Genomic DNA, 69,620 nt, shown 5'->3' with positions numbered 1-69,620 from the left:
TGAGGACAAATGATGGGGAGCAAGATCTCAAATGCCCCAGAGAAGAACAATTTTACAGTTACTTCTTTGCATTTGAAACTAAGGAGAGAACAAAAGGAAGACTGGAGAAAGCAAGGCAGGAACTGGGTTACAAGGTAGTTGAGGTACCTGAACCTGAGGGTGGTAACCTGTTAGAGCAGGAGCCTGACAGGGTGGTTCACACATCAGGATTAGGGGTCTGGAAGAGGCACTTCAAAGGGGTGTTAACCTGGATCAGCCATTTTTCAACCGCTGTGCCACAAGAATTTTTAAAACTTGCAACACCTGACTATTTAGTCAGGGGCACTGATCTCTTTTCCCCTAGACGGTCAAATAAAAATAAGGCAATGGCCAACACGACAATAGCTGTCCTGTGTGAATGAATGAAAATGCACCTATGTTTTCACCAGATGGGCAAAAAATATGTTTGTGTGTGCCATATGACTTCTGTAATTCGTTTTTGTGTGTGCCATAGGAAAAAGGTGGAAACGTGCCGACCTAGATGCACAGAAAAAAATGGACAGGGTTTGCTTAAGGCAAAGGTAAAACTTTTACTGATTGTAAAAATGTACGTGCCTGGGATGTGACTATCTACTATGATGGTTGGGAGCTTATGATCACATCACCCTGTGAGGTTACTTTCCAAAGAGCCCCTTTCTCATCCACCACAGTGCAGTGTCGCCTGTCCTCCTCAGACCTGCCCTGCCCACTCCCATCCCTGTGCCTCTCGCGCCCTCCTGCTGCTTCAGGGGACTGGGTCATCCCAGTTCTTTCTCCACTTGCTCCTTCCCTGTGGCCGATGAACATGGCTAAGTTTTCTCTCAGCAAAAATCCTTCATTCGGATTCATTGTTTCTCCCAGCAGCACCTCACCCACTGCAGTGCCCAGCCTCTCCCCAGAACCCTTTTTGACTCCTCCCTCTCCTCCTCAGTCTCATGCGTCTAATTAACCGAAAAGTTCTATTACCAGACTCAAGGGGTCGGCTTGCCTGCGCACATCAAAGCCCAATAAGACACAGACAGGAGTTTGCAGCCAAGAAAGTAAGGATTTATTGAGGCAATGGCGCCATGCCCGGAGTCACAGGTAGCTAATGCTCAAAGCCTGGCTCACCGATGGCTTCTAGGGGGTGAATTATATAGGGGAAAAAAAATCATTAATCATGGTTTAAGGGAGTTAGGGTCGTGGTCTCTAGTGATTGATTGGGGCTGGAGTAGGGGGTGATTGGTCATTGCATCTGGTTCTGATGTCAGCCATGGAGTTGTTCTGTCCCTTTTTGCAAGGGTTTGTTCTGTGAGATTGTTCAGCTTTTCCTGCATCTGGAGCTAAAACAGAGCTGAGGCCAAGGTATGGTCTTCAGTTTGATTGAAAACTGTCTCTGTAGTCAGTAGGCCCAGGACCTTGTTCCTAAGACTGCCGGATGCTGACCAGAACACCAGCGTCCTGAGGGATTAATGATTGAACGAGGAAGAGGGAGGCGGTGAGTCAGGGTGCTAGGTGGGGCCAGTTTGAGTCAAAGGGAAACAATTAAAACAAAAGGCCAGATTAAAGAAAACAAGGGTTTCTGTGTGGTTACAGTTCTTCCAATTTTACCTCCAAATCTCTCCTGTCCCTCCAACTCCACACCCTCTATTCCTGGTTGGGTCCTTGTTATTGGAGGGCCAGGCTCTGGCCACTCTTCTCAGGAACATCCCACAGGCAGGCTCTCTCCTCTGCTGGCCACCTTTCTCCCGCAGCTGAGTAGGCCCCCTGACAGCTCACTGCCCCCGGAACCCCTCAGTGTCTCCACGCCTGCAGGGTCCCATGCGAGCTCTGCAGTCCGGCTTTGGGGCCCCTTTTCAGTCTTCCTCTGTCTGCCTGTCCTCCTGTCCACCTGTTCCCACTCCCTTTTTAATTTTGAAAAACTGTACACTGAAGCATCATATACGTATAGAAAATCGCACGCACCATCAGCGTCGATGCATTTTCACACCCATGTAACCAGCACACACTGCCACACCAGGACCCCAGAAGCCTGCCAGCCCCCACCCCCACAACCAAGGGCAACCAGGACCCTACTTCCAACACCGCTCTAATTTGCCTGCTTTTGACTTACATGCCTGGAATCAACAAAAACAGTGATACGCTTGTTTTTGGCTTCTTTGGTTCAATATTATGTTTATGAGATTTTACATATTTTTGCATGTAGTAGCTGTTCCTTCATTTAAAAGTTGGCTCCCTTCTTAGGCCCTTCATGATTTTGATCTCTTTCTGGAGGCTTCAGGAGGCTGATTTGTATGTTTTGTCCAGAATTCATACCTCTAGGAGGGCCGCTCTGATAGGAGCCACGTTAGCATTACCAGAAGTAGACTCTCTCCTTTTTCATTGTCACCCTACTTTCTTCTTCTTCCTTTCTTTATTTTTTTTATTTTTTAAAAGATTTTATTTATTTATTTATAGAGAGGGGGAAAGGAAGGAGAGAGAGAGAGAGAGAAACATCAATGTGTGAGAGATATACATCAATCAGCCTGCAACCCAGGCATGTGTCCTGACCAGGAATAGAACCAGCAACATTTTGGTTCACAGGCCAGCACTCAGTCCACTGAGCTGCACCAGCCAGGGCTCCTTTCTTTAGTATTACCGAATTTACCATCTTTCTCTCACTCATTTTTCCCCCTTTTCTAATTCATTGTAAGTTACACATTCTGTATATATACTCTAGGGTTACTTTGGCCATTTTAACATGTAATATGTCATACAGCAAAGTCTAAAACTAAGTAATATGTTATCCTCCTTCAAAAAAATAAAAACGTAAGGAACACAAAGACTATAGAAGACTCTAACTTAGATCAGACACCTCCCAATTTAAATATTATTCTTTTCTTGTGTTATTGGGTTTTTCCGATTTATTTATTTTCTTTATATATATTGTTCTTTATTTTATTCCTGTTCTGCTTTTGTCTAATTATTTAAAATTATTTTTTAAAATAATTAGACATTATTGTTTTATGCAATGACTATTTGTTTAGATTTAACCAATATCTTATTAATATCTTGCCTGACTTTTTTCCCCTGAACTCCTAAAACCTTTGCATTTCCTCAGTTTTGGGTTGACCTTTTTTTTAAAAAAATATTTCTTTTTAGAGAGAGCAGAAGGGAGCGAGAAAAAGGGAGAGAAAAATCAATGTCTGGTTGCCTCTCCCATACCCCCTACCAGGAACCTGGCCCACAACCCAGGCACCTGCCCTGACTGGGAATCGAACCTGTGAGCCTTTAGTTCACAGGCCACCATTCAACCCACTGAGCCACACCAGCCAGGGCTCTTTGTATTTTTAAAACACTAAACATATGAATCTACATCTGATAAGTTTGAATTCCAAAGATTTCGTGAGTCTGAGTCTGCTCTTTACCCTCCCTGTCAGTTTTCACTCAGGGTGCCTCATTTTCTTGTGCGTTCGGGACTGTTGACAGTGAGCTGTTCATTGTCTTGGAATTTGCCTGGGAATTCTTTAAGGTCTGAGTGAAACTATGAACCTCTTGGAAGGCTTATTTTTGCTTCTGCTCCTCACCTTAGGATACCACCAATAGGGGACTACTTTAAACTAAATTTCACCATTTAGAGTTTGGGGGCCACCCAGACAGTATGAATTTGGACCAAATACCTGTGTGGGGACAGCCTGTGGTTCTTCATTTTCAGAGGAATTTTTCTCTTTTTTTCCCAACAAATGCCAACATCGAAACAGGTAAGTGGTTTTATTTCTCTTTGATTCTTGAGAGGGTGCAGCCTTGGAGAGCCAGTTTATGAAGGCGTTTCCTACTAGAATCCCCCTCTGGAGGGGCCCTTGGCTGAAGCTCTTGTCACCAGCACCTTCACAGCCATCATAATGGAAGCTCAGTGTCTCCAGGGTTTGGCAAAATTCCTCAGGACAAAAGTCAGCCTTGACAGTTGCTTCTCTCTCACGGTTTCAGCTTTTACCTCATTTTTCAGTCTTGTGGATTCTTTACTATTACACCAGTTTAGAGATATGTTTAAAAGATTGTCCCTGGCTGGTGTAGCTCAGCGGATTGTGCGTGGCCTGCGAACCAAAGTGTCGCAGGTTCGATTCCCAGTCAGGGCACATGCCTGGGTTGCAGGCCACAGCCCCCAGCAACCGCACATTGATCTTTCTCTCTCTCTCTCTTTCTCCATCCCTTCCCTCTGTACAAATAAATAAATAAAATCTTAAAAAAAGATTGTTTTTAGTTTATTCAGCATTTAAATTCTTTTTCAATTGTGAGGGGGTTTTTTTTAAAGATTTTATTTATTTATTTTTAGAGAGAGGTGAAGGGAGGGAGAGAAGGAGAGAAACACCAATGTGTGAGACAAATATCCATTAATTGCCTCTCCCTTGCCCCCAACTGGGGACCTGGTGTGCAGTCCAGGCATGTGCCCTGACTGGGAATCAAACCAGCCATCCCTTGGTTCACAGGCCAGCACTCAGTCCACTGAGCCACACCAGCCAGGGCTCCATTGTGAGGTTTTTTTAGTGTTTCCAATCCATTATACCACTGGAATTCCCACCCACCCCCACTGTCTCATCTCCTACCATTTCCTCCTGAATGATTTCTGCTTTGCAACACAGCAGTTCCCCCAGACTCACAATGGTGTTTTTGGCCTCTGTGCCTTTTCTCATGATGTTCCCTCCATACAGAATGTTCTTTCCTGCCCAATTTTCCCTGCTTCACTCATCTTGCAAAGCATAATGGTATCTCCTCCAGGAAGTCTTCCGTGATAGCTACCAAGCAACCTGACAGAAGGACTAGTCCCACCCTGACATGGAAAATTCCACTCCCAAACTCCTCACCAGCCCATCTTTTCACACAAGTCTGCTTTGTCTCCTGCTCATAAGAGCAGCGAAGCAGAGCCAGCCCCTCAGCCAGTCTGGAGGACCTTCGTTTCCTCTGTGCTATCTCCCCTGTGCTCAAGCGTACACTTAATGAAATCTGTCTGGAAATTTCTTAGGGGTTTCCTCTCCATTTCTCTCTTGGAGAATCCAAGAACCAATGTCAGTAACACAGTGAGGCCATGAGCCAGAAATGCAGAACAGGCCAAGAAGTGGCCTCTCCCCTAAGCCTCCAGAAGGAACTCTGCCTTACCGATATGTAGATTTTAGCCCTGTGAAATCTAGTTCAGACTTCTGACCTCCAGAAGTAGAAGATAATAAATGTGCTGTTTAAATTGTTAAATTTGTAGTAATTTGTTACAGCAGCAATAGGAAACTAAGACACCCACTGAGAAAGCAAAACAAAGCAGAATATCAATAAATAGGCATTGAAAATGAATGGAAAAATCTTCAATAAAATCAAAACAAATTATAATTGGTGAATAGATCTTTTTAATTTAAAATCATGATAATTTCCTTTTTCCATTTTTCTGAATTTTCCCATATCTTTTTTGTACCACTGTTATAAGGGGAAAAAATAGCTTTCATTTTCTCTCTAAGAGTTCCTACCCATCTTTCGAGGCCCAGTTCAAACGCTGCCTCCCTCAGGAAGACTCCCAGCTGCCCTGACCGGGAGCAGACTTTCCACTCCCACGGCCTTACTGCTGCCACTGGATTCTAAATGCCTCAGGAGCAGGAGCCAGGCTGGATTCTCCTGAAGCTCAGCAGACCCCAGCTACTTGGTGTTGGACCTTCACAGGCCAGATTCAGGAACAAACATTTTTCTTCAGACAATTCAAGGCTACTTTTCCCAATGCCCACGGGCTTCCCTACAGAGGGTGGCAGAGGAGTGGGTACCACCTCACAGAAGCTGGAGGGGCTTCTCAAGGCCCTCGGGCAGAACCTCCTGCAGCCCCAGCTCCCACCCCAGCGACAGCTACCCCACCTCTTAAGTATCAGCGCTTCCCAACAGCCTCTGGGTTAGTCTCCCTGTCAGTGGGTGGGAGGAGCAAAGTAACCCAGGTAACAGCCCCTGGGGCTCAAAGCTGCTGAGCTTTTGGTAGTTCCCAGCACTGTGCTGTGGGAAGGCATGTGGGTCTATCAGAGGCTGGGGCTGGAGGCCATACCAAAACAGGATGGCCAGGGTGCTGGGGAAAGCTGGGCCTTTTCAAGCCATTTCTCAATACCAGCTTCCAGAATCACCCTGCAGAATGCAAAGCTGAGTGCATCTCCTGTGTTAAGAGACAAATTCCAACTGAGCAAGTATGAAGATCTAATTGGCTTTATTAAGCAATTCATGAATCAGTTGCATCCCATCCAGCAGCCAGAAGAGAGCTCCTAAGGGTTGTACAAAACGGAAGATTGTTATGGGCAGAAAGAGGGTAAAACTGAAAAGTTAAAAGAGTGGATTATTTCTGGCAAAGCCTCCTTCCCTTAGGGAAAGGCAGGGGATCTTATTAGGAAGGTTTTATGGGGAGGGGGGCTATTATGGAAAGAAAAGAAAGGATGATTTTCTTTGGGAAAGAGAAGGGAAGGGTTTTTATTATGCAGACTGCCTCTTCTAGGGGATGAACAGGGTCCAGATGACAGATTACCTTACTGTCTGGTGCTTGAGCAGAAAGTTCCATACCGGCTGATTAAGATTTAATGTCTCTGGGAAAGGTGGAAACTACGGTTAGATACAGTATTAAATCTAGGCTTTGCATCTTGGACTTCCAGCACGAACGATGTCATTTTGAGACTGCGGTTTTCTGTTTAACACCTGCCCTCCTCCTAGGCGAAGGCTCCCTGTCACCTCCTGGGTGTGTGGTAGGCAGTTAGACACCTAGACAGACGGGGGGGGGGGGGGGGGGGGGCGGGGGGGGAGGTGCAGCAAGGATGATGGACAAGGTGCAGAAGGTCACCAGCACTGAAAGCCCTGGGTGCCTAGCAATGGGCAAAACTGGGAAAACAAGGAATCACCCCCTTTCCGCCCCTAGCATATCACTGGTCATATGGGTTAGACCCCTGACCTTTCATATCGCCGTTCAGGTGGTTTGGACCCTCCCTGGTTTTTCCTTTCCTGGTATGTTGCTAGTAATGTGGTAGATCGCCTTAGAGGAGGAACAAAGGGGCTGGAGAATAGCCTCCTGCGGCCTCCATACAAGCCCTTGCCTGACCACTCCCTTAAGCATTAAGCCCTACAAATAACATCTAGGCCTCAGTTGTATTATCAGTTCCAGGCCCAGAAAAGTAGCAAGACCAGATGGAGCAACACCACAGCTGAAATCAGGACCAGCAGCATTGACTGATGACCGCCCCCTGCCCAGCACCAACCAATCCATGGAAAACAATCCCGAGGGGACACACCTGGAAAGCTGATGAATATTGCATTGAGAGCCTCCAGGGACCTCCCCTGAAACCCCTGAGTTTGGGGAACAGATAAAAGCCTTCAAGACAGAGCGCAATGGCTCTCTCCCTGCGTTTTCCCTGCCTCCCCTGGACTTCAAGGCCCTACTTTTGTCTCTGTAACTTCTTCCCTAAGCCCATTTCTTCTATGTCTCACTTCTTCTATTTCTGTGACTTTCTAAATAGACTTTCTCTTTCTCTTTTTAAAAAAATTTTTACTGTATTTTTTTTTTTTACCTCTTAATAGTTTGAGTCTTGGCTCTGAATTCTTCACTTAAGTACCGAGGGTGCCAAACTAAGGTCTGGTCTGACTCCACCGGTCCAACATCCAGTGCCGTTTGCACCTCCAACAGTTGGAGCCAAGCTCTTTATGAGGGTGACCTGGGCCCGCTTATCCCCCAGAGTACCCCCGTCTCCCACCCAGCAGTCCAGTCACACCGCACCGCTCCAGTGCCCAAGCAAGCCTGCTTAGCTCCCACACGCACTGCTCTCTAGTCTGGACTGTCCTTCCCTAGCCCCTGACCTTTATGATTCACCAAGTTCACCAGGAGTCTCCTGAAAGCCACCTGACCCACCCAGGTGGTTGGGGCTCCTCCTGATCCCCTGTGTCTCCTTAATCTATCATGCCCCCTCCACTGGGAGCCCTGCCATACGGCACCATCTGCAGATGCCGCAGCCCCTGACACAACCCATTTCTTCTCTCCCACAGTCGGTCGTGGGGGGCAGGCGGGTCCACAGAGCCTAGCACAGTGCTGGGCACAGAGTGGGCTCAGCACCTTAATTAGTTGTCTGTCTCACAAGAAATGGCACTGGTATTGGAGTTCTTCACAGCCTGGAGTCTGCCCCAGAGCTGGATCTAGTCCCTCTTCCCCCAGGATACAGCCTGCAGAGCCCTCAGAGCTGAGAGAGGGGCTCGGTACATCCTTGGGGGTGGGCAGGCTGGGATTGTTACAGAACAGGGCCAAGGGGGGGTACAATATACTATTATCAAAAGGACCCCTCACTAGGTTCGTTTGTCTGCTGCAAGAGGAAAGATGTCTCTCAATGCTAGAGAATTGTGAAAAGGAAAGGAAATATTTATTTAAAGCTATACAGACTTCAAGTAGTGACCTGTCTTCAATAAAATAGCAAAGTCCTTTTAGGATACCCATAGATGCACACAGTCCTTCCTTCTCCCTCTGCCCTAAACTGGGGTACCATATCTCAGGAAAAGTAGAGGTCCATGATCCAGGCTCCTGGCACCATCAGTTGTGTCACCGCCAGGATCTTCAGTTAATCCAAAGCCATGTGGCACCTTCTCATGGCCCACCAACAAAAGTCCTTGCACCCCTTTTCTTCCAGGCAAAGTCTCTCTTATCTCTTAAGCCATGTGGCCAAAGGGAGCACCCCAAAGCTGTGGGGTCCCCACTCAATGACTGCCGTGTCTGGATTTAAATCCCCACACCAGTCTTCCTCTGTATCCCTGTTTCCAACTCCTCCTACAATCAGTTACACCTGCCAGCATTCCTGTATTATTCCAAGTTTACTGGGCTGTCATCATGAGTCTGGGCAGGTGTGGCCCCATGTCATGGAGCCAATCTTCTCCAAGCTCTCACGCAGGGGCTGTAACCAGGGGGAGCTGCCCCCCAGTTACATCTTTGGTGGAAGTCACTTCCATCCCCCTGGCTCAAAGCATGGCCACAGCTATTTAACATATCTATGCAACCAGTTAAAGGTTATAGGTATGTTACATGACCATGCCAGAGGTTAGCTGCAAAGCTGTTGCTATGCAAAACAGCTCTCCATGTGTCCCTTCCCCCAACTCACACCTGTCGGGGAAGGGGTGAGGACATCCTATATATCTTTCTAATATTCCCTGGACACCTTGAGCTCTGGACCCCATTCCAAATCCCTACTTGGGGCCCCCCTTGGCTGCACCCTGTTACAGGATGATGGAGAGAGCCAGACGACAGACACCCTCCTGGGAGGAAAAACCAGAGCCCTCATCCCCGCCTCTATGGCTGACCCACTCGGGTCCCTTGAGAGTACCATGATGTCTAAACAAACAGACAATTCTAAAACAAAGCCTGTTTGTATGTGGAGAGACATCGTCAACTGGGAGATGGAAGTGCTGGATCTTCCTTTCGAAACCAGGTTCATCCAGCATTGGTGTTAAATATTGTAACCCCCTAAAAGTGGCCATCCCATTGTAAGTGGAGACCATGGACAGTGTCCTCACCAATATCGTCATCATTTTTTTTTATGGTCCAACATGGCAGCACTTTACTGTCCTTATCAGACTCTGTTCCAGGTATAACTGACTACCCTTTCTTCTCAAAGTGGTCCTGTAACAGGGTGCAGCCAAGGCGGGGGAGAGCCAAGTAGGGATTTGTAATGAGGTCCACAACTCAAGGTTGTCCTCACTCCCACCAGTCCAAGCTCGGGGATGGGACACTTGGAGCAGGGCCATTGAGAGCTGTTTTGCATAGCAAAAGTTTTGCATCTAACCTCTGGCACGGTCATTTAACATATCTATAATTTTTAATTGGTTTCATGGATATGTTAAATAGCTGTGGCCACACTTTGAGCCAGGGAGATGAGAGTGACTTCCACCCAGGATGTAACTGGGAGGCAACTCCTCCTGGTTACAGCCCCTGCATGAGAGCTTGGAAATGATTGGCTCCATGCCATGGGGCCACACCTGCCCGGACTCACTATGGCAGCCCAGTAAAGCTGGAAAAAATGCGGGAATGCTGGCAGGTGTAACCAATTGTGGGAGGAGTCGGAGATGGGGGTGCAGAGGAAGATTGGCACCAGGATTTAAAATTCAGGCGCAGCACCCACTTGAGGTTGGGACTACACAGCTCTCCAGTTCTCCCTCTGGCCGCATGACTTAGGAAGCAGGGGAGACTTTGCCTGGAAAAAAAGGGATGAAAGAATTCTTGCTGGTGGGCCATGATAAGTTGCCACATGGCTTTGAATTAACTAGAGATCACAGTGGTGACGCGGCTGATGGTGCTGGGAACCGAGGGAGGCCTGCCAGCAGAGCACAGAATCCTGGGAAGAACTAGAGGCTACCTGAGCCATGGGCTTCTATTTCTTTTCCTGAGACACGGTGCCCTGGACTGGGCAAAGGGGGAAAGGAAGGACTCTGTGCATTTGTGGGTGTTCTAAGGGACTTTGGGATCTCAGTGAAGACATTAAGTCATTACTCTTAAGTTTGTATGAACTTTCGAATAAATAATTCCTTTCCTTTTCATCAATCTCTAGCATTGAAAACCGTCTTTTCCTGCTGGTGGGCAAGATGAATCTAGTACAGGAGGGGGGACCCCCAAAGCAGAAGAGGGGGTCCATTCGGTGATAGTACATCGTTTACCCCCACCCCCGGATCTGTTCTGTAACAGTCCTTACATTCGCTCCTGGGGCCCCTGTTCCCCTCTTCTTGACTGATTCCTCTTCTTCCACCAGCCCTAATTCCCCAGAGTTCTGGGTCCACTCCTCGCAGTGCCTTGGGCAGGAAATGATGCTCACAGCCTTGTCTTTTGTCCCGAGCCCCAGGCCTCTGCATCTAGCATCCTCCTGGGAGGCTCCTCAGGAATGACCCACAGCCCCAGGACTCACAGGACCTAAACGACACACCCTCCCAACCTGCTCCCGGCCCTGTCTCCCCTCATCTGCCCACCGTTCATTCTTCTAGACACTCTTACACACGCACACACACGTGAACCAGTCACCAGGGGTGCTGCTAGTGAACCCTGTAAGCTGAAGTCCCTGTGCCCATTACAGGTGATTCTTGGACTCGCTGAAACCCCAGGATGGCTGAAGTCGATACAGTCTCTTAATTCACGTCCCACACCAGTGCCTCCAGGACACCCTGTGTGTGAGCTGGTAACTCAACCTCTCCCCAAGGACTTGCTGCCCCAGGAGTGCCCTGCAATAACCCAGGCCAGCACGCCAGGTCTATTGGTTTCAATCTCAGGTAGATAGTCTATCAGCCACAATCTGGGATGGAAGGAATAGTCAGTACTTCAGGCAGATCTAATCAGTCCTTGCACCAACCCTTGACTGATCTCCTTGACTCCCTGGGGCAGGGCAGAAAGAGGAAAGGACAATCCAGCTGCTTCCTTTTACTAAGGGGGAACCAGGACCAGAGAAGGCAAGACACTTGTTGCAGGTGTCCAGGAAATCGAGGTCTAGATCTGTGGTTTCTCAACTCCCAGGCGGGGCAGATAGGCAAGGGGGTGGGGGCTCGGGCCAACATCCTCTGCTGCTTCTTAATGTGCTCAAAGGTCGTGTTGGGGATGGCAGGATTTTCTGCTTGACCCGTTAAGATCCTGGGAGGGTGAGGGAAGAGGAGGAGGGTGGGGAGGGAGGAGGAGCTACCCAATGGGACATTCCACAGACTGGAGCTGCCCTGACCTGGGAGAGAACTGGGTGCTGCTGGGAGCTCCTGCCTCCCACCCAATCCCAACTGCAGACCTTTCAGGGACTCTGGGCCGTGAGGAGCTGTGAGGCAGTGTCCAAAGAGGGTCAGCATGGCCTGCAAGCAGTGCTCAAACAAGTGGGCCATTGCCAGTATCGCCAGCGTGATCCTGGTGTTTGTCATCGGATTGGTCCTGTGCTTCACGCTGCAGGAGGTCGCCCAGCCAGGTAGGGGCCTCCCCGCCATGCCATTAGGTTGGCTTCCATTATGGCTCACTCCTTGTCCCCACCGAGGCAGATCTAGTCTGCCCTCACCACCAACCCTCCTGGGCCCCATCTACAGCTCTGATGGCCTCCTCTCTCTTCCTGCATCCCGACCAAGACTCACCCCCATCCACAGCTGCATTTGCCTCTCTCATTGCCGACCACACCAAGACCTCTCCCCCGCAGAAGGTCCCATGGGCCTTCCTTACCTTTCTCCTTCCCCAGGCTTCAGTGGCCTGAAGACCATCCCTTCTGTGCCCCCTAGATAGGCATCTCTTCTTGGAGGTCATGTGGGCCAAATTCAGCCTTCCCCCCCACCCCCCAGCTTTTGTCCCTGTGCCCCACTCGGTCACACAGTGCCCTGGGAGCAGCCTCCCCTGGTCCCCTGCATCAGGCCTGTCTCATTAGTCCCTGCACCTTGAGGCTTCAGCTTTCTGCCCTCTGCAGACCACCTCACTGCCTCCTCAGGCTCCTGGGCTCCTCCTGGACCTCTGCAGCTGCCTCCCTCTGACACACACACACAGTCTCTCTGCCACCAGTGAGACCTTTCTAACCATACAACTCACTCACCACCCTCAGCGCACACCCAATTCTTTTGCTGGTGGTCAAGGCCATTTACAACCTGATCGCAACTCTCTTTTCAAATCTTGCCCTAGTCCATGTTTCTACATTCCATCTGACCAAGCCAATGGCTATTTCTTTAGGCAACTCCTATTCCCTGCAGTCAAGACTCTGCTTATAATCGTTTTTCTGTCTGGAATAACCTACCTCCCTTCTCTGTCCAAGTTATGCCTATCCTGCAAGCCCCCCCCATAAATGTTCCCTTCTCTGTGAACTTCCTGACTGCCCCAGGCTGGTGCAGAGCCTCCTTGCACCCGGGAGCCCGCTTATTTCCCTCTCTCACAGCACTGATGACCCCCAGGGTCCATTGTCTCTCCTCTAGATGGCAAGCCGGATGCACCCTGGGAGCCCTGAGAGGGAGGGTGGGTGAATGAACAGGAGTCCTGGCCTGGGGCAAGAACGGATGCCGATAGCCCCCTTGGCCTTCCTTCTAGGCTGTAAGCAGGATGAGGCTTGTCGCCCTGATGCAGACATGCTGGACTACTTGCTGAGCCTGGGCCAGATCAGCCAACGGGACGGCCTGCTGGTCACCTGGTACCATGGTGCTAACAGCCAGGAGGAGATGAGGGCTGCCCTGAACAGTAAGTCCAGCTTCGAGGACTGCGACTGGCCCGGCAGGAGTGGAGGAGCTGGAGGGATAGCAGAGGTGGGGACAACACTGCCTAGGAGGTCCCCAGTTGTCATACTCTGCGTGAGGGAGGGGGGGCTCAGGGAGGTCAAGGGATGGCCCAGGCTGTGCAGCTGATAAGCTCTGAGCCCAGGACTTGAACCAAAGTCTGATTCCAAAGTCATCGTGTCCTGCCCTCCCTCCCAGTTCCCCCTCCCATGACCTCTCAGGTGACAACTATCCCTGCTAAGGAGGCATTTGCCCTCAAAGTCTAAGGAAACCAGAAAGTGTGAATTTGAGGCCCAGCGTGACCAAGCACGAGCTGCAAAAACCCAAGAGAGCCATGCAGCTGCTCCAAGCCTGTGGGTGACTGCCCGCTGCGGAGATGTGCATGTTCCACAGGGCTCTCCGGGGCCTACAGGCAACTTGTTTCATGGGTGCCATGTGACAAAACTAAAAAGGCTCAGAAAAGTTGGGTGACTTGCCCAAGATGACACCAACAGTGGCTGGGCCGACATAGGATGCAGAGTGGTTGGCCCCATGCTCTTGGCCACTGATTTCCGGCCGGGGCACACGCCTGGGTGGCAGGCCAGGTCCTCTGCTGGAGGCGTGCGAGAGGCAACTTACTGATGTTTCTCTTGCTTGGGGGGGGGCGGCAATGAGAAAGGAATGGCCCTGAAATTTGAGCATACTTCAGAAGACACAGATTGCTGGCTCCATCCCCAGAGTTTCTGATTCAATGATTCTAGGGTGAGGCCTGAGAATTTGCATTTCTGGTAAGTTCCCAGGTGCTGCTGATTCTGCTGGCCCCAGGACTACACTTTTAGAACCAGTGCTCAGCCAAAATCCCTCAATTTTGGATGAGGAAACTGGGGTCCAGAGTTGGAGACAGTTTTGTCCAAGGTCACACAATAGGTCTGAAGCAGGGCAAGCCCTTGGCACCAAGCCTCTAGCTTTGTTCCTACAACAGAGGGACTAGGAGTAAGTGCCTAGAAGATTTGCTGAATGAATGAATGATTATGGAGGAGAGGCTACCTCAGACTGAGGGGAGCCACTTTGCTGTGCTTCGGAGATCACGTGTGATTAGATGGCTGACGGCCTGACCTTGGTGATAAGGAAGAGAGACGCCTCCCTCTGATGAGAGAGGCAGGCCAGAGAGGGAGGATTCTTATCGAGGAGATAAGGCCTGAGGCAAAGAGGACTCATCACCCCTTGCTCATCCCACGTCAGCCCTGGGGCAGCAGAGAGATCCAGCCCCACCGGGTTGGTACCTTGACCAAGAATAAAGTCAAGGGCCCCACCCAGGTGGTGCCAACAGCTCAGCAGCATGAAGAGGCCTTCTGAGCAAAGCTTCAGGGATGCAAGGAGGACCTCAGGCCTGGTTTCTTCCTGATGGCTCTGCCAGGTCCCTGGGGTAGGCCCTTGGGAGGGAGTGGTGCCACTACTGGGGTGGGGACGCTGATGGGACACCAGGGATAGGACTGAACTGGTGAAGTCATCTTAGACGTGATTGGACAGTCATGCAGAGAGGAGGGGCCAGAGTGAAGGCCTGGGAGGCAGACATAAGTGTGTTTGAATTTTACCTTGGCCTTTTACCACGAAGTCATTTGGGGCAAGTGGTTTCACCTGTCTGCAGCGCAGCGTTTTCCTCTGCGGAAAGTGGCTTGGTGGGATGACTACCATTCACCATGCCAACCAGGGCACTTTTTTTTTTAAACCAGAAGAGTGTTTTTTTTTTTTTCCTTAAATATTTATTTATTGTTAGACGGGGAGGAAGGAAGGGGGAAAGAGGAGGAGAGAAACATTGATCTGCTGCTTCTCCCACTCCCCCAACTGGGGTCCTGGCCCCCAACCCAGGCATGTGCCCTGGCCAGGAATCAACCAGCAACCTTTTGTTTGCAGGCTGATGCTCAATCCACTGGAGCACACTGGCCAGGGCAAGAGGGTATTTTTTATTTATTTATTTTTAATGGCTTTTCCCCCCACAGGGCACGTTTGATAATAGAAGAGATCATGATTAGCAGTTATGCAGAGATAACAGAAATATACCAGACTATCCTGGGCCAATAGGGACATATGGTCACCCTAGTTAAGTGAGCTACTCCATGTAAATAATAATTAACACTCCGTGAATACCTAACCAGGGATATTTTATTATTTAATTCTAGCAAATGAGAAGGAGACACAGAGAGGTCAGGTAACCTACCCAAGGTCACACAGCTTGCTAATGTTTAGCACTGGGACTGGAAGCTAGCAGAATGGGTTCAGGGTCTGCACACGCAGGCACAATGTTCTCCTGCTTGGGTGTGAAGTACAGAGCTGACGTGGGGGCAGGGGGTGTGGGCACAGGGGGGTTGGGAGGACTTGGTCACTGCCTGCCTGTTCCCCCTGGAGAGCAGCATTTCCTCCTTCCTAACTATGCCCTAGAGGACCAGGACTCCTGCTGTGACTGCAGGAGCCTGACCCTTCCCTCATCTCCTATTCCTTCTTCATACCCCACTCAAGCAAGTTGGGCCCCTGGACTCAGCATCTGGAAGGTACATAACAGGCTTAATGATAAGGGAGTGAATTTTCCCAGGAAGCAGCTGGACCCAGGTAGCAACCACAAGGAAGCAGGTTAGGTCCAGAACGCACTCTCCGTCGCTTTTTAGTCCGAAGTGCTGAGCACCTGCTGGGCGCCTGCTCTGAGCCAACCTCAGAAGAGACACTTAGAAGGAAGATGTGGTCCCTGTGTTCAAGAGGCTCACTGGTCTCATGGGAATAGGTTAGGGCAAATCAAGGAGGCAGCAGCATCAGAGGGTCCGAGGACTGAGAGACCCGGCCTCAGTCCAGGCTCCCTCCCGATGCACCCCACCTCCCCCAGACAGGAACTGGCCAGTTAGGTGGGGTAGGAGACCCCTCAGCATCCATTTTCTTATGTACCCTTGTATCTTCTGTCCGGCCACCCCGTTGGGCCTGGCTTCTCTGGGCCTCACTGGGGGCCAACCCTCTGGACCTCTCTCTGTAATCCCAGGTGACCAAAAGTTAGGATAAGAAAGAGTTTGTGTTCAAGCCATACAAATAAAAGCTGCCCTCATAAAGCCCTTTCTCCACATCTTCTCTAACATTTATTTGTTTTATTTTTAAAAATATTTTATTTATTTTTAGAGAGGGGAAGGATGACAAAGGAGGGGAACATTGATAAGTGAGAGAAACATTGATTGGCTGCCCCTTACAGACCAGCCAAGCCAGGCACATACCCTGACTGGAAATCAAACCAGAGACCCCTGGGTCTGTGGGGCAGCGCCCACCCCACTGAGCCACACCAGTCAGGGCTTGTCTTATTGTTAATAGCCATCCTAACAGGTGTGAGGTGGTATTGTGACTTTTGATTTGCATTTCCCTTATAATTAGTGATGTTGAGTATTTTATATCTGTCGGTCATCTGTATTTCATCCTTGGAAAAGTATCTATTTAGGTCATTTGTTCATTTTTTTAGTCAGATTGTTTGGGGTTTTCTTATTAAATTATATGAGTTCTTTATATATTTTGGATATTAGCCCCTTACTGGAGGTTTGCAAATATCTTCTCCCATTTAGTTGGTTGCATTTTTGCTTTGTTGATGGTTTCTTTTGCTGTGCAGAAGCAGCCTTTTTTTTTTAATGTAGTCCCATTTGTTTATTTTTTCTTTTTTTTTTTTTTAAGATTTTATTTATTTATTTTTGGTGGGGGGGAGAGAGAGAGAGAGAAACATCAATGTGAGGTTGCTGGGGATCCTGGCCTGCAACCCAGGAATGTACCCTGGCTGGGAATCGAACCTGGGACACTGTGGTTCCCAGCCCGCGCTCAATCCACTGAGCTATGCCAGCCAGGGCTGTTTATTTTTTCTTTTATTCCCCTTTGGATTCAAGTTCACACACACACACACTCACACACACACACAAACCCTCTGAAACCAAGGTTCCTAAGTTTAGTGCCTGTGTTTTCTTCTATGTATTTTAGATTTTATTTATTTATTTTTATAGAGAAGGGGAGGCAGCGGGAGAGAGAGAGAAACATTGATTGGTTGTCTCTTGTTTGCACCCTGACCAGGGACCAAACCTACAACCAGGCATGTGCCCTGAGCAGAAATCAAACCAGCGACATTCTGTTTTGCAGGACGATGCCCAACCAACTGAGCCATACTGGTTAGGGGTCTTATATGTATTTTATTGTTTCAGGTCCTACATTCAAGTCTTTAATTCATTTTTAGTTTATTTTCATGTACGGTGTCAGATAGCAGTCCAGTGTCATTCGTTTTCAGGGGGCTGCTCAGTGTTTCCGATACCATGTGTTGGAGGGAATTTCCTTTCTCCAGTGTGTATATATTCTTAGCTCCTTTGTCAAAAGTTAGTTGCCCATATATGTGTGATTTATTTCTGAGCTTAACTCTGTTCTGTGTGTTCTGTTCTTAATTGGTCTGTGTGTTTGTTTTTCTGACAACACCGTACTATTTTAATTCTTGTATCTTTGTAGTATAGTTTAAAGTCAGGGAGTATGATACTTTCAGCTTTGCTTATTTTTCTCAGGATTGCTTTAGCTATTTGGGGTCTTTTGTGGTTTCACACAAATTTGAGGAATTTTTGTTCTATTTCTGTAAAGAATGGCATTGGGATTTTGGTAGAGATTCTATTAAACCTTATATTGCTTTAGGTAAGATGGCCATTTTAACTATATTAATTCTTCTGATCCATGAACATGAAGTATCTTTCCATTTCTTTATGTCTTCAATTTCTTTCTAAGATTTTATTTATTTACTTTTAGAGAGGGAAAGGGAGGGAGAAAGAGAGGGAAAGGGAGGGAGAAAGAGAGGGAGCAAAACATTGATGTGTGAGAGAGACATCAATTGGTTGCCTCTCACACACTCCCAACTGGGGGCCTGGCCCGCAACCCAGGCCTGTGCCCTGACTGGGACCTTTCAGTTCACAGGCCGGCACTCAATCTGCTGAGCCACACCAGCCGGGGCTTCAATTTCCTTCAACAATGTCTTATTTTCAGTGTACAGGTCCTTTGCTTCCTCTGTTAAGTTTATTCCTAGGTATTTTATCCTTATGTTGCAATTGTCGATGGGGTTGTTTTCCTCACTACTCTTCCTGATATTTCCTGTTGGTCTACAAGAACACAACAGCTTTTGTCTATTGATTTTGTATCCTGCAACTTTACTGTATTAGTTTATTGTTTCTAACAGTCTTCGGATGGTGTCTTTAGGGTTTTCCACATGTCAAATGATGTTATCTGCAAATAGCGAGTTTTACTTCTGCATCCCCAGTTTGGATGCCTTTTCTTTTCCCTGGCTGATGGCTCTGGCTAGGACTTCCAGTTCTATGTTGAAAACATTGGTGAGAGTGCGCATCCTTGTCTCATTCACCATCTTAGAGGAAAAGCTCTCGGTTTTCATCATCGATGTGTTAGCCGAGGGTTTGTCGCAGATGAGCTTTATCATCATTCAGCAACCTTCCCGAAGCCCGTATCAGATGACGTCTGCCTGACTGAGGTAACTGTATGAACTCAAAAGACAAAAGTGAGTGCTCAGCGCTGTCAGGGTACAGGGTGCAGATGGACACACTTGTGCACTTCATGTGGGGACCTGAAGCACACCGACTTTTCTGGACAGTAATTTGATAATGTGGGCTTGAAATGCGCCTGTATTGCCCTGCCCCAAGTTCCACAAGTAGGGACCGGAAGTCATCAGAAGATCGTCGTGATAAAATATGCATCAGTGTCTCAGGAATAGGAGGGAGGAACTAAATCGAGGAGTGAACCCTCCATAGGGGCCTTTGTAGCCTTTTTTTCTTTGATGAAGCATATAAAAGTTTTTGAAAATATGCCATAATGTTGAAACTTTTGAAAAAGATTGACAATGATAAATGCAGTGTGGTCTCAAGTGTATACAAACTACACATTGACAAAAAATGGAAGAAAATGTACCAAATAAATAAAATCTTAAAAAAAAGAAAATATACCAAAATGTGAACTATGATGGAAATATAAATGAACAATTCCCTTCTTCCTGCTTTTCTGTATTTTTCAAGTGTTCTCTAACAAACACGCAATTGTTTTTACTATGAGAACAACTGTTTAAGAACAGTCAAGAACTGATAGGGCTCCGCGTCTCGCACAGGCAGCGTCATGGTCCTGGAGGCGGACATCACCGTAGAAGGGCTCAACACAGCCAACGAGACAGGGGTCCCCATCATGGCGCACCCCCCGGCCATCTACAGCGACAACACCCTGCAGCAGTGGCTGGAGGCTGTACTGGCCTCTTCCCAGAAGGGTAAGCACCTCTCAGCCCCCTCCCCAGCTCCCTGGTCCTCTGGTCCTCAGGCAGCATGTGCAGGGACCACTCCACTGGGAGGCAAGGCCAGCTCCCGTCATGAGTTGCTCATTGCCTTGGCTTCCCAGCCCCATGTTCCGGAGGCCCGGGCTCAGGGAATTCTAGATGGGATGGGGGGTACAAAAGGACACATCCTGGATGGTATCTCCTGGACATAGGTGAGATGGAATGGAAGATGTAGCTCATTCCTGCTCTGGTCCTTGCTCCCTCGGTTAGTGCCGCCTGTTTGAAAGCCCTTCTTCACATCTGACCAGAATAGGGTCCCATTCTTCCATCCTCCCCTCCCCTCCCCAACCCCTTACTCCCCACTCCCACAGACACACACACCACACCTGCTCTTTCTGCCCCAGGGGGTCACGTCTTCCAGTTCCTTCTTCCCTGAGCATGAGGGGCCAGCTTCCCAAGCCCTTGGCCTCCTCCCCACAGGTATCAAGCTAGACTTCAAGAGTCTCAAGGCCGTGGGCCCCTCCCTGGACCTCCTGCGGCAGCTGACACTGGATGGGAAAGTCCGGAGGCCTGTGTGGATCAATGCCGACATCCTGAGGGGCCCGAATGTGCCTATCTCCATTGAAATCAACGCGACACAGTGAGTGCTTCCCTCTGCCCCAACTGTGCCCAGCCCTCTTCCTTCAACATTTGGCACAGGAAGTGCTCAGGGGACCTTTCCTGAGTTTGCCTCCAGATGTACCAAGTATTCTGACCTCTGAGCTTCCACTTAGGCTGTTCCCTTTGTTTCATTTCAAATGCCTCTCCCCCACTTCCTGATGAGCCTTTGTCCACTCACTGCCTCCTCCAAAAACTGCCCCAACATCCCAGGTGACATCCACACTGCCCCCTAACACAGCCCTGATTTCACTGGGGTTACCCGGCATCCCCAATGATCAGGGCAAGGTGTGGCCTGCTAGAAAAGTCTAAAATGCTGGCTCCTTGCCCGGCTCCCATGAAACCCCAGCACTGCCACCAACAGCCCTCACATACACCAGCTGCATGCATGCTGCTCTGCAGTCTACAGAGAAGGGCCGCATAAAAGGAGAGAATATATCTGATTTGATTCTTACGTAGCATTGCTAGGCGAGGAGTCTTTTCTCCCCATTCTGCAAATAAGCGAGCTGACAACTGAGGCTTCATTTATTAAATGTTTATTATGTGCCCCAGGCACTATTTTAAGAACTTTAATTGTAGAATACCATTTAACTCTTACAATGAGAATGAGGTAGGTACTATTATCTTCATTTTGTTAGTACAGGACCTAACTCTTCGAATGACCTAAGTCTAGTAATCGGCCAAGCAAGATTCAAAGCCAGGCCTTTGATGCTAAGCCCCACACTCCTTACCATCCCTCCCTCCAGCCATCTAGCTGTCCACCCCGCCAGCCAACAATCCAGCCATCCAATTTGTGTGACTCTCACATGAGGTGCATTTGGAAAGCAGCAGTTTGAAAAAATGTAGTCAGTGGCGCAAGATAAATATGGTTTGTCTTCTGGGAGTATTGATTTTACTCAATAGTTTGGGGAGAAGGATCTGGGAACATTTTTTGCCTATTAAAATTTGCATCAGGGAAAAATCTGATTGAAATTTTAAAGTCAAATCTGAAGCTTCAGAGACTCTCACAGCAGGCAGAGCCCAGATCTCCACCCCTGGGGCTCTGGATTTCATTGCCTCTGTCCATATGGGGATGTTTAAGAGGCTCTGCCACACCCCCCTCCTCGCCCCCAGGAATACCATCTTTGAGAATGAAAGAGGTTGAATGAGCTGCCCAAGGTCACAGTCATGACCTGAAGCCATACCCCACTGACTCCAAAATTCATGCCCTATTTGTGGGACCTTAAACAAGCCACTTCTGCTCTTTAGGCCTCTGCTTCTGTGCTTTCAGACTCAATGGGCCTTGCTACATCCTAGCACCGTGATGGGAACGCAGGAGACGAGGAAGGGCCAGCCAGGCTCAAAGAAACCGATGTCTCTGATTCTCTGCAGGTTCCTGGCCGTGGTCCAGGAAAAGTACCCTGAGGCCACCCTGTCTCCAGGCTGGACCACCCTCTACGTGCCCCTGTTCCCGAACAGCACATACACCCGAGCCATGGTGGAGAAGATGCAGGGGCTGGTAGGAGCGCTGCCACAGAGGGTCACCTTCCCCGTGCGGGCTGTCATGGTGCGGGCTGCCTGGCCCCACTTCAGCTGGCTGCTGGGCCAGTCTGACAGGTGAAAACTCCCAGCCCCCTGGCCCAACTCCTGCCCCTGCCCAACCCACCCCCAGGCACTGATCCTAGATGCTCATGGCTGGCAGAAACTTAAAGATTCTAGTCTCATCCGCTGGTGCTCACATCCCGTACTCCATCCCTTTCTGCTCGTACACTTCTGGTGACAGGCTGATCACGATCACCTGTGGCAGCCCATCCATTTGTGGATAACTAAGTCTCTGCCTGTTTGAGTTCACACTGAGACACACTTTGTCTCCCCACAGCTTCCTCCCACGGGGAGCAGCGGTGGGGCTGCCCAGATTGTCCCTGCCACCTCTGCCCCAGGATAGTCCCCCGTCTCCACTCCTGCAGTCTGTTCCCAGCCACCCTGCCCCACCCTCAGCAGCTCCCCACAGGACACTGAGGCTTCCCCCTCCTCCACACCTGGCTTCCCCCGCCGTCCCCTCTGCCTGTCCCATTCTGTCCTTGGCCCTTTCCTAAAACAGGAAATAGGCATCCTCTCCCTCCGTCTGGGCTTCTGCTTTCAGTTGTCATTCCTGAAGCCCCAGTGGCTTCTCCTGGCCTCAGGAGGGGGGTGGTGGCCTGGAAGAAAGGGCTGGTGGGAAGTCAGCTGCTCTGCCCTTGCCCAGCTAGGGTCCAGTTCTGAGCACAGGGACTGAGGACCAAGCTGGGCCCAGACGGACACCGAGCCTGCTCTCTGGGCCCCAGGTACAGCCTGACGCTGTGGCAGGGCACCGCGGACCCAGTGTCAGTGGATGATCTCCTCTACTTCCGAGACAACTGTGCCACCCACCAAATCTACTATGATCTCTTCGAGCCTGTCCTGTCGAAGTTCAAGCAGCTTGCCAGTAGGGAGTGACCTAGGAGGGCGGGGAAGGGCAGTGGGCTGGATTCTGAACTGGGTAGCACTGGTGGACCAGAGTACAGCAGAGCTGGAGGGGCCGGACATCGGAGGGGGACATCCTGGGCGGCACAGGGAGAAGATTTACTAAGTCATTCAGCTTGTGCATAGCACAGCTCGGGCCGGAACCCAGAGAATGTCAAACCCCATTTACTTTGCCTGGCAGCACAGTTTCTCTGCGGGTTACTCTAATGTTTCAGAGAGGGACCTCTCTCTGCTCCACCTGCTGATCGGTGATCCAGGTGCTGCCTGTTCTCTTGTTCGCACCGCTCATTCCCTTGACCCCAAACCTAGGAAAGCCTGCCGTTAAGCCACATCAGAGGGGATCCATCAGATTCAGCATTCCTTCCTTGGGAGCCATCTGGGTGAGGGGGGAGAATAAGAGCTTTGGGACCAGACAAGCCTGGCTCCGTCGGGTTCCAATCCCAGCAACTCTGCTATTGGCTGTAGGATCTTGGGAAAGTCACTTGTAATCTACAAAAGGGGAAATCACAGCTACCAGGCAGGTCGCTGTGAGGGTCACAAAGCGTGTATAGCCACAGCTCTCAGGAGGCACTCTGTGAATGGCAGCTGCTTTATTGTGACAATTTGGGACCCCACAGTGAACGCCACACGGAAGCGAAACTACTACACAGGGGGCAGCCTGATCCCTCTTCTCCAGCTTCCCGGGAGCGACAGCCTGAGGGTGGAGTGGCAGGTTCCCGACATCCAGAGCAATGGAACAGCAGTGACAGTTCAGCTCCCAGGTGAGGTCTGCCTACAGCCCCTCTGCTGCTAGCTAAGCTGCAGGGACTCTGTTACCATGGCCACACGCCAGCTGGGAGGTGGGGGAGGACAGTGTTGCCAAGGGGATGGAGTCCCTGGCCCTCAGACCAGCACCTCTGCGCCCTTATCCACTAGCAATGGCCAGGAGCTGAGCTGGCAGCTTCTCAAGTCATTGCGATGAGCCCTGGGCATATTTCTGAAGCAGCTCTTCTACCTGGAGCGCAGACCCAGTCCCCAGGTTCCAGACAGTGGAGGCACCAGCTACTCCTCCTTGGCTGCCTGTTACCTCTCTGCTGCCCCTTTTACAAGGGGCTCTGACGCCCCATGATAACTGAACCCCAGCCAGTGTTGCCTCCACCGCGTCTTCCAGACAAAGAAGGCATGATCCTGCTGAACGTTGGTCTCCAGAAGCCCACAGCTGGGGACGCTGTGCCTGTCGTACGTGCCCCGGGTAGCCCTACCCTGACGCTGGAGTCGTGCCTGCTGCAGCTCGCCGCACATCCTGGACGCTGGGGAGTCCATCTGCACATAGCAGAGCCCACGGCCCTTCGGCCGTCCCTGGCGGTGCTGGCCCACCTCTCCGACCTTGGTCACCTTTCTCGGCCTGTGTGGGTGGGGACCACAGTCTCCTATGGCAGTTTTGCAGTGCCTGGCCACGTGGCCGGCGAAGAGTTGCTTACAGCTGTGTCTGAGGTTTTCCCCCACGTGACAGTGGCACCGGGCTGGCCCAAGGAGGTACTAGGCAGTGGCTACAAGGAACAGCTGGTCACAGATATGCTGGAGCTGTGCCAGGGTCTCTGGCAACCTGTGTCCTTCCAGCTGCAGGCGGGGCCACTGGGCCAGAGCATGGCTGGAGTCGTGGCCAGGTTACTGGCAGCCTCCCCCCGGGCCACTGTCACAGTGGAACACAGCCCTGCGGAGGACAGCTATGCATCTGTGCGGACAGCGCTGCTGGCAGCCAGGGCCGTGGACAGCACCAGGGTGTACTACAGGCTGCCCCAGAGTCATCGCAGAGATTTGCTGGCAGATGCTGGCAGAAACTGACCACCCAGGGGTGCTTCCCATGGGGGAGGCAGGAAGAAATAAATGCCTCTGCCTTCCTCCATGCACTGCATGTGTGTCCTTGGCAGGATGGAGTGGGAGTGAGGTAGCTGCTGCGAGTGCCTAGAGGGTCTGGAGGCTGGGGGCCAGATCATTCCGGTTGTCCAAAAGGAACTTCTCACAGGCCTTGAAGGTGTTGTAGAACTCAGAGGAGAGGCCGGCCACGTTGGTGGTCACGTAGGTGAGAAAGCCCGAGGTGGCCTGGTTGTAGTAGGACACCTGCAGGACAGGAAGCAGCACTCAGAGAGGCTGGGCTGGGGAGGGATGGGAGCCACTCGGGCCGTGGAGAGTCAGCCCAGCAATCCTGCTGAGAGGGCAACAGCCTGGGCCCTTAGGAGGCTACATGACTGGCAGGTGGGAACTCCCCCAGCAGGTTGCCCCGACCCTAACTTCCCTGACACTGCGCTGTCACGGGGGTCTCCCCTGCCAGCTTGGGTTTCCAGGGCCCAACACAGAATCCTGTTTAAATGAAGGTCTACTGGGGCTTTGGAGACAGGTGACAACTAAGCCCAGGGATTGTCCTGAGAAGCTCATCCGTTAAGTGCATTATATCTGAACGAGTCTCAGGGCCCTAACAGCAGCTGTGAGCCAAGGAGGGGGGCCGCGTATACCCACCCTCGCTCACTCTAATTTTCAACACCTCTCCCCCACATTTTCAACACCAACGGCCCTGCTGAGTTTGATGGGCCCTGAGAACCACATGAAGCCTTCCTAGACAAGAAGGGGCATGTGAGTCAATGAGATGAATATTAGATCAGAACCTAGGCCTTCTGCCCGCAGCATCCAGGGCTTTTCCCAAGACCCTGCAGTGGCCTCGGACTTCTCTGCATAGATTAGATCTTAATGAAGGCTTACTGCTAGCCCCCGATGTTCTCAGGCTTCCCCAAGCTGGAAGAGCCCACTGTGGGGTGGAGGTGGGGGCCCAGGGCCAGAACTGTGTGAGCCCGACAGCGCTGAGTTCTGTGCGCATGTGGATTTGGGGTGGATCAGGGTGGAAGTGAAAGGGACCCCGAGCCTCACCTTGGTCATCTGGTCCCCCTCACGCCAGAGGCAGAAGCCTGAGCAGAGGGTCTCCCCACGCCTGTACTTGGGTGTCTCAGGGTGCGTGGGCAACGTGACTGACCTCAGTGCAATGACATAGGGGTCCCTGGAGTGGAGGAGAGTAGGGAGGGGCAGAGAAGGAGAAGATGAGGGTTTGTCCTGCCTGGCCCAGGCTCCAGAACCCCTGCTCCGGCACTGACCCAGGCTCTGGAGCCTCCCTCGGCACTGACACCAGAGTCTAAAGACATGTAAACTCCGAAAGGCACGGCCTGGCTCCAGCCGGGCTGGAGAGAGCAGGCACCTGTGTATTGGCAGCACTGCATTCACCAGGAGCCAGCGTGACTTCAGGGCAGATTTCCTAGGCCAGCCCCTTAGGGAGGAGTGGTGGGGTTGTATGCTTCACCTTCCTGTGCCTGTCTCTAGCGCAGCCGAGGCAGACGAACCACCCTTCGGCCAGCGTGGGGCAGTAAGAGGGTGGAGGCCAAGGAAGCTCCATGTGAGAAAAGGCCTTGCCACCTCAGAGTCAGAGCCTACCCTGCTTTGGAGCATGAGCGACCAAAAAGGAGGTGTGTTCCCTGACCCCATCTCACACACCATAGCTCAGAAAAGCCAGGTGGCACCTGGGGTCCCAGAGCCAATAGGAAGCATGGAGCCAACTCTAGGCTGCTGTCCACCTTCCCGGGGAGGGATGGGCTCCCTGCCCACCTCCTACCCCAGCAGGCAGGCACCTACCCGTTGTCACAAGGCTTCCGCCGGGAGGCCAGGATCACAAAGTCCTGAGGCTTGGGGTCATTGCCAAGAGCAGAGCTGATGACGTAGTAGATGGCATCGTCCTCATCCACCTGATGCACTAGCTCCACGCTCCTGTGGGGAGGCCCAGAGCTCAGGGTCTGAGAGTGTCATACCAACTCCTCATAAGAGAGGGGGTCTGGCCCAGCTCTCCTTGAGTCAAGACTTAGAAGACACTTCAGTCCCTACACAGCTCAGCAGGGACTATGAGAGGACAGGAAGGCCCAGCCCAGATGCGTTCACACGCACGTGCGTGCGCGCACACACACACACACACACACAAGCAAATACACAGCTGCAGAACTAATAGGGCAGCAGAGCTGGGCTGCACCCCTCAGATCTGGGTACATTGTGCCCGTGGGCCCGTACACTCACGTAGGCTTATACCAACACACACGCACACGCACACATACACACACAAGCACACACGAGGACATCCGCAGAGGTGCGCATGACCACGTCCAGACCTGCCACCTTGTCCCCTGCTGTTCCGCCCGCACTCAGGCTGCTTCAGGAGAGGGGTGGGCAGAAGCAGCGAGGGGCTCTCTCTCCTCTCCGGCCACTTCCCGCCAACCCCATCAAGTATCACAATCTGATCGAACCTTCAGGGCCCACACCAGCCTGCCTCCTTCAAGCAGCCTTCCTACCACAGAGCCAGCTTCCCCAATATCTACCAGCAATCTCCTCTCAGGCTTCTCAGACGGCACTGCTGGCAAGCCTGGGGTTACCTAGACAGACCAGGCCTTTTTAAAGCAGCACAGCCCTTTTGGAAAAGAAATCTGAAGCAGAAAGCCCATGTGTCAACAGCCACAAGCGGGCCTGCTCTAGTGAGGACGCATGGGGGTAGGAGGGAGACGTCCAATTCAATAAAAATCAAATGACCTGCTCACCGGATTTCTAAAAGCAGAGGTGCCCCTTACAGATAAACTCAGGAACACCCGCTCCTCATAATAAGCCATTGCAGAAGCGATCAAAGAAGCCCCCACCCCAAGCAGTAGCTGGAACTCTTTTAGGAACGTAAAACTCCACAGAACACAGATTGAAAGTCACATCTCTCCCTGAGTATAAATCCATGAGCCACCTCTTAAGTACCCATTTTAAGAGGAGGAAAAAAAGTCCCAGAAAGAAAGCAACTTGCCCAAGGTCACACAGCTAGTTGGACCAGAAACAGGACCAGGCCTTCTACATCAATTCCAGGCTCAGTCGCTTCTCTGAAGGCTCAGAACAACCCTGACCCTGACCCCCACCTAACACATAACTACAGTCCACACCCTACCCCCGTTAAAGGCCAGCCGTGGCGGAGCATAAAAGGAGGCTCAGAAGGACACCTGAGGGCCCACCCTCCCCGCCAAGCCTGAGAAGGGACCCTTCCCCACCTGCACCCTGGCCCTTACTGGTAATGCTTGTCCCACTCGGGCCTCCGACGCAGGTCTGAGAGCAGCAGGAAGGCGTGGGCTGCATCCACATGCACCAGCATCTCCATGTGGAAGGAGAGGTACTTGTCATCCTCCAGAGTGTACAGAAGCACCTGCATGGGGCAGAGGGCGGCCTCATTCCTGCATCCCCCTCCCCAGGCTAGGCCAGTGGTGGGGTGGGCTGACTGGGATGTTGGAGGCCAGGGCTGCAAGCTCAGGACCACCACTGACTTGCTGAGTGACTGTGGATAAGTGACTCAACCTCTCTGAGCCTCAGTCCCATCCCTATGAAAGAAGACGTTGGGAGAATTCAGCACAAGTGGACAGAAACATGTCTTACAAAGCAGTGACTGAGGCAACAATGGAATAGCTCTTCAGAGCTGGGTGCCCACCCAACCCCCTAATGTCATGGGTGGGGAAGTGACTCATCCTAGAGCACAGGCAAGAGTGGCAGAGCTTGTCTTCCCTCAGCCCGTGTTTGTCCATTGCCCCCCACGCACCCCTGCTGTGACTCACAGTACAAGGAGCAGAGAGAGGGAGGAGGTGGCTGGGCAAAGAGCAGCAGGGATGGGAGACGGGGGCAGGAGGGTGGGCGGGCAGGAGAGAAGGGTTCGGAGGCTCTCTGCTCCAGGCCCTGTGAGGACAGGTGTTTCCATGACCGGGTTGGCTTCATAATCTCATCCCCTTTTGACATGAGTGGCTTGAGAGACTTTGTGTTGCTTGCAGTCAGCCACCTCTGGCTGCTCAGAGGAGAAATGGTGGGGGGGTGGATGGGGTCGGCTACCTGGTTGAGCTCCGAGGACAGCACCCAGTTGTCCTTGGCCACAAGCATCTTCAGGGAGGAGACATTGTTGTAGCTCAGGTACACCTGGACAGGAAACACAGAGATGCCTCGCCTTCTCCCCTTCCGCAGGGTGCGGTGCCGAGGCCAGGTTGAGGGGGGAGAAGAACTTGGGTCGTGGAGGAGGGTGGGTGCTGGGCTTTGAGGAAGAAGGCCCAGACCTGGCCAGACTCAGCCAGTAACCCGGACAAGCCACACCTCCTCTCAGGGCCTCAGCTCCCTCCTGCCAAACAGGGGCAAAGGAAAGCCCTTCGCTAACTGTATGAACCTTGAGGCACTAGTATCTTGTCCTCTTCCGGCCTACCTCCAAACCCACTCTGATGACAGGGAAAGTAGGGCCCCCAGTGGGCCCGAGGACTCTCCCCTCAGAGCCGAGGGCCTTACCTGGTTGCTAGGGTCCCAGGGGACAGAGAGAGGCACCTCCGTCTGCTTACAGGACACGATGTACTTCCTGGGAGAGAAAGAGATGACAACCTTGACCTCTCGGGAGCCCATCTCTTTGGACAGGCTGCACCGCGTGTCAACCGTGTGCAGCCCTGTGCTCAGCCCAGCAGGTGGGAGAGGCTCCTGTCCACCTGGGGAGACTGGGCAGATACACAGAACAGCAGCACAAACACGCAGACTCGGACAGAGGTAGACAGGCCAGAGGAAGGGTGCTGCTGCTGACGCCGGTGCCCGGCAAAGGCTCAGTGCCCCACACCCTGACTGAGCTAAAGCGACTTCACCCCCATGCCTCAGTGTCCCCATCTGTGCGATGGGATCTAGAGTCACACCTGCCTCATAGGATCGTCATGTGAACAGTGCTGGGCCCATAAATCCTCCATAAAGAAGCTTTTCTTATTAACAACGAATGGTGGTGGAGACCTCAGGTGTGTGCTCAGCTCTTTTAAGTTTGTAAAGCGCTTCCTTAGCAGAGTCACTCAGACCTGGGTTTTTGTCCTGAGCTATCACTTCTCTCAGGGCCTTTCTTTGTCTGCCAAATGGGCATCAGAGTCAATGGTAGGAATGAAAGATTTTAAATTGGCCAGGTTCAATTCTCACTCTGCTAGCTCATCATCCCTGCCGGTGTGCCCGCGGCCACACTCCCTCCGTTACCAGTGTCCTCACTAACAGTGGGCCAGGCAGGCAGCTGTGGAATGACGCTACATGGAGGTGAAGGGCCTAGCCAGTGCCCAGCGCAGGTGCAGCATCAAAGAAATGCAAGTCCCTGAGGCTAGGGGGGCAGGTGGACAGCCCTGGACCCTGCGTCCCCTCCCACCACCCAGCCCCAACTTGCCTATCCAGGCGGATCTTCCTCCTGGCACTGGCCTCTCGGTACCGCCGCTCACCATCCTGGGAAGAGAAGCAGGGACAGTTATGATACAGGTGGGACAAACAGCGTGCCCCAACCCCTGGCACTGTCTGACCATGCCGGCACAAGGGCCCAAGGAGGCCCTGCAGCCCTAAGGTACTCAGCCTCACTGGGACAGCAGGAGTCAAAGCAGCCTGGACAGGAAATGCCAGGCCACTGAGCTCCAGCCCTGGCTTCCTCTCGGGCCCTCTTAGCACCCGGAAATGCCACCTGCCCTCATCAGACCTCAGTCTCCACCTTGGTAGAAGGGGGCCCCTCAGGGCACTTACAGTGGTAATTAGAAACCACATTTACTGCCCTGCTGGGTAGCTCAACGGGAGCATCGTCCTGATGCACCACAGTCGTGGGTTCAGTCCTCAGTCAGGGCACATACAAGAACCAGTGAGTGCACAAACAGGGAACAACAAGATCGATGTGTCTCTCTCTCCCTTTCCCTTGCCCTTTCTAAAATCAATAAATACAATGGTTTAATTGTTTAAAAAGAAACTTGTATTGAGCACTTGCTATGTATCAGGCATTATTCTACTTTCCATGCAAAACTGCATGTAAGCCTTACAGCAACCCTCTGAGGTTGGGACTAGTATGATCCTCATTTTACAGAAAAGGAAACTGAGGCACAGAAAGGCTAAGTGGCTTGCCCAAGGTCACAGGGGGAGAGTGGAGCCGGGAACAGAACCCCAAGGGCCTGACTCAGCGCCCGCCCCCATAGCTACTGCTTCTAATGTGTCTGGGCTCGTGAGCGACAAATGGCGAAGGCCTGCAAGACGTCTTGGGGCCTGCACACTGTGCTGCCCATCTGCTGGGCTCCCCGCAACCCCCACCCACTCTTGACTGCCCAACACCCAGCTGTGGAGCGGGAATTTCAGAGCCTGTACTCAGCCTTGTGAGGCAGGCGGGCGGGCAGGGCAGGGACCTCTCCAGAGAGAGGGAACAGCCTCTCCAGCCTCCCTCCCTGGCCCTCTGCAAGCAAGCCAGGCCTGGCCCACTGGGGGCACAAGGGAGCATTGTGTACAGGATGGCTCTGAGCCAAGGCCCTGACTCCCATCCCTGTGTCCTTGCTCTCCTATCACCATCATCATAACAGTCACCACTTCTTGCGTGTCTGCAGGCCTTAGCCAGGCCGGGGTCAATAGCCCATAGACCCCCACAGCCTGAGAGACCTGGCCTGCAGGTGCACCTGCTTTACAGATGGGGGCTGAGAGCTCACAGAAGGCACCCACTAGAATGTGGCAGAGGTGGTTTTGACCCACACCTGACTCCAAGGCCAGGGCTCTTCCAACTGTCGCACCCACTATGAGCCAGGCCCATATGCCTGATCTGAATTCTTTCAGACAGAACAAGTTTCCCACCGGGCACAAGGGGCCTCTCCAGGGGTCACACCAGGGCAGTCAGCACTGGCTGTGCCCCAGCAAAGGGGCAGGGCTGGGCCTGTCACCTCAGGGCCTATCAGGGGCTGGCAGGCACCCCCACCCTGGGCAGAGAGGGAGGGGAGCTGGTGGAAGGGCAGGGTGCTGCACCCACTCACCCCAGGCTGGGGCCGAATCCAGGGCAGTCTCTGGGGCTGGTCATCTGCGTCCAGGACCACAAAGGTCATGAAGGCGCTGTTGATGTGCCGCCGATGGGTCTCCGCCTCCTGGCGGTAGGCCTCCACGCACACGCCCACCTCCATGCTGAGGGGGAGAGAGGGCAGCTCTCACGCTGGCCAGGTCCTCCCCCGTCCCCAACACATGTGCCCACACGGTGCGTGCACACACAGATACTCCTGCAGCTCTTCCCGGATCGCAGCCCCACTGGCAGGAAACCCAGAACAGTTCCCTCTTGTCAGTGTTTACAGAGACCTGCTGTATACTTGGCCCTATGCCAGTCACTGGGGACGCAGAAGTGAAGAAGCCCATCCGTCCATGACCTTGCGGGCTAACATGGGGGTGCAGCAACCCACACGTATACACACACACATATGTGATACATAATGATAGCATGTTATGACAACATGTTAGAGAGAACACAAGGAAGGAGGTGGAGGGAGGTACAGAGCCCAATGAGAAAAAAATGTTCATTATACAATCAGCAGCACGCTAACAGCTCAGTGGCTGCAGTTTCTGTATGTCCAACTAGCTTCATTAATTATAAAATAGCAGCCACCACCAGCCCCTCACTGAAGAAGATCCTGATCCCAGATGTTACACAGCCGGGAAGGCCAACACCTGAACGGGGCAACAGCTTGCCCAAAGCCACACAATAGTCAGGAAGAGAATCTGGACTAGAAACCAGGCCTCGCGGCTCCCTGTTCAGGGCAGCAGAATGTGTGCGGGCCGGGCTGTGAACAATAACAATAATAAGAGTAACAGCGGCGGTGGCAATGGCTGACCTTCACTGAACCTCTCCTCTGGCGTTCTACTAGTAACATGTCATTGGATCCTTAAAACTGTAAACAACTGTGGTGAGCCCCATTTTACCAGGAGGGAACCGAGGCTCAGAGGAGTTAAGTAACTTGCCCAAAGTCACACAGGTGGTAGGAGGAAGGTGAGCCCACCCGGAACCCAGGCTGCCTGGCTCCAGATCCTTCACTTTTATCGACTACCCTATGATCTTTACAAGCACCAAAAAACATAGCTATTTAAAGTAAGCTTTCATGGTAGTGGGTATCAGGATTCATTTCAAAGGTGAGGACTCTGGGGACTAGGTCTTATTGTAGGCGAAGGGTGGGAAAAGGTTTGATGACAACAGAACACTGTGATCCACAGCGTGACAGGCATGGGGGCAGGGGCCGGGAGAGACACAGAATGAACAGACGGTGCGATCCAAGATGGCAGGAGACCTGGGGCCCAGCGGAGGGAACACTGAGGCCGGGTCTTGGTGAAGGTGAAAGGACCCAGCAGCAGGGCAGGATTTAGACCTCGATGCGGGGTGAAGGGTGCCTGGCAGGTTTGCATTAGGGCGCCTTCTTGGGTGAGGAAGAGCTCTCAGCCCCCGGAGTCCTGGTCCCGCCCATCCCAGCCCCTCACCTATGTTTGAAGGCGTTGTTCACAATGGCCTTGAGCACCAGGCGGTCCCCAACCTGGGATGGTCCCCGGAAGTGAAACATCTCGATGGCTTTCAGCGTAGGGTGGGCACGACACAGCCGGCTGGAGGAGGCCAGGCATTGGGAGACAGAAGAAATGCCCTCAGTGCTTCAGCCACTGGTTTAAGCCAGCCTCTACCTCCACCTGCATCCCCGGACCCAGGCAAAACCACAGGCACCGCCTTCAGGCCCACCCACTCCCACCCAGCGACTGCTCTGCCCAGAGGAACAGAACTAAGTCTCACTTCACAGCTTAAAATACTGTGGTCTGTGTGCATGGCTGGAAGGCAGCTGAGTCTGAGGTGACAGAAGAGAGCCTAGGGCAGGGCTTGGGTAATCCTATCCCGTTTTCCTTCTAACCTTTATATCTTAGCATCTGCTGTCCCTTCTACCTGGAAGCCCTCCCCTTACCCAAAGCTACTTGTCACTCGAGCCCCAGCTGAAATGCTCTTCCTCCAGGAAGTCTTCCCTGACTATCCAGACTCTGACTGTCCTCTGAGATCTTACTGCACTCATAGCTTGGGCTGCCTAAAAGGGCATTGCTTAGGCATTGTGTGCCATCCATTACACACAGAGGAGGGGCCACTGGAGCAAGGACAAGGGTAAGGAAGAATTTACCTAAGGAGGGTGTGGGCTGGGAAGAGCACTCCTGGCAGGAGAAACAGCAAGCACAGTTATGAAGGTATAAGAGCATCATTTAGTGAATGGCAGTATCCTAACTATAAAAATGCCCTGTTATTTAGGGTAGGATGAGCCCAAGACAGGCTCAGAGCTTAGAAGAGAAGGAAGGAGTGTTTCAGGTCTAGGAAGAAGAGAACAGTCAGAGAGGCTTCATGGAAGAGGTGGGCAGGATCTTAGCAAACAGTGAATAGAAGGGTGGCCAGTAGGGGGTCAGACCAGGAGCAAAGGCACTGGGAACTTGGAGGGTGGGAAGGGGAGGGCAAATGGCTCGATGTGCAGGGAGTATAAGATACAGGAAGGCAGCTGCAAGGTCAGGTCAAGGGGAGGCCCTGGTACCAGGCCCAGGGACTTGATATGTCCTGGGCAGGAAATGAGAACCGTGCAGGGCTTTTATTTTCCCCCCAAATTATAAGGTAGAGTTTATTTAGAAAGCTACAGAGGTAGCAGAAGGGTCCTTGGGGCTTAGGAGAAAGAGGAAGAGAGGCAATCGCCTTGAGAGGGAGAAGGGGGAAGAGAGGCACCCGAGTGCTCTGCCAAAGAGCACGCATGCCCTGGGGAAAGACAGCCGCCCGCCCACGCAGGGCTTCTTCAGGCAGAGGAGGAATGGCCAGCTCAGGGAAAATCACTGTTTTCTGGTTCTCTGCGTCTGAATGTTTCAGGTTACCTTAACAGAACAGCCAAGCTTCTGAAGCCTCAAATGCCAACTCCAAGCTGGGGTTGGCTAAGGGAAGGAGGGGAGAAAGGAAGGGAGGCAGAGACAGAGGCAATACACTCTCCCCTCACCTGGCTGCGATGGTGGCCACGTTCTCCATCCAGGCCATGATCTGGCCCCCAAAGGTGTTGCCCTGGTGATTGGCGTGGGGGGGCAGGACCAGCTCCACACTCTCCACGCGGGTCTTCTCAGCCGGCACCATGTAGCTGCAGTCTCTGCTCTCCAGATCTGACCAAGGAGGGGCAGAAGGAGAAAGAGGGGAGGTGAGAAGCTTCCCAAGGGCAGAGCCTCTGCATGGGCAACCCAGGAGCCCACCGCCACCTCTCCAGCCCACCCACATTATTTTATTTCCTCAGCACCAGTGTGCTGGACCGACATGAGGAAGGGGAGGAAACCACAGAGAGACGAGGCGGGCACAGAGCAGGGGGCAGAAACCAGCACTGAGACAAAGCACACCTGGGTCTGCACTTCAGCTCCACCCCATACAGGCTGTATGACCTTGGGCTAGTCAAGTAACCTCTCCTGAACCTTGATTTCCCCATCATAAAGAGCAGATGACAAACCCCACCCAACAGGACTGTGAAGGTGAAATGCAATCTCGGTTCCAGAGTGCCGGGCACCAAACTCAGTAGCACACTCTCAAAAGGGGTAGATTCCCTCCCCCTGCCCTGACATGCCCTATCCCTCAGGGGTGATGGCCTTAAGGTACCCTCGGTAGGAGAGGACAGAGAGGTCAGGGAATCAGATGCTGACATGCCCTACCCAACCCAAGGAAGTGCCACCTCCCAGGGAGGAAGACTTCAGCAGGGAGGGCCCATCAAATAGGCAACATTTTGCTTGGCTTGCAGGCTGCTCGCAGATGCCAGAGGCAGAGAGTAGGGGAGGTTACAGGCCTGAGCCGAGGCCTGGAGGCAGGATGGTAGGACAGGCACAGTCCCGGGGAGCAGCCAGGCCTTGGCTTAGCAGGAGCAGACGGCGAGTAAGGGACAGCACCAGACGAGGCTGAGCAGTCAGCCAAGGCCCTGGATGCCAGGCTGGGGCATTTGGACGGATCCTGGGGCAGAAGGGCTGGGAGGACAGGAGGGGCTTAGGAGGACTACAGTCGGATGGATGGCTTCAGGGCGCCTCGACAACTGATGTGCCCAGCCACAGCCCCAGGCCCAGAATAAATAGGGCACACAAAATTAGAAGCACAGCCCACTGATTTCATTGGGGTTAGCTGGTTCCGCCCCTCCCTGCTCTGGGGAGCTGAACTATCTTTGACTTGTCCTAAAATTGCCTCTTTAAAGTTTCAAGAAATACTCCACACCCTCTCCACCTGTCCAAATCCTACCAGTCCACCACAGATCTGAGTGTGCTGGCACAGAACGATCTCTAAGATGCACATTTAAGGAGGAAGAGGCCAGATACAGAACAGTTTGTACCATAATTCCCTTTTGGGTAAAAGAGGGGCTACATGATACACAGTGGGCTTAAAATGTAGGGAATGCTTCTGGTCCCCAAAGATGAGAAACAGTAGGTGCCTCTGGAGGGGACCCGGGTTCTGGGGTAGGAAAGTCTTGCTTTTTATTCTGTCTCTAGCTCTATATCTATGCCCACACATATACCTACCTTTGTATCTATCTATCTATCTACCTACTTACCTACCTATCTCTGTGCTTTTTAAGAATCCTAGAGTCTTCAAGTTCAAGCTCAATACAACCTTCCCAAGTACCTTATATCCTAGAGACCCAAATGCATTTGTGGATGACAAAGCCTTTCCCTCATGGCTGCTGGGAGCTGGTGGAGAGGCACTCCCCTTTCACTGAAGGAGACCTTGAGGCAAGAGGGCCAGACAGGCCTGAGACCACCAGTGGGTAGACATTCCAAGGAAATGCCTTTCCTCCCTCTGCCCAGTGGGGGCCCAGGGCAGAGAGGAAACACCAGTTGCCCCCCTGTCCTCAGCCGCTCACCATCCTGAATGACGTAATTGGCCAGGAGGTCCTTGATGGTATCGGCGTAGACCAGTCGCATGCGCCGGCGCTCAGCTGCTACGCTGTGCTCGGTCTTCTCCTCCTCCGTCCGTGGTGTGATCTGCTTCAGCTTCACCTGTGGGCAGGGGTGGGGTGGGGATGCTTGGGACAGGGTCCCTGAAATAGTGCCAGCCGCCATGTCATGCCTGGGGCTGCTAGATGTTACAAGTCTCTGTCCCCCCTTTGTCCACATTTTTTCTGTCTCCATGTTGATGGATACCCCATGTACACCCTCTCAATGACCCCTTCTGGGGTAAAGGCACAAGGGATGGGGGTGGGGGTCACTGCAGGACATGAAAGAGAATGGTGAGACCCAAGAATCCTCATGTGAGACACATGGGGAGAGGTGGGGAGAAGGAGAGAGGGAAGGCGCCTGGGGCCGGGCAGCAGGTGGGGAGGGGGGCCTTCCTCTAGGGGCTGCAGATTCCCTGCCACACTCCCGCCTCCACCCCTCTGCCAAAGCTCAGCCTCACCGCCCTGGTCCAGGCCCGCCGTGCCCGGTGGCCAGGTGGCCCGGCAGTGTCAAGAGGCCAGGTATAGCCGCCTACTTTGGAGAGTTCACGGTGGGCCACAAAGGTGGCCAAGGCCTTGCACACGTTCCATCGCTTCTCAGAGCATAGGTCCTCGGAGGACACCTGGATGCCCACCTGGAGAGGGAGAGTAGGTGAGGAGTGACAGGGGGAAGGAAAGCAACTCGCACACCTGAAGCCCCACGGCTCAAGGAGACAGGAAGTCCCACCCCAGGCCTGGGCTCTACTAGTATTTCTCCTACCAGGAGTGTCTAACTCATTTCCACCGGGGGCCACATCAGCCTCCCAGTTGCCTTCAAAGGGCCGAATGTAACTTTAGGGCTGTACGGATATAACTACTCCTTAACTAGCAGCAAGGAGCTCGGCACTGCTGCCAAGAAACAAGGCTCTGGGCCAGGGCCGCATTCGGCCCTTGGGCCTTGTGTTTGCCACCTGTGTTCTAGACCCACCCAGTCCAGGAGCCTGCTGGGGTAGGTTCTGATTCTGCCCTGGGCTCCTTGGGAAACTTTGGGCAATTCATTTCCCTTCTCTGGGCCTCAGTTTCCTCATCTGTAAAGTGAAGACAACCATACCCACCCTCTCGGGGATATTGAGAGGGTTAACATGAAACTGTGTCCATAAAAGAGTTTAAGGTAAGTGTTGGTGAAACTGAAGGAAGGGCATGTGGGGGTACCTGGGCATTTATGAGGGGCCCAGAGGGAGAGACAGGGCTCGCTAACTCAGCCCCAGTGGTCCCTCAGTAACCACTGGCCAGCTGGGTGAAGTGCCCTCGATCTAACGTTCATGGGTGGTAGAGTCTCTCCCCCAGAGCTCACAGAACCCTTCACCAAGAGTCATCACCAAGAGTCCTTCAGTGACCCTGAGGCCCAGGAATCGTGCTCCCACCTCACAGATGGGGTGACAGAGTCTGCAGGAGGTGAGCTAAGGACTGGAGTCTGGTGCTCTCCCTGCTCCAGCCCCCAGCCTCCAGGGTCAGGCCCAGCAGCTGTCCTCCTTGCACTTTCATGATCACCTGGCTGCTAAAGACAGGGTCCGAGACTATGCGTGAAGATCCAGGAGGCCACAGATCAAGTCCCACAGAGGGATCTGTGTGGCTCAGCAACCTGGGGCAAATCCCTTTCCTCCCTGGGCCTCACTTTTCACTTCTGTGTTATGGGGTGTTGGATGGGAAGATCCTCCCAGCCCTGCCAGCTGGTTCAAAACTCTGCTACCTCTGCCAAGGCTTTGCCAGTGTGAGTGTGCCTGGGCTGGGGGCTGAGGCTGGAGAGGAGGTAGGAACCCCACTCAGCACCCTCTCATCCCCAGGCAGTGCCAGCCCCGCATACCTCCATGCTGGAGTTGAAGGCACGGTTCACCTTGGCCTTGATGTTCACCACTTGTCCAATACTGGAAGAGAAAAGCAGGAGGTGAGCCTTCCACAGGGAACAGAGGGAAGGAACCGAGGCCCCCAATACTCGCAAGGCCTCTTCTGAGGTGAACTGGCAGCAGAATGAGTTTACAGAGCATATGCACATATGGCTGTCACCTGAGTCCTCGAAGCAAGCCAGCAAGACAGCGTTAGCACCACGTTTACAGGAGGGCAGCTGAGGCTGAGAGGAGCGTCACGATTTCATTCATCTGCTCCCTCTCCCCGACTCCCGCTTGTCCAATGGATGATCGAGCTTCTGCCTACCAGTCCCCTCCCCAGGGAAGCCCCCCTGCTCCACGGTAGCTCTGCAAGGTTCGCTGTCCTAACACTTCTTCCAGCAGACCGACCTCTGTCTTCCCCACAATCCTTAAGCTCCACTGGGGCAAGGCCTAGCACAGGGCACAGGGCGGTACCTCCGTACATAGAAGCCTACTAAATTTACACATTCCACATTTACTACATACCTACTAAGAGCAAGGGGCTATAAACAGAGGGTGGGAAGCAAAATGAAAACATTTAAAGAATGCCTACTATGTCCTAGGCACTGTAGTTGACCTCATTTGAGCCTCAAAACAAGTGTGGCACATAGGTTTAGGGGCAGATTGAACATCAGAGAGGGTAAAACAGTTGCCCAAGGTCACCCAACTAAAGGTGACAAAGCCAGGATTCTAGACTGATTCTGTTGACTGCTCTGGCCTGCTCCTCTGGAATTCGTCCCACATCTGGACAAACAACCAGAATCTTGGGGGGAGCCACCCAGCCTGCCCTGAGCTTACTTGCTCATTTTTTTTTAAATTTCTTTTAACAGTTCTAACAGTCATGCAGGGTACTGTCATTTTTAGGACATGCATGCCGACATGTGGAGGGATGAGTATCATGATGTCTACAACTTACTTTCAAATGGTTCCGCAAAAAGAGAGAGGGAGAGAGAGAGACAGACTATTTCTTTACCCATAGATGATGCAAATTTAGCAAAATGCTAATTATTGAATCTCAGTAATTAACCGATGGAGAACATTTCACTATTCGACTTTTCTAGAATCTTGAAAGTTTTTGTGATAAAAAATAAATAAAAGAAAACTTCCATTACCCACAAAATAAAAAAAAAAGTTTCTTTTCTGTGGCACTAAAAAGAAAGAAATCTGTGACTCTACCCCCACCCCACCCCCTCGTCCTCACCCTCCTCTTCCTCCTCCTCTCTAGCTTCTCCAAAAGCCCAGCAGACATCCGTGTGGACGTCCAAGCCCCTCTTCCTTCCTAACTGCCCTCCACCCCACAGCTCAGGCAAAACTGGCCCGTGCCCCAGCGTCACTGCCCAGTCTCTTTGGGGGTCCCCTCAAGCCCCAAACCCCACCCAGGTGTTCACCTGGCAGAGAGGCAGCGACCATAAACAAAGCTGACCCCTATTCAAGCCCTCCTCCAGGACCAATTTACTCTCAGGGGACAGAGGAACATTTAAATGACACCCAGTGATGCTAACAGCGAATCCAGGTGATGGAAAACTCTAGGAGGCAAATGACCAGGTTTCCTGAACAAATGAATTTCAATGAGAAAGAGAGAGAGAGAGAGAGGTGGTGGGGGAAGAGAGTGCTGGGGGAAGGTAGAACATCCATAGATTGTTTTTTAAAAACCTTTAGAAATAATGTCAACCAATTGCAACCTTATTTGCATCCTGACGTGAACAACAAAAGTAGCTGTGAAGCAACCAAAACAGAGACAAGCTCATGAGACAGTGGTGTGGGCAGTTAAGGGCTGACTGGATGTTTGATGTGCAAGAGAAATTATTGTTAGTTGTGTTTAGGTGTTTTGGTCTTGAGATTAAGTTTAAAAAGAGTTCTTACCACTTAGAGATACATTTTGAAATATTTTTAAATGGCAAAACCAAAAAAAAAAAAGTCCCCAGTTTTCCTCAGGTGCAGCCAAGCCTTTCCTGAGTACCAACCATGTTCCAGGCCCTTCCCCAGCTTGCCCTCCTTCCCAGGATCCTCTTCAGCTTTCCCTTCCACCGACACCCTCCTCTGCCCAGAACTACCTTCACCCTGCTGGGTCTTGCAGCAGACCCATGCATTAAGCATGCATCCCCCCACCAGCCCTCTCCCTAGCTGCTATGAGCACCAGAATCTGTGCTGGCAGCAGAGACTCAGAGATGGCCCAGAATAACATGGTAGCTCTTCAGTGTCACTGCTTACACTGCTGACAGCACTGGAGCCAGCTCAAACACTTCCTCCAGGAAGCCACCCTTGATTACCCTCTACGCCACTATACCTACTCCTAGACATATAGGAAACGTGGTCCACTGGTTAAGAGCAAGTGTTCTGGGACCAGGCTGCCTGCTTGGTAGTACAGCCTGGGTCCTCCTCCAGCTGTATGACCTTAAGCAAGTTATTTCATGTCTCTGTTCCTCAGTTTCTTATTCTGTAAAATGAAGATACTAATAGCCAGGCCCTCACAGTATTTATCTGAGGATTAAACAAGTTAATATATTCAAAAAGGCATTGTAAATAATGCATCAATATTGGTTCATCAATTGTGACAAAGGTACTATGTGAATGTAAAATTTTAATAGAGGATCTGGATGTGGAGTATATGGAATGCTCTGTACTATCTATAACTGTTTAGTAAATCAATAACTATTCAAAACTAAAAAATATTTAGAAAAAGTATCACAAAGCACCTGTATGTCAGAGATCATCACGAGCATGGAACTTACCCTATGAACTGAAATTAAGTCTCTATGTCTGTCTCCCTGCAGCTGGGCGCTCGGGGGTGCAGGGACCATACCCCAGCCGACTGTGTGTGCCACATACCCGGCACAGGCCCTCATCCAGAAAAGGTGCAAGTAGTGAGAAATGACTGAAAAATGAGTACAAGGACTGGCCAGACCTTTCCCTTAATCACAATACTCTGGGCACCAAGGAAGTCTTGAATAAGCCCTTGGCCCTGATGGAGAACTTAGGAGCCAACCGGGAGGCCAGAGCACTGTAAGCAGACCCTACAGCCTGTCTTGGGCTGAGGTCCTGGCGTGGTCCTTGGGTCCCAGCAAAGCTCCGCAGAGACAAAGCTCAACCCAGTGTAATGAAGAGCTTTCTAACCAGCAGAGGCATTTAAAAAAAAAAAAAAAAAAAAAAAAACCGCGAGGCAGTGAGCTTCTCATCCCTGAAGCTATGTGAGCAGAGATTGAATGACCCAAGCTTCTGGCTCAGGCTTTGCCAGGGCACCTTGTCTAGAGAACTCCCTACAGTCCAGCAACCAGTGACCCACAGAGAATGCCTGAGGTCAAAAAGGCATTCACTGGTTAAGTCTAATCCCTTCCGGGGAACAAGCTAGACTTCACCAAAGTCACACAGCACCCCATGATGCTGCCTCAGCAACATTCAACTCCAAATTTGAAGCAACTTCCTTGGCTCCACCCCAGCTGAGGGAACCCCCCCTCCCACCCCCACAGCAACTAGCAGCAAGCCAGCTCCCAGCCCACCACTGTCCCAGAGTCCCTGCATGTACATCCTTGTTTCCCAGAGGCTTCCCCCATTTCATCTGCAAAGGCCATCAAGTTCCAGGCAGGAGAGGCAGGGGAGGGATTCCTAGGCTTGTAGTGGGGTACCTAGAAGTACCTAGAGGCAGGAGGGCCGCTTACCTAATGGTGTGCTCAAAATAGATATCGTCCATGGAGGCGGTGACGCAGGGACAGCCGGCATGCCTCTCCGCTGGCATCAGGAGAAGAAAGCCACGCGTTAGCAGCCTCCCACGTTACGCAGACCTCTGATCAAATGTCAGCCCTCCCGAGCTAGGGCTATGCCTCCTCACCCTCACCCTTTGTTACTTTTCTTCAAGGTTGCCGTGTCCTGTTTTATGTATCTGGTCTGTCTAGCATCTCTCCCTTCTGTTCAGCTGTGTTTACTGAGGGCAAGAATTTTTGCCTGCCTCGTGCATGGCTGTACCCCAGTCCCAGAAGAGCGCCTGGCACAGAGTGGACACTCAATAGGTAGCTGTTGAATAAATGAGTGGTCACACCAGCCATTCTCCTTCCCAGCCTTCTAGAGTGCCCACCTGTCTGCCCAGTCACCTTCACCCACCTTTGTTTGCAGGCCTGAGTCATTCTTACCCTCCGGGCTCTGCCCAGGTGCCCTAGTCCCTCCAGAACCCCTTCTCTGTCCCTGCAGCCCATTCTCTTACTGCCCCAGTTTCACCTCCCTTTCCCAATCCCCCCAAAAACTGCGTGGGCGCAGTTGGGTCACCTGTCTGTCCCACCTCCCCCGCATCAGACTCGGGCTCCCTGTGGCTTGGAGGACACTGGGACATCATAAGGAATAAAATGAGTTGAATTCAGCTCAACTCAGTGCAGAGAGCTCTTTAAGGCAGACAGCAGGGTGCCTGCTCACAGCACTCCTAAGCCAGTCTTGGAGCAGCCATGTTCACGGCCTCGCTGTGCTAGAGCAGGGACCTACGGTCACGCAGAGCTGGGGGTCTTGGGGGAGACGGCGGGCCAGAGCTGCACATCCAGAAATTGGAGAAGGCATTGCAGGCAGGCAGGCTGAGATGAGGGATGAGTGTGGCACTCAGGGAGACAACAACCACCCCAAAAGAGTCTCAAAAAATCGAGGCCTCTCCTCTGGGTGTGTGGGGCCAGCGGCGGGGGGGGGGGCAGAGGGGGGAGTGATGGCAGTCTCACCGGACAGGCAGGCCGTGGTGTCGATCCACTTGAGCAGCTGCCCGATGCTCAGCTCACCACGCTGGTTGGTGTGGCAGGGCAGCACCAGCTGGCTCATCTGCACCTCTGTGGGGTTCCGGTACCCCTCATCATTGGCCATGGCTCTGTCTTTGAAGTCTGTGCGTGAGGCTGACTTCCGGGACTGGCGACTGGGGAACACAGAGGCAAGGCCCTGGGAACAGGTAGGTTCAGAGAGGTCAGCTCACTGCAGGGCCTCCTGGGTCTGCCCCTCCCTGAGACCTGAGGGCCAGAGGGAGAAGAGAGAGCCCCTGGAGCCACCACCCTCCAGCCCAGGGGCATTCTGGATGTCATTTGTGCCCAGGTCCCTTTTAGCCAACAGCTCCATGTTAACATGACCTTGGACCCGAGACAGAGGTAAGGGAGACAGGGGTTGTGCTCAGAATTCAGTCCTCCTTGCTTCAGCTGGTGGGTCAGCGTTTTAAAGTTTTGCCTCTGATTGACCTTCATGCTTGAAAGATTTCCCCTCTCCATGCAGAGGCCTAGTGAGTCCCTACCCAGCATGCCTGGGGATTTGTTCCCAATAAAGTGTTTCAAGAAGCAGCTACTCTTTCATCCCCCAAGGGCCCCTTCCCTGAACTCCTTGTTCTTCAGATGACACCTCTGCTGGGTGCTCATCTGTCTCTAGCACTTAGCTCTACTGACTTGGAGCACTCACTCAGGACAGTCTCTGAGCAGCTGTGTGATCCAGGCCAGGGCTCCAGCAGCTGCCAGCTGGAGAAGCAGCTGAGAAAGTCCTCAAACTCATGAAGCAGAGGTGGAGTTTCTGCCCAGGGCACTGGTTGTGTTAGTCCTCAGGCAGAAGAGGTGGTGAGGGCTTAGCAGTGGGTGGATGGGGTGGATGAACCTGCCATCCCTTCTGTCTCCCTGATCACACTATGAACAAGGGCTGGGTACCCTGCACATGAGGGGAAAATGACGGGAGGGGCGGGCTCGAGTTCTGATTCTCATGGCCATTGCCAATTGTGGTAATGATAACAGTTGCCATCAACATTTATATAGCACTTAATAAATATCAAACACTCTTCTAAGCACTTTGCATGTACCAGTTCAATTTGATCTGCACAAGAAACCCTTAAGGTAGGTTCATTACTATCCCCACTTCACTGATGAGGAAACTGAGGCCCAAGAAAGTGGCAAAGCTTAGCTTGACCCCAGAGGTCTGGCTGCAGGCTGAGGTTCTACCCACCATGGCTCACTGCCTGCAGGGGCTCCTGGGGCTGAATGAGAAGAAAGCCAGGGGCCTGGGCCTGGATTCAGCAGCAAAGAGTGCCAGGACTTGATGCTGACCCTGCCACTGCTGCAGATGGTGGCAGTGACAGCTCAGGGCTGTGAGGGCCCTCGTACTGGGGGTGTATACTCCTTAGATAGCTCCCCCCGTGAAGCTCTGTAGCTAATTCAGTAAACTCAGAACACACCGACATGACTGGTTCAAGGTTGCTGACTCGTGAGTGGTAGAAAGCGTATTTGAACAAGGCCTGTCTGACCCAGAACAGCTTGTAGGTCCCCAGAGATGCAGCTCATCCCCATGAGCCTCTGGGTACCAGGAACAGTGCTGGGCACCAAGGGGACAGAGAGGAGGGTGGCTGTCCCAGGAGCTCTCAGCTTGGGTGGAAGCCTTTGAGGTGCCAGGCTGCCAGCCTTGCAGGATCTTGCAGGCATCTCACAGACCTTGTGGTCTAAGCAGGAATGTCACCATGGTAACCACTGCCAAGGCATTTCCAGCCTGGTGTGCACTGGGGGCCTGCACGGATGTGGATGCGGGTGGCTGCCTTTCCGGGTGTGGGAGACGATAGGGGGAGGAGGCAGGCAGGCTCTGTTCACCCACACTCTTCCCAAACCCCTCCCACAGCCAGGGGTTCTGCACAGAACATTCCAGAAACAAGCCTGGAGAAAGTCAGGGAAACGGGGGAGGTAAGATGCACAGTGTAAGGGGGCAGAAGCAAGGGAGCAGACGTGTGTGGTTTCTGGGCAGTTCTGGGCATGCACACAGGGTGTCCCTGCTTCACGAGCCTATTTTCACATCCACTGCTCACTGGATCCTCACAAGGAAGGTGGACCCCATTGTTGCAGATGAGGAAGTGAGGATGGAAAAGCCCTAGACCAGCAGTCAGGACACCTTAGTTCTGATCCTTTCTCTGCTTCTCACCTGGTCACTCCCCACTCCCACTAGGCTCCTCTTTCAAGTTCTGTGAAAAGGAGTCCCTACCCTCCCAATGGACTCTACATGCCTGAAGGCAGGATCTTTGCCTCATTCATTCATTCATTCATTCATTCATTCACCAAGTGCCTCCTCTGTGCTAGGCCCTGGGCCAAACACTGAGAATGCAAAGGAGAATCGAGCCAGTCCCTTTGAGAAGCTCCTACTCTAGTGCTCATGTCTAGAAGAGCCTGGCATGCAATAGGACCTCAGCAAAGGTTTGTGGAGGGACAAGCAGAGACAGACTTGAGTTCAAATCCAACTCCTGTCGCTCAGGTGCCATGTGATCATGAGCAAGTCCGCGCTTCTCCTGAGCCTCATCCATCACTCATAAGGTGTGCAGGGGCAGCGGGAGATTGCGAATCCCCAGGGTATCCCTGGTTCCGGGATTCCAGGGTCTAACCCTGCAGGGCTCCAGCATGCCCAGCTGAGATTTCCAAAGAGGAAACTAAGGAGCCAGTTCACCTTGTCAGACAGGAAATACTGACCTTCTCCCAGCAGGGCTGAGCTCCCACCTCCCCACCCCCTGCAAAGTGTGGGACAAGCCTCACTGTGGCTATCCCCCAACTCCTCTCAAAAAGAGGGTGCAAAGCCCTGGGCTGTAGCACCAGCACAGGGAACAGAGCAGCACCAGTGGCTCAGGACAGGGCCTTTCAGATTCCAACTCCTTCCTTGGCTCCAAGATAGCCTGCCCATGTCAGGCCAGGCCAGGCCTCCTTCTCGTCCCAGGGTGGGCAGGCAGCCAGCCTGGGAGGCAGGGAAGTGTGCAGCCCTAGAGGGTTTGGCCAATGGAGCCCTAGAGCTGGGCCACTCCCCCCAGAGCCAGTCACAGGGAAAGCGGAGGCCTTGGATGGAGTCAGGTCCTGAGGTGGCCAGGCAGGCAGAGCCAAAACAGCTGACAGGGAGGGCGGAACCCACTACAAAGGTGGGGCCAGAGCCATGCCCTCTCAGAAGGAAGCTGTGCCAGGCTCTGGCCCCTGGCCACAGCAGAACTGGCCAGATTTGATCATCCCAGAGTAGGCCTCGGCTGGCTACACCATTCACTCTGTGTCCCTCCTGGGCCAGCCATGCCACAGACCTGCTGGTCAGAGCAGGAGAGGCCACTTCGCCCAATCCCTGAATTGATGCAGAGGGAGACTGAGGCACATGGAAGGAAAGGCTGGTCCAGGGTCACACAGCCGGGAGCTGGGTTGAGGCCTCCTGGGCCAGGGCTCCTTCTGGGCAATTTGACCACAGCTCCCACCGACACCCTTGACCTGGGTTTCCTCCCTCCCCCAGGGAGCCAAGTACAGATATCCAACCCCCTGAAGCTCTCAGCCCACCCCGCCGCCCTGGCACACGCAGGGCCCAGCACTGCTTCCACGGCCTGTTCACAGGCCTCCAGTCTCCACCGCCTCCTGGCCTCCAGGCAGCACCAATGGATCCTCCCAGAAAGCAGACCCACCAACTCGACAACCACAACCTACTGTGTCCTGCCTGGCCTGCAGACAAGTCAGTCTTTGTAACTCCTCCCACCACGGGACTTCATTCTGTCCCCTAGGACTGCACAGACCTGTCTGAACAGTAAGCCTGATCAGACAGCTCCCCTGCTCCAGACTCCCTCAGGAGCAAGGCCCTGCTTCCTGCTCCTGCCACAACCCCCAGCGGCTCGACCACAGGAGTTTCCTCAGGGCACCACTCCCATCCTCCTCCGTTCCCCAGCCATGTGAGCACTGCTGCGGCCTAGGACCCTTTTACCTGCCTTATCTGCCAGGTAGTCCTTCCTCCTCCCTCTCCAAGCTCCACCATCCCTGCCTCTTCCCCAAGGCGAGCCAGGGCCTCCAGGTCACCACAGCCTTGCCTGTCTCCATCACAGCCCTGACCACGCTGCGCAGTCACCACGTTCACAGGTGCCTCTCCTGTCAGACAGGCATTTCTACAGGACAGAAACAGATCCAGGCCTGGCCCAGAGCAGGTGCCAAACACCAATGGAAGAGACTTATGGCAGGGGTCACCTTGGAGCTGAGGCCTGAGACTTGAAGATGAGGAAGGTCTGAGGTGCAGAAAGGACATGAAGGCAGCAGAAAGGACAAGCAGGAACAGGGTGCCTTGGGCAATAGGAACAGCCATGGCAAAGGAAAGTGTGAGGTGAAATACTAGGTACCTGTGCAGGTAGAGACAGAGGGAAAGGGGCCAAGGAGTCCCCAGAAACCATGGAAGACTCCTGGGGAGGGCTGCAGCCTAGAGATGACCCACGAAAGGAGAGCAGCCAGCAGAGAGAATCTTCATGCCTGCAGGAACCACCGGGAACAGCAGGCCTACAGCAGAGGGAGCTTGCCCACCCTGGCAGGAAGGAGCAGGCTTGGGTGGCCTCTCACCTAAACCCCCGTGACAAGCCTTGGAAGTCGGCCTGGCCTGGGTTCAAATTGGGTTCCTCAACTAACATGTGTGACCTCAGGGCAAACTGCTCAACTTCTGTGGGCCTCAGTTTCCTCATCTGTAAAAAAAATGGGATTATAGTACCTACCACCTCCTGGGGTCAAAAAATGAGAAACTGAATGAGATCCAGTGTTTAGAGATCCTAGCACATGCCTGCCACATGGCTAACATTTTTGAGTACTTACTGTTAGCATTATAAAGCTGAGTTTAGACTTCCTACAGAAACACAGCTGGGACAGACCCCAATATAATTCACGCACTGCGAACTTTACGCAGCCTTTTCTCATCTATGAGCTCACCAGAACTTCACAGTGAGGGGCAAGACCATTAAGGGGCAAGATTATTAGCCCGTTTCAGAGGTTCCGTGAGAATTCAAAGAGCCGTGATATTGGAGCCAGGACTCAGGCCCAGGTGTGAGGCTGAAAAGCCCCTGTTCCTCCCACTCCTCTCCCTGCCTCTCAGGAGGAGCTGGGGACTAAAATGCAGGCCCCAGGGAGCTGGGACAAGCCAACTTTGACCGGCCCCCAGAGCCCCGGGCCAGGCCAACAAGAGGCCTGGTGGTCTGGCACGACCACTCTGAGCTGTCCAAGGGGGTTGCCTGACCCAATGCCCTGTCCCCATAAAGGTGGCTCCAGCTTCTCAGAGAGACCGAGATGTCCCCCGTGGTTTCCCCACCAGCAAGGCAGGCACATTTGTCAACCTCCTCAACTCTCCTTCAGGTTCCATACCTTTCTCCCAAAAAGGCTCTGAGGCAACCTGCACACACACACAGGATGTGCCAGCACACACAGGGCACACATGCACACACGGCGCACGTGCACCGGGAGCTAAAATGCAAGCAGAAGTAAGAAATCAGGAAATGCAGAAGTGATTATGTTAGGAACCCAGGTGCACGGAGAGGCTGCTGCAGGGTATTCTGTTGGGACTTGAGACTCCCAGTGGACAGGCAAGAAAGGTAGCAGTGGGTACCAGGCTCGGGTAAAAAGCGGGAGCACTCGTCCAGGAAGCCAGCCTGACGGCTGGGGGGCACCAAGGACCGTTTCATAGGCTTCTGGTTGTCATGTGCTCTCAGACCACAGCTTCATTCTAGAAGATAAATGACAGTCCAAGCGCCCTACACAAACATCCTCACGTTAGTTCCAGCTGCAGGCGTACTGGCGCTTAACATTTTTCAGAATTTTGAGGTGGGAAAGGTAGAGAATCAAATCACTATTTTTTATTAAGACTGCCCATATGCGCCCTGGCTGGCGTAGCTCAGTGGATTGAGCGCGGGCTGCAAACCAAAGTGTCACAGGTTGGATTCCCAGTCAGGGTACAAGCCTGGGTTGCAGGCCATGACCCCCAGCAACCGCACATTGATGTTTCTCTCTCTCTCTCTTTCTCCCTCCCTTCCCTCTCTAAAAATAAATAAAATCTTAAAAAAAGGAGTTCCCATATGCCATTCATTTGGTTAACATTTACTGAATACCTCGTATGTATCAAGTTCTACGCTAAGAGCTTTCAGATGTATTAATTCAGTAATTCTCGTATCTACCCTGAGAGGCATTGTTAATCTACCCATTTTACTGACAAGCAAATCAAGGCTGAGAGCAGGCACATTGTGTCTGAGCACCTAGAAAGAGGCAGAGTTTAAGACTCTCCTAGGCCCACCAGCCAAAGTCCACGTTCATATCCACACGGAGAGCACTCCCATAGGCCTCGGAGATGGAGAAGATAGAAGAGATTCTTGGCCGAGCCTGGGAAGCTCAGTTGATCAGAGTGTCATCCCGACACACCAAGGCTGCTGGCAATCCCCGGTCAGGGCACGTACAAGAATCAATCGATGAATGCACAAATGGAACAACGAATTAATGTTTCTCCCCCTCTTTCTCTCTCCCTTCTTCTCTCTCTCAAATCAATAAAATAAAATAAAAATAATTCTCTTAAGAAAAGAAATTCTAAGCCCCGGCTGGCATAGCTTAGTGGATTGAGCACGGGCTGCGAACCAGTGTCGCAGGTTCGATTCCCAGTCAGGGTACATGCCTGGGTTGCAGGCCATGACCCCCAGCAACTGCACATTGATGTTTCTCTCCCTCTTTCTCCCTCCCTTCCCTCTCTAAAAAACTAAATAAATAAAATCTTTAAAAAAAAAGAAAAGAAAAGAAATTCTTTCCATCTGAGACTCAGAGAAGGGGAGCAAACTACCCCAAGTTCTGTAGCCAGTCAGCGATGGAGGAGAAAGCACAGGCCACAGCACCGAGCTCTGTCTGGAGCCCACGGCCTGGTGCAGACTGACCTGGCAGCAGTGGGCTTCCGCCTGGTGACCACCAGCCCTGCGGGAAGCTGCTTTGTAGGTAAGGGGCTTTACTTTGGAGTGACAGAAACGTTTTGGAACTAGATTGAGGTGCTGGCTGCACAACACCGTGAATGTACTAAATGCGACTGAATTATACATTTTAAAATGGGTAATTTATGTTATATTCCACCTTGATAATATTTTGAAATTCTTTTGCAAAACATCTCAGATAAATATCAAGTAAGCCAGCTAAACTGCATGAAATGTAAAATGCCAACTACATTAACAAAAGAGATGTGGGGAGCAGACTGTTTAGCATGCTACCAGGCACATGGCAGAAATGCTAGGTAGCTTTTACTACAAGCTCTCTGGGCCTCAGTTCCCTCCTCTGTCCAATGGAGCATTTAACTGCAGTCTCCAAGAACTGGCTTCTGGGAGGAAGTCCTCGGTGAGGCCCCCAGGGGCCCCCTGGCAGACAGCCCTGCCACATCTCCAGTCTCTCTCGCACCACGTGCCCCCAGCCCCGGGCTTCTTTCAGTTCCTCCTGCTCCTCGTGCCACAGGCACCGAGCAGTGGAGCCCGTGCCCCTGCCTGGATGCTCCCATCTCTCCCCCTCACTTCTGCAACACCTACCCATCCCTGGGTTCCCTGTCCCTTCCCCCACCTTCAGGCTCCTGGCACCGTACCTCACCTCCTTAACGCCCTCTCTGTAATAAATACCTTTCATTAATAACAATGTTTATTTAGTTGTGGGAGTAGCTGGTTGACACTGCACCAGAAGATCCACCAGGCAGCCACCTTCTCCCTCCACTCCCGGTTCCACAGGGGCCCAGCACAGAGCCTGGCTCCTTGAGGACCAAATGAATGAGTTTGTTCAGTGGGTCCTCAGTTCCCACTAGGGTCACCCCACAAAGGCAGGGAGAAACACAGGCCATGAGGTCAGGTGAGGTTCCCCACAAGAGGTCCAGCTCCCACCCCTTACCCCTTCACCCCATTCTACAACGGAGAGCCTGAGCATCACCTGCCACCCTCTGCTCCCAGGGTAAAAATAGCCTCGTCTGAAATCTGATACCTACCCTCAGCCCCTGCCCCACAAGGGGCCTGCCAGGGGCCAGAGAACATTTCCTGCATGTTCTATCCCTGTGCCTATCCCATCGGACCCATGGGCACATACTTAAGGGGTTATCGCAGGCCAGGGACACAGGCAACCCAAGCCCAGGTCAGTCAGTCCCAGGTCCTGCCCAAGGTCCCCCTGGAACCACAGAGACAGGCTTAAGCTGAAGTGCAGGCCTCCTGCCTCTACCTATGGCGCAGCCCTTCCCTCCCCTAGCAGAGGGAGGAGGGTTTCCGAGATCCATTACAACAGCCTGCTTGTGTGACCAGGGAAACTGAGGCGCTCTCTGTCCAAGGTCTTAAATGAAAGGGCCCAGAGTCAGGCAGACTTTGGGAAAGTTATTGAGAGGCTGAGGAGAAATACCCCCACCTCATCGCATCCAAGAGTAATGGGAGGACTAACAGAGACCCCAACACTGAGGGCGCCCAGCCAGCTATGAAGGGTCGTGCGTGTTAGGGAGCATCGTTCTGAGGGGGCTGGAAAGGATGCAGCAGTTGCGCTGGATAGAGCCTTGCCTTTCCTAAACCACAAGAGACTCCAGTAGCCTTCGCTTCTCAGCTTTGGGGAAATGAAAATGCGGGGAAGGGAGGCACTGGGACCATGGGTTCCAGAGCCAGGCAGGCGGTATGCGAACCCCAGACCTACCCTCAGAAATGCAGGGACCAAGGGCAACTTGCTTCACGTTCCACACTGAGCACCCCCCAGGCCAGCTTCGTCACCTGTAAGACGTAGGAGCAGCAGCACAAGCGCCCTGCAGAGCTGTCCTGAGTGCAGAGGCAGGGGACACATGGAAAGCGCTTCATAAATTGCAGTGGTGCTGCTCTCCTTGTATTCCTGCATGGCCTGGGAGCCTGAGCAGGGCCTGCCAGGGCGGATGAACCGAGTCAGTCCCCATCCTCACAGGGCTGTGGAACAAGGGGCTGCCTAGGAGGTGCTGTTACACTGAGGGTGCAGGGGCCTGGGGGAGTGTATGCAGAGCCTGCAGGACGAGGGACTGGCTTGTGCGGCTGGGGTTCAGATTAGCCTCGGCCAACACCCTTGCTCCTACTTCTCTGCACTGCTGGGGTGCTGTCCCAGCGGTGGCCCCACAACTAGGGATCCGTGGGACTTGAGCAAGTTTTTCATGTCTCTTCTCTGGCCGCAGCTTCCTTGTTTATAAAATTGAAAGGGTGGGCGTGTAGGTTAGACTGAGAACAATCGCTCTCCCTTGCTTAACTATTTAATATGTAGCCCTGACCACTGTGGTTTAGTGGGTTGGGCATCGTCCCGCAAAGTGAAATGGCGCTGGTTCGATTCCCAGTCATGCCTGAGTTGTAAGCCAGGTCCCCAGTTAGAGGTGTGTGAGAGACAACTGATTGATGTCTCTCTCACACATCCATATTTCTCTCCTTCTCTATCTCCCTCCCTTCCCCTCTCTCTAAAATATATATATATATATATATGTGATATGTGCCAAGCACTGTGCTAAGCATTTTCTATGCATTACCTCATTCAATCTTCACACAGCTCCCATAGTTGAATGTTGTTATTATTCCCATTTTACAGATGAGAAACAGAGGTTCAGAAAAAGGAAGCCACTTATGCACACACAAGCATGCACACACAATCACACAGTCAGTGAAGGACAGAGTTGAAACTTGAACACAGTCTGTTTAACGCAAAGGCCGAGGCTGCTTGGCCACCTGGCCACAACAGTCTCTCTTGTTTGGCAGGCAAGGTCCTTACTTCATCATTCCGAGCACTGGTGCCAGGCACAGCCCTTCCTCACCACATGCGTCAGACCAGGACCGTACAGGGATGTTCCCCTCCCTGTCCACCCTCACGTGATCCACAGGAAACGACGATGCCGTTAGTACCTCCTCGCAGCACTTTCCAGAGTCAAGGCGCTTGTCCCTCTGGGTGCTCAAGGCCCAGAAGCCTGGGAGGGGCGAGGTGGCCACCCCCAGGGTGAGTTCTTTCATTTCCACCCCGTACAGACTCCACATAGCTGACCATTGCCTCCCTGTGGCTTCCTCCCTTGGGGCTGTTTGCCACCTCCCCAGCCCTATCTCCAGGAGACCCCAGAAGGGGGCAGGACAGATCTGAGCCTAGGCAGTCTGACCCTAAATCCAATCATCCCCAATCTCTCTGAGGGTACCTGTGGCCCCTTAGCGGAGCCACTCTGATATCTCCCAGCCCAGAAGCCACATTCACAGGCAATAACCCCCATGCAAAAGCTCTGGGCAGTAGAGTGGGCCCTTCAGGAACTGAGAAAACAGGACCGGTCTTTCTCCTACCAGAGCCCTTCATGCCCTCCCCACTAGACCGCCAAGGCTGCTGCCTGACACTGCCTCTGGATCACCATGGCAACACATGGCCAGGTGATGGGGCAGGCCTCATCATCACTGGACACGCCAGCTATAGGCCTCACAAACCCCCTCCAAGACGCCAAGGGAGGGGTAAAGGAATGAGAAGAGGGAAAGGGGGAGAAGAGAGAGATTACAGAGACAGAAAAAGAGGGAAAGAAGGGAAAGAGAGTAGAAAAACCATGAGGTCAAAGAATAGGAGCTGGTAGAGAACAGAACAAACAGAATAGAAGAGACTCTCTCTCCCTTTCCAGAGAGAGGTGAGGGAAGCAGGAAAGGGGCCCCTCGCATTCCTCAGGCCTGTGCTGCTCCTCCCAGTGCTATAGGATTCTGGCTGCAGCTGGCACTTCCTGCCCCAGGAAGCTAGAAGCTAGCAACACGTTGGGTGGCCCCTCAACGCCCAGCTGCTCCTCCAGCCTCTGCAGGCCCCTCCTTCTAAGGGATGGTGTCCTCCCTGCCCAGCAGGCGGGGCTGCTTCCCTGGCTCCTCAGACAGCACCTTCAGGCTGGCTCCCTCACCCTACCCACAGCCCCCGACTCCCGGCACCCCTGCCCAGCCAGATCTGCAGTACCCCCCCACCTCAATCTTCTCTCCCAGTTCCCCTCATACAACACACCAACTCTCCCCTGCAAAGTGTTCAAGAAACCTTTCTAAGAGCTGAGTGGTAAGAACAGGCATTGCAACCTCATCCACGGAACACGTTCCCTCACACACTGTGCCAGGGAACAGAACGAGGCCTCAGGACGAGGCACAGCAAGGAGACACCAGCCCTCAAAGGGCTGCTTCTGAGGCCCCAAGTCACCAAGTCTAAGGCTGGGGCCCAGAGCTGGGCCACCCACTGGTGGCAGGGGCTGCCGTGATCAGCGGTGCACCGCCCACTCTCCACTGCGCACTTACCGTGCCCCTAGGCCTTCCCTCGGCCTCAAGCTGTCTGGCTGCAAGACACTGGTGCGTGCTAGTCCCACCCCCAGCCCTGGGAGCCCTGCTATCTCAGAGGAACTTCAGCCCACAATAAAGGTCTGTTGAAGAACAGATGAGCAGGGTGCAGAGAGAAGGAAAAAAACAGGAAGGCTGGGGGGTGACAGAAAGCCCTCCCAACACAGGCTGCATAGGCATCTCAGCCCGAGCCCTGTCTCCCCAGACACCTTAAGCCATTTACTTAAGCCACTCTGAACCTTACTTTCTACATCTATAAAATGGGAATAATGTTCATAGAAAGGGTTCAATGAGATTTTATTTGCACGGTGCTTAGAACAGGGTCTGAGCCACCTGAAGTGCTTGAAAAGTGTCAGCTCTGCAACTTATTAAAAAGCGAGGCATTGTTTCACTGGCTGATTTTGTTTCAGTGGCTCAGTGGATTGAGAGCTGGCCTGTGAACCAAAGGGTCGCTGTTTGATGCTTGCTCAGGGCACATGCCTGGGTTGCAGGTCTCCAGTGGGGGGCGTGCAAGAGGCAACCACACATTGCTGTTTCTCTCCCTTTCTTCCTCCCTCCCTCTCTCTCTAAACAAAATCACAAGGCATTGTTGAACGACAAAGGAAATCACCCAAGCATGGAAGAATCTTGCACAGGTCCCCAGGGACAAGAAACACCTGCTGTGACCAGCCAGGCAGCCTTTGCAGAGCCCTGGCCAAGCGTGAGAATGAAGACCTGCTTTCAGGTAAACAGAAAGACAGAGGGGAAGTTTCCAGCAGCAGTCGAGGGCAGACGGGCCTTTCAGCCTCCTTCTGTGATGATCACTGCCAGGTGACCATGCAGCCTGTCCAGCACCAGGGCTGCATCTGAGCCACGAATGAAGGTGTTGGACAGGACGGAGTCCGTGACCCTCCATGGAGGCCTCCCACCAACGTCCATGCAGCCTAACAGTCCCAGGGACTGCTGGGCCCCAGAATGGCTTACAACGCCCCACGAGGAAAAGTCTTCTTGGAATAGAAGGCTATGCTCACTCGAAACAGCTCAGGTTCACGGGGCACAAAGCATTCCAGGCACAAGAGAAGAGGCCACCGGGGCAGGAATGGACATATTTCGCATTTGCATACACCCAGGACATTGGAAGTGCTCAGCAACGCGTATAGAATGGAGCCCGGGAGGTGACCCCAGTGGACCACCCCATTTGTCTGATCCGTTCAACATCTGATCAAAGGGCTCAAATGAAGACACACCCAGTCATCAGTGGCCACCTGAAATGTAACATAAACATCAAACGAAACGGATTAAAATAGACAAGATTCATGGTATTAGCCTGCATTTACGTTTTCCTTTTCTATTTTTAAAAAGATCTTATTTATTTTTAGAGAGGAGAAGGGAGGGAGAAAGAGAGGGAGAGAAACATTGATTGGTTGCCTCCCCACATCCCCCAACGGGGGCCCTGGCCTGCAGCCCAGGGATGTGCCCTGACTGGGTGCCGAACCGGCAACCTTTCGGTTTGCAGGCCAGAGCTGAATCCATTGAGCCACACCAGCCAGGGCTACATGTATGTTTTCCTGTTGCCATCATTTTGCTTTAAGTTATATGCATGCTGGGTGGCTCTAACTTAATGGGTGTTTGTGCAAAGGCAGCCACATGACTTCATCTGTCCACAGCTCCACAGTCACAACCCCTGCTACAACCCTGTGGCCGCTGAAGGCTTCAGCTGTCCTGAGGGGTGGGGGGCACATTTAGGGAAGTTAAGATTAAGTGGCAGGGAGAAGACAGCCTCCCCCTGGGGTGCAGCAGGCAGACTGAGGCCCAGCCCTGTGAGGGGAAAAGGGAGGACAGGGAATGGCGAAGGACAACCATGTCCCAGGAGGGGTGAGGGGGCTGGCTACATTTGGCCTGAGTGACAGGCCTTGAGCTATAAATCTAGGGGCCGGCTGGGTCAGAGGACAGGAAGGGGCCTAGGAAGGTATGAAACCAAGAGCAGACAGGGATGGACAAGGTTAGAAAGAGGCCGATTCTGGCTAGGGGATTAACATCAAGCCTTTTAAAACTCCCTTTCATTCCCTCGGGGTGCTGGGACTCCATCTCAAACAAGACAGATGCCGACTCTTCCCTCGCGGGTGGACAATAAATACAGGAACAAGATCTTTTCAGAGGGTGAAAAGTGCCATAGAAAATAAACAGCGGGTATGAAAGAGAGAAAAGGTGGTAGTTGGGGAGGAGCTAATTTAAGTTGGGTAATCAAGATCTGAATAAATGACAAGAAGGCGTGATTTTGCAAGCCTGTGGGGCACAGGGTCCGGGAAGGGGGGCAGAGGGTGCAAAGATGCCAAGGAGGGACAGGGACAGGCTTGGCGGCTGGGACAGTGTCAGGGAGGGGGTCACAGTGGGAAGGGGGTCATGGTGGGAAGTGCGGTCAGGGGAACAGACAGGGCCCTTGTCACCCAAGGCCTTGTAGGTTCTAGTGGAATTTAGGTTTTACTCCAAGTGTGATGAGAAGAGCTGGAAACTCGAAGTGGGGAGGGAGGTGATCTCACTCTGCTACTGTGTGGGGGTAAATGAGAGGGCGAGAGAAAGAGCAGGGAGACTCCTCAGTGGGCCGCTGCAGTCCAGGGAGAGGCGATGGAGCTGGGGCTGGGCCAGTAACACTGGAGAAGCAGAGAGATGATGGGCGCAGGGAGTATTTGGGAGGTGGAGCCAGCACAGCTTGCTGATGGATTCCACGAGTGAGCGTGAGAAAGAGAGAGGATGCAGGGAGGATCCAGGCTTTTGGACACAGGCTGGTGGATGGTGGATGGTGATACTAGCTGCTGAATTGGGGGAGACTGGGGAGAAATAAGGAGGGGATGCAATCAAGAATTGTTCAGGTCCTATCCAACGCAAACAGATGTCAAGGAGGCAACTCAATGTTCAAGTTTGGAGGTCACTGTGAAGAGACTGCCCCTGGAGACATGAGAGTACATGGGCATTTAAGATCCTGCCGTGGCTGGTGTGGCTCAGTGGATTGAGCGCCAGCCTGCAGACTAAGGAGTCACTGGTTTGATGCCCAGTGGGGGCCATGCCTGGGTTGCAGGCCAGGTCCCCAGTGGGGGACATGCAAGAGGCAACCACACAGTGATGTTTCTCTCCCTTTCTTTCTCCCTTCCCTCCCCTCTCTCTAAAAATAAATAAATAAAGTTAAATTTTTTAAAAAGAGAGAGATTCTTAGGACTCTGCACCCTTGTGGTCGGTCAAATAATGCTGCCGATCTTTGCTTGTGTTCCCATGACGGGTCGAGTCTAACCCACTCCCCTTGTATCTACGTCACCGGATGTGACATTTCAACTCGTGACTTCTGAGACTAGATCAGAAGCCTGGCGGCTTCCACCCAGGCCTCTTGGCACTCTGGCTCTGGTGGAGCCGGCTGCCAGGTGGGAAGTCTGACCACTCAGGGAGACCATCGTATGAAAAAGGCTCCATGTTGGTGCTGGGATTGGCAGCCCTGCTAGTCCTAACCTTCTGGCCATGCCAGCCAGTCAGAAACTGGGGCACCATCTTGGACTCCCGAGTCCAGCCCACTGGCCAGCTTTATACCGCCAAGTAACCTCTGGTGGAGTAATCCCCACCAACGCCTCATAGAGCAGAAGAGTCACTCAGCCCCGGAGAACAAAATCTCAAGATATAATCAAATGGTTCTTGTTTGAAGTCACTAAGTTTTAAAGTATCTGTCACACAGCCTCAGTAACTAGAACAGGCCTCACCCAGAGAGAGCAAAGACAGAGCTATTTAGAGGTGGGGTCAGGGGAGGGACCTGCAAAGGAGACTGAGAAGGAGCACTGGGCGGGGCGGAAGGATCACCGGGAGAGGGTGCGTCTCCCAAGGAGGGGAGCTGCTGGACCAGGGGCACAGAGAGGGCAAGGCAGACAGAGGGCAGCTTTGAGGGAGCTGAAAGGAAGGAGGGTGTAGGGAGCGAGGACCCCAACTAGAGTGAATAAGGGAAAGGCGGACAGGTTAGTGGAAGCAGGGACCACAGAAAACCGTCAGAGATTTTTGTGGGACAGGGAGCAAAGAAACAAGATAGTAGTTGGAAGGGGACATGGGGGCAGGGGAGGGATGTTGTCTATCTAGAGGCTGGGAAGTGTTAGAGCCCGTGTCTCCAAATGGGGCAGAACAAGTGGGAGAGGGGTCCCCCAAGCCAGAGAGAGCTGCCTACAAATAGGGGTTTCCCAAGAATTGCCCTTGCAGAAGCTCAAAGATCCTTTTTAGAAATCCATAGCTGCCATTTATTGTGCACCTACTGTGTACAGACCTGGTCTTTGGAGGTCCTTTATTTCTCAACTCGACTCAGAGGCAGAACTCCTCATTTTATGGTTGAGAAAAAGGAAACTCATACCAGGACCATAGAAAGATGCACCCCAGGACACGCAGCCAGGAAAAGGCAGAGGGGAGACTGAACTTGAGCTCTCTGACTCCAGAGCCTGGCAGGAAGGGGGAAGGTGGGGAAGTGCCGGTCCTGAAGGAAGATCCGATCACCAGCCCGCCAGTGGGACTTCTGACAGAGCCTGGCACTCTGGAGACCCTCCATGGGCTGCCTCCCAGCTCAGCTGACTTCCCAGTGATGTGGAGGCGCACCACTGCACTGGAAGCAGGGTGGTCTCTGACCAGTCAATCCCACCTGGGCAGCCGCCCTACCCTCAGCATCCCACCGAGGCCTATCCATGGGGCCCAGCAGGTTCAGAAGCCCCTCCCAGCTTTCCAGGCTTCCTGGGTGAGAACGGGTTTATGCAGAGACACACCCTCTCTTGGCCCTTGGCCTAGCTGCCCGGAAGCTCTTTTTATCTTCAAAAGCAAGGTGGGGTGGGTGGGGACCAGGCAAAGTCAGAGTCTAAGGAGGCCCTCAGGGTAGGGTGGGGGGTGCCTGAAGCAATTCTGTGCCTGCCCCCTTCCTACTCTCAGGAGAAAGACCTTCCTCTTGACCCCAAATCATTTAATCCTCTAGCCCCTTCTTCTCTCTGGACACCCCCTTTCCCACGTACCCCACTGCTCTCAAGGCCTGTAGGCACACCGCTCAAACTCTTAACACTCAGCTTCTCTGTGTAACTGCCAGCATGGGGTGAACCTGCTGACTCGAAACAAGCTCAAGTGACAGGGACCGTTATTATCCCTGAGTCCCCATGTTACAGATAGGAAACTGAGGCTGGGAAAGGAGTAGCCACTACCCACTAGTCAAGGCAGCCGGAGTCATCTGACTCCAGACCATCCATCCCTCCCTCCCACAGCTCATGGGGTGGTAGTAAAGAGGGAGAAAAGAGGGTCTCTCCATGCCCTCCCTAAGGAATCAAAAGGAAATCGAGACCCACCTGGTTCAGCTCAGCCCTGGAATGTGCTGGAAACCTGAGGCTACTTTAGGAAGGCCCAGAGGCCACTCCCCTTCCAACCTCTGACCAGTTGCCAGGCCTGGGAGCAGGGCCACACCTCCAGGGGCGGGTCACAGCCTGTTCTAGAGGTCACAAGTAGGACAACGTCAAGGAGTGGAGAGATGGGCGGTCGGCAGCACCCCATCCTGAGTGTCCGGCCCGGGGAGGTGCTGCCAGCCAGCCGGCTGACTCTGGGCCTCCAGACACGCAGACAAGGCAAAGCCGGCACGCTTGTTCCTAGGCCGTAGAGTGAGTGCAAGAACGAGGAGACAAGAAACCCCTCGAGGACGGGGACAGGTCCCTGTCTCTGCAGAGTCCCGCTGTCCCGTTACGGTTTTTTCCAGCTTCACTGAGATATGATTGACAAAAATTTATGTATGATTTAGCTTGTACAACGGGATGTTTTGAAATACATATACATTGTGAAACGATTACTACAATCAAGAGATGCTTCATGCTTAATGTCTACTGATATTAATTAATTAATGTCTAATTTGCTGCGGATACATTATTACCTTTTAGGAAACCCCAGGCAGGATGTACCTACTGCACAGACAAGGGGCCAGGGAGGGATGCCTCCAGGGGTCACAGCCCCTTCTCTGCCCAGTCCTTGTGGGACGAGCTCTCCCCCACATCCCACGCACGGCTGTCTCTGCCTGGAGCCTGGGCCAGCCCTCGAGCTCCTCCAGGGAGCCTGGCCGGGCCTGCCCCCTAGGCTGTGAGGGGCCACCTCTGCGCCTCCTTCTGTCGCAGTCTGGCCACACTGTGCTGTCATCATCAGTTTGTTCCTCTCTCTGTCTCCCCATCAGCTTGGGGGCCCCTGAGGACAGGTCCAGTCTGACTCATCCCTGTGTCCTCACAGCATCGGACTCTGGTCCTTTCCATCACTGCCCTGAAGCCACCTCGTACCCACGAGGAAGCTGCTGCAGGGCAATGGCAGGAGCAGGCAGGCCCACAGCCAGGGAGCTGGCAGAGGACCCAGCCGCCAGCACCATCTGTCCCCGGAGCCACAGGACAGAGCAGGCACAAGGCAGCACTGTCCACTCCTCAGCTCAGCCAGGTCGGCCCAGGACAGGAAGAGCCACGGCACCGGCGCCCCGCCCAGCCGCAGCTTGGGGTCAGACGAGACTAGAGTTCTCTAACCAGCTCAAAGCAACTCAGTGCCAGAGCTTCGGTTTTCTTGTCTGGAAAGCCAGATGAAAACCAGCAGCCTGGCAGAGCAGTTGGGAGTTTAAATATGCCTGACACTTAGCAGGTACTCATCAAGAGCTAGCCTGTCCCATCTCATCTGACCAACTGAAACTGCTACCCACACATTGAGGAAACTGAAGTCCAGATGAGGTGAAAGGAAAAATGTATCTATATATTCACCACAGCTAATTATGTGCCAAGTTCTGCGGCCCTCCAAAATCTTTCATCTCACCAACGATCTAGCAAGATCTGCAGGAAGATGAGGAAATTGAGGCCCACAGGGGTGAAGTGAGTTAGTGTCTCCAAGACAGGTCTCTGGGCCCTTATACTGTGAGCAGAGTGGTGAGCCGCCATCCCAATGCACCAAGGAGGCCAACTCGGCCCCGCCTGGACCAGGCACAGGTGAAGGGCAGCAGAGCAGCCCCCTGGACCCTGGTGTGTGCGAGCTGCAGGGAGGCAGGCGGCCTGGGACCTGCATTATCAGTGTGTGCAGAGGAGGTGGGGCCAAGTGTGAGAGACACTGCGACCTCATCCCTCGTCCCGCTGTGCAGAGGCTCCGACGCCTCCCTGGTCAAGATGCGGATGGAAAAGCAGGTGGAGGTTCTGGGTGGCGCCAGCCACACAAGCCCAGGCACGTCGTCTCAATTCCTGGTGCCTCCTCTGTCCCGGTGGCTCCTCCTATTGCCCACCTACCTACCTATTGTGAGAGCTCAGGGTGGATGGGAAGGCGACTGGGACCTCAGGTCAGAGGAAAGGAACCACGATGATGTGCTTCCCTGAGTCCCTGAGCTCAGTGTGCAAGACGGTGCACCTTGGCACCAGCCTAGGGAACCAAAGAGTCCTCAAGGAGTGCACAGTCTGGTGGGCAGAACTGTGCAACCCAGGGCATTCCAAACCCCAAACCCCAAACCCCGCCTACAGGGCCCAGACCCCCAGCCTCTGCACGTGGCAGCCCTGTCTCAGCCCCTCCTGCTGCTCTGCCCTCGCTCACTCCACTCCAAGCCACACTGGCCTCACTCAGCAGCTCAGATACGCCAAGATCACCCCTCCTTGGAGCCTGCCAATGGACACTGTTCCCTCTGCCTGGAATGCTCTTCCCCCAGTTCCTCCCATAGCTGCCTCCTTCTCAGCGGCTAGGTTTCCACTCAGTTCTCACCCGCTCAGAGAGCTGTCCCCTGCCCTCTCTCATTATTCTCTAACTCTTCTCTGTTCTCCAGGCAGCCTGAGTCCACTCTCAGCAATGCCGCTGAGATCAGCTGTGTGATCTTGGGCAAGTTGCTTAACCTCTCTGTCTCAGCCTCATCTTTAATAGGGCACACAACCATTATCTGCTTCAGCGTTGTTACAAGGAATCACTGAGTTCGTGCATGCTTGGCACAGATCTAGCACTTACATGACATTCACTGCTGTGATCACATTCACAGCACTTAGCACAGATTCTCCTCGTGTGTTTCTTTGACTCCCTTTCACTGGGTCTCCCTCGTTAGCTGTCAGCCCCACAGAGAGCCTGGGTTCATCACAGTGCACTCCGAACCTGACAGTCCTGTGGAGGGAACAAATGGAGTCAGGACAACACCCGGAGGAAATGTCATTAATTCTGGGAACAGGAAGGAAGAAAATTGGAAGGAGAAATAGTAGCCAAGCTGGGTTTTGAAAGATACAAGAAGAGTCCTCCAGGACAAATCAAGAACACTAAGGGTGTCTGCCCCAAGCTACGACTAGGGTTCAAATGTGGCTCCTAAATAGACTGAAGCTAAGTGTCCAAGTCTTGCCTCTTCCTCCAGGAAGCCCTCTGTGACCACTTCAGCCCCCTTCTGAGCTCCCATTGTCACTTGTTCATTCAGTCATTGTCACACTCCTGTATATGATGGGCATGCCATTTTATGTCTATGGGTCTCTCTTCCACCACCACACAGTAGGGTCCTCAATCAGATGACACCTGCTTTTCACTGTCGGGGCCAACCTCAAGTGATGCACAAACCCTTCACAAATGTCCAGACCCCTAGGATGTCAAGGCTGGTGAGGATCTCAGGGACACCCAGAGATGGAGAACACCTGGCCCAAGGGTAAATGTCAGCAATGGGGTGAAAGTAAAAATCTAGTCCAGGGCGACCAAATGTTGCCTGCTAAACCTCCCCACATCTGAACTTCCCCTCATGAGGCTGGGGTTTTGGGGTAGGGAGGCGCACCTCCAGCTGTCGTCAGGCTCAAGGTGAAGCGGCGGGTCACCACAGTGGGTCGGCAGCAACACGCATTCTAGGCCTGCAGGTTCATGTAGGCAGCACTACCCGGGCACAGGGCTTCTCAGGGGACCTGGGACAAACGGCCCACTGCTGTTTCTGGAGTAAATAAAGTCCCTGGGCCCCACTGGGAGCTGACCTGCACCAGGCTGGAGCTCAGGCTGAGCAGCGGCACCCAGCCTCCCATGAAGGTGCTGCGGGCCCCTAGCAGCCCAGGGTGTGGAACTCAGTGTCCAGTGTAGACTGACCCTTGGGTAGGAGAAGGAGAAGGGTCCAACTAAGAGGGGAAGGGCAGGGGCACCCTTCCAACACCACCGGACAGGCACTCAGTGCTCCTCCGGCCTCCCACCCCAGCTTGGCGCCAGACTCACCACCTCATTCATTCCCTCTCCCTTCCCCCTCCCTCTCTCACTCACATGTGCAGAGAGCTTGCTGGGTACCCAGTGGCGGGTAAGAGCCGGAACATTCCATTTCCAAAATGCCGACTCTGCAGAGCCACAGGATACTGACAAGGGCCCCCAACCCTGTGACATGGGGCTGGGGGCTGAGGCCCCCTTCTGTTCCCAGTTTAACGTGGCTTTCTTTAGTCTCCAGGGAAGAAAGTTGGGTGGATCTTTTGGTTTGATTGCTTTTCATTAAAAGTGACTTTGGTAACAGCTTAGAAAACAGCCCCCAACTCTCCTGTTTTCCTGGGGAACGTAGGGAATTCAGGAGGGCATAAAGGGAGTCCACCAGGCAGGCAGTGGCCCACGGGCGGCAAACCAGGCCAGAGTATTCTGCACCGGCTTGAGGTCACCAGTGTCACCTTGTGGGCCCAACTTCCACACCCCACACCCATCTGCACTCTGACTCCGCTGGGCGGGGGACAGCGCAGGGAAGAGGACTACCAGCTGGGCTGGTCATGCGAGTCAGGACATGCGGGTTGGAATCCCACCCTGGGCTTTCATCAGGCTGAGCCTCTGGTTCCTTAAGGGCTCAAACCCTAGAGCCAAATTTGAGTTCCTGCTGAAATCCCAGCTCTGCCACTTTCTTTCAGTGTGATCCTGGGCAAGCCATTCCATTTCTCTGGGATATGGGGATGACAGCTGTGCCTACCTCCCAGAGAACTGACTGGGTTAGTACACGCATGGTCTGGTGTCTGGCACGGCCGGCACTGTGTAAGGAACTGTGGGAGAAAAGGTTATTGGCCATCTCTGTAAAATGGTCACAGTGATGCGTCCCTCCTGTGCTGCCTTCTCCCCAGTTACTGATGAAAATTTACTGATCACTGGGAAAAGACTCAGATCAATGGGAGAAGAGTTAAAGATGACAGGGCATAAGAGAAGGTACAGACAGCCCCCCCACACCTGGCAGATGCTCTCTGCCCTGTGCTTAGGGAGAAGAAGAAAGGCACCCTGCTGCTCAGATCCCACTTCTGGCCTCGCCGTGCAGTAAGTAGCCTATGCCCATCCAGTCATTAAGCATGTCCCGGGGCTCTGGCCCTGCCCAACACTGTGCTGGGCACACCAAGAGCAGTCTTGGGGAACTCACTGGCTGGTAGAAGAGGTGCAAATGCAAGTCCACCACACAATCCAGGGTGAGAAGGGACTAACACAGAGGTTTTCTGTGCTAAGTCTGGGAAGGCTTTCCAGAGGAGGCAGCATCTGAGCTGAGATCTGAGGTCTCAAAAGTACCTTCCCAGGAGACCAAGTTAGTAGGACGTGAGGGGAGATGAGGAGTCGCTCTGGCAGAAAGCACAGTAAGTATGACAGCTCGAGGAGGAACAAAGGTGGAACACTGAGACAATGGCCAGCAGTGCCAGAGGGCTGCCACACCAGATGCACGGGGGTGGGCAAGTAAGGGGTGAAATGAGGAGGGAGAGTGAGCAGAGCAGACCACCAAAACCCTTTTGTACCAAGTAAGGAATGTGAATGTTATACTGAAGACAGCCCCCTGAGAAGGTGAGGAATAATCGCATTTATCTTTCTTTCAGAAACATCCCTCCAGCGGAGGTGGACTGGAGGGGCTGGACATGGGACCGGGGAGCCAGGGAGGAGAGGGCGCACTGTGTCTGAGATGAGTAGCAGTCTTGTAGATGGAGGGAGGGGGTGGATGAGAGATTTCTTGATTTGCCCCTGCCCCTTTTAAAAAGGCTTTTCCTGGAAACATGCTCAGAGGACACCCACTCTACACTCAGCACAACCTCTGCCACCGTGTCCTGAACCCTTCGCCACTTGCCACATCAAAAGCCCGCTGAGCACTTGGGTTTGTCTGTCTCGTGCCTCTGCATCTAATCTCAGCTCCAAAGTCCCTGTTAAAGTTTCCAGGGAAACGTTCTCTGCGAGGTCACCTTGCAGGACACAGTTGCCACCAGCCCTCCCTTGGTCCTGCACTTGCACTCCCAAGAGTTTATTGACCCCGAGAACCCCAACTTCGCCCTGTCACACGGGCCACACACCCCCAAGCCCTGTAACATCTGTCGGCTCCGTGGTCTTTGAGCCCTGAACTCTGAGAATTAAACAGCACACAGCCATGGAGCTCAGCGCGTCCTGAGAAACACACACAGACCTCTGTGGGAAGAAACACACACCCCCAGAATAGAATTCCAGACACAAAGAACTAGCGGAAGCTGACGGCACTCAACACGACCTACCCCTGGGGAACTGACAGCCCCTGGGGCTTTTGCTGCTTATAACAAACCAGCCCAAGGGTCCTGCAATTTCTTCTTCCAAAGAGAGTGAGGAAATGACCCATGGAGAACGAGAAAGGAGGTGCAGTACTTCTGACTTAAAATGGAAACTTCAGCTCTCCTTTGGGATCCCCAGATGATCCCGTCCCCTCTGCCTCCCACCCACCCCAGCACACCATCCATACCTTTCGGAGGTGATTTCCAACATTCTGAATCATCGTGGCTGAGACCCTGCTCGCTGGTTGCACGGACAGCAGCACTCTCCAAAAGCGGTGAGTCACCTGAGCAACAGCCAGGCCCGCTCCATATGAAGCCTTCTGGCAATCTCCTCCCCTCCTCCTCCCAAGCTCCCGCCCCTGCAGAGCGCAGGTCCCAGCCTCCACTCAGACTGCCCTCTACACCCCTCCTCCTAGAGCCCCTGCGCCTGGCCTGCCCGGTGGAGAGGAAGGAAAGAGGCTGCCAGCTGGGGCACAGCCACGTCAAGGGGCCCTGTCCCCACCCACTGGGCTCCTAGCTGGACACTCACTTTGTTTCCAGCCACAGCCAAACTTAATCACCCCCATTTCCAGCCCCTGCCATCCTCCCCAGGGGGTCTCTTGGCCCTGGGGTCCCTCCCAGGAGCTGGGAGGCTCCAGATCCCCAGCCTCAGCCAACCAGGCAGCAGGTTTCCATCTGTGTACAAGGGATGAGGTCGGAAGGTGGCAGAAGGCCAGGGAGCTGCCAGCAGCGTCCCAGAGAGATACCAGACCCACCTGCTAGGACTCTTCACCCTTGGGAGTGTTCCTCCCCTGGCCCACCGCCCCAGGCTGCTGGCATCTATCAGCCGCTGGTGAGGGACAGGGCACACCCCTCACTGCCTCAAAATAAGCAGCAAGACTTTCTAAAAGTGGCACCTGCCAAATCCCACCCAATTGGCTCCATAGGACTCAGCTCCTGGCCACCCATCCTAGGCCCACTGTAGCCACTGCCAACTGAGAGACCACCAGGATTTCCCCTTCTCCCTCTCTCTCCTGCAAGAGGCTTAATGAGGAGGCCTTGACACTCATGCTGGACTGCTTACAACAGGGCAATGAGTACAGTGCTTAGTGGTTCGGGGATAAAGGGGGAGGTGACCCAGGCAGGGAGCTGGACGAAGTGGATCAGGACTAATAAGGAGCTCCTTGCAATAACTGAGCACCTGCTGTGTGCCAGGCCCCTCTATGGTCCTCTATCTAAGCCCACCGGCAGGTCCCTTGGGGAAGGCAGGTAATGTGCCCCAGGAAGCATAGCTGTTGAGTGCAGAGCTGTGCTGGAACAGAGGTCATCCTGACTCTGAGGCCTCTGCCCCTCATTGCCTCTATTTTGCTCACCATGTATCCAAGACTGTCTCCCCGGGGGCCCTAAGACACCTGGGTTCTAGGCCTGGTTCTCTCACACGACGCACCCCGTGACTTTGGGCACACTCCCTCCTCTCCCTGGGCCTCCCTGCCGCAGGAGTCCAGAACTCCAATCTCCATCCCTGTGAGCTCAGGCCTTGCCCTCTGTCAGCAGAGTAGTGTCTACAAGTGAGAAATTAAAGTCACACCTTAAACACCACAAGACAGTCTAAGGACGGCGCAGAGGGTTGGGGCATGCCAGGAGGCTTCCTGAAGGAGGCAGCGGTAGAGCTGGTCTGAAGATTGAGTGCGTTTGGACAGGCTGAGGGACGGGTGAGGGAGAAGCCTCACGGGAGCTGGACAGGATGCTGTTATAGGCAGTGAGGACTTCCCCCTGCAGAAAAAAACTGGGAGTCTGTCGAGGAAGGCCTCAAATGCCAGGCAACAGGGTTTAGGTGTCAGGAAACCTCTGAGAAGGAAGAGCATGCTCAACATGATAAAAGCCATGTGAGCTTAACAGGACGGGGGTCATGAGACTGCCTTGGACCGGTAAGGAAACCTGCCCAAAGAGGGGACAGCTCACATCACTCAACCTCTGGATGCAGCAGGCAGCCGGGACGACCTCAGGGTTCTCACTATGTAGATGAGGGATTGGAAGCCCTTCACAGAGACTCGCTGGACTCAGTCTAGTCCCCTTATCTCACAGGTGGGTACATTAAAGCCCAGGAATGAAAAGTGAGCCCCAAAGTCACACAGCAAGGAAGTCGTCTAGAATTACCACCCCTGACCTCAGGTCTACAGCCCTGTCCGCCCCACCCCACAAGGCATAAAAGAGAGGTCTTGCCCAGATCATGTGGCTGAGTGGATTGAGCGAATCGAAAGCCTACGAATCAAAAGGTCACTGGTTCAGAAGACTCTTTCCACTCTGCTGTTTACCACAGAGCAGGCCCTGCATCCCTTCCGCAGCCCTGTTCAGGACGTTACCTCAGTGAATGGGTCCGTGGGTACCTGCCTCCCCACTTCCAGCCCCCAGGCCAGGGCCCTAAGTGCAGGAAGCATAAAGCACGCGTGCAGGAGTCGGAGTCCTGAAAAGGCAGACGAAGAAGAGGTCTTAGGTGATAGCTAGGTCAGGGGCTCTGAAACCTCAGCCTGTGTCAGAATCACCCAGAAGGCTTGTTACAATGCAGATTGCTGGGCCCCAGCTCCAGTAGAGCTGCAGCAGAGACCAAGAATTTGCATCGCTAACAAGATCCCCAGGGATGCTGATTTTGCTGGTTCAGCGACCATACTTTGAGACCCAGTGAGCTCTGTCAGCCCTCCCTCTTCACAGCTGGGGAGAATGAGGTCCAGAGAGTTTAAAGGCAGCCCTCGACTGTCTACCAATGCCGTCATCACAATCATCATCATCACTCACTGTCGTTATAGCCCTCCTCACATGCCCAGCACCGTGCCAGCACATGAGGTTCCTTATCAGCTTTGGACCGCGCCCAAGCGAAAGGTACTATGATTATTCTCTCACAGAGGAAAAAACGAAGGCGAAGAGTCATTTGTCCAATGTCACATAGTTGGTAAGAGTTAATAGCAGGATTTGAACCCTGTCTAAAGCTGGAGCTCACAAGTTCAACCACCACTCTACACAACCTGCTTACAGCTTATGCTGATCAAGGAATTCTCCAGAGGCTCCCAAATCCAGTAGGTTCATCTCTGGTGTGGGATCAGCTTGGGGTGCACTCAGCCCAAAGGTCTGGGCCTCTGGGGTGTCCTACATCTTCAGAAAGCCTGCCTCTTAAGCCCTGTGAGCCAGAGTATTTTCTCCCACACATACTTCTTTTCCCACATTACGTCTTTCATCTGGCCCCACCCATGGGCCTTCCTGGCGGGAGGACAGATGTCTGGGTTCTTTCTTCAGGTTCCATATTCCAGCTCCACTTCCCACTCGGCGACAAAACACAGTGCAATAATAATCTCCATCAATATTCCATGGTGATGCTGCGTTATCACCATCAGCACCGGTCTGTCTCCCCCATCAGGGAGGGCAGGGACCTCATCCGAGTTCTCAGCACAAAGTCTGCCCAGAGCAAGGGTTTAGTGACTAAGTGATGGAAGGAAGGAAGGAAGGCAGGAAGGAAGGAAGGAAGGAAGGAAGGAAGGAAGGAAGGAAAGATGGAAGGAAGGGAGTGGGGGTGTAGGAGTGTGGGAGTGTGGGGGTATGTAGGGGTAAATGAGGGAATGACCGAGTGAATAAATGACCAAACTCCCAGGAGTCCCCTCTGTGAGGTCTTTGAGTTTCCCCAGGGAGACCACAGACGCTCCAGGTGGAAGGGGCCTCTGACATTGTCCACTCCAGCCCCACTTCCAGCACTGTTCCAGCTGGACCTGTCCAGGGCCAGCACCTGCAGCTCTTCCCCCACACACACAC

At 53.1% G+C, this 69,620-nt stretch overlaps 2 protein-coding genes across 3 annotated transcripts; one reads left to right on the top strand and one right to left on the bottom strand.

The window, feature by feature from the left end:
• The first annotated feature begins 11,705 nt into the window (after positions 1 to 11,705).
• Positions 11,706 to 24,516, top strand: FAM151A (family with sequence similarity 151 member A). Of its 2 annotated transcripts, XM_036026151.1 has the most exons (8): positions 11,707 to 11,933; positions 13,025 to 13,171; positions 19,337 to 19,489; positions 19,976 to 20,135; positions 21,524 to 21,748; positions 22,456 to 22,595; positions 23,251 to 23,394; positions 23,784 to 24,516. In XM_036026151.1, exons 1-8 carry the CDS (start codon positions 11,819 to 11,821, stop codon positions 24,455 to 24,457), a joined length of 1,758 nt encoding a protein of 585 aa, XP_035882044.1. In that variant the 5' UTR covers positions 11,707 to 11,818; the 3' UTR covers positions 24,458 to 24,516. The 2 variants fall into 2 exon arrangements, with proteins under 2 accessions (XP_035882045.1, XP_035882044.1); XM_036026152.1 differs by lacking the exon at positions 21,524 to 21,748 and having other exon boundaries at positions 11,706 to 11,933.
• ACOT11 (acyl-CoA thioesterase 11) lies at positions 20,673 to 66,175 on the bottom strand. The gene is made up of 16 exons (XM_028513213.2): positions 66,032 to 66,175; positions 43,025 to 43,235; positions 41,990 to 42,059; positions 38,273 to 38,333; positions 36,966 to 37,064; positions 36,358 to 36,493; positions 34,477 to 34,633; positions 32,957 to 33,076; positions 31,477 to 31,621; positions 29,877 to 29,932; positions 28,985 to 29,051; positions 28,544 to 28,627; positions 27,739 to 27,872; positions 26,288 to 26,419; positions 25,535 to 25,661; positions 20,673 to 24,733 (listed from the first exon to the last, which is right to left on the bottom strand). The coding sequence occupies exons 1-16, from the start codon at positions 66,062 to 66,064 to the stop codon at positions 24,578 to 24,580; spliced, it is 1,788 nt and encodes a 595-aa protein (XP_028369014.1). The 5' UTR covers positions 66,065 to 66,175; the 3' UTR covers positions 20,673 to 24,577.
• Positions 66,176 to 69,620: the final 3,445 nt, after the last annotated feature.

Source organism: Phyllostomus discolor, chromosome 5, assembly GCF_004126475.2.
Source record: "Phyllostomus discolor isolate MPI-MPIP mPhyDis1 chromosome 5, mPhyDis1.pri.v3, whole genome shotgun sequence".
Lineage (NCBI taxonomy): Eukaryota > Metazoa > Chordata > Mammalia > Chiroptera > Phyllostomidae > Phyllostomus > Phyllostomus discolor.
This window is presented reverse-complemented; position numbering and strand designations above follow the sequence as displayed.

What these genes read in the sequence shown, in the direction of transcription:
- ACOT11 (XM_028513213.2), bottom strand. Translation starts at nt 66,064, where the DNA reads ATGATTCAGAATGTTGGAAATCACCTCCGAAAG. An exon ending in TTGGAAATCACCTCCGAAAG is followed by an intron (nt 43,236 to 66,031) that starts GTATGGATGGTG and finishes ACCTGTTCCCAG; the next exon opens with GGCCTTGCCTCTGTGTTCCC. An exon ending in CAATTACGTCATTCAGGATG is followed by an intron (nt 34,634 to 36,357) that starts GTGAGCGGCTGA and finishes CTCCTTGGTCAG; the next exon opens with ATCTGGAGAGCAGAGACTGC.
- FAM151A (XM_036026151.1), top strand. Translation starts at nt 11,819, where the DNA reads ATGGCCTGCAAGCAGTGCTCAAACAAGTGGGCCATTGCCAGTATCGCC. An exon ending in ATTGAAATCAACGCGACACA is followed by an intron (nt 20,136 to 21,523) that starts GTGAGTGCTTCC and finishes GATTCTCTGCAG; the next exon opens with GTTCCTGGCCGTGGTCCAGG. An exon ending in GAAGTTCAAGCAGCTTGCCA is followed by an intron (nt 22,596 to 23,250) that starts GTAGGGAGTGAC and finishes GGGACCCCACAG; the next exon opens with TGAACGCCACACGGAAGCGA.